The 60096-nt window shown below is 42.5% G+C and overlaps 2 protein-coding genes and 1 long non-coding RNA gene across 4 annotated transcripts; 1 reads left to right on the forward strand and 2 right to left on the reverse strand.

The window, feature by feature from the left end:
- Window positions 1–3904: 3904 nt before the first annotated feature.
- LOC146353774 (uncharacterized) lies at window positions 3905–14470 on the reverse strand. Its single transcript, XM_084837247.1, has 4 exons — window positions 14344–14470; window positions 10427–10514; window positions 7873–8082; window positions 3905–4540 (listed from the first exon to the last, which is right to left on the reverse strand). Exons 1-4 carry the CDS (start codon window positions 14392–14394, stop codon window positions 4368–4370), a joined length of 522 nt encoding a protein of 173 aa, XP_084693373.1. The 5' UTR covers window positions 14395–14470; the 3' UTR covers window positions 3905–4367.
- Window positions 14471–16647: 2177 nt separating this feature from the next.
- LOC146353775 (uncharacterized) lies at window positions 16648–23841 on the forward strand. 2 transcript variants are annotated; one of them, XR_014788166.1, is made up of 3 exons: window positions 16648–17093; window positions 21718–22463; window positions 22522–23841. It is a non-coding gene; the product is annotated as an uncharacterized LOC146353775 (long non-coding RNA). The 2 variants fall into 2 exon arrangements; XR_014788167.1 differs by having other exon boundaries at window positions 16648–16894.
- On the reverse strand, window positions 23835–48282 carry UTP6 (UTP6 small subunit processome component). Its single transcript, XM_084837252.1, has 19 exons — window positions 48115–48282; window positions 46300–46384; window positions 44725–44766; window positions 44471–44563; window positions 42238–42285; window positions 41262–41325; window positions 40230–40348; window positions 39218–39295; window positions 37972–38053; window positions 37422–37503; window positions 34835–35016; window positions 33255–33334; window positions 31541–31618; window positions 31223–31402; window positions 30232–30312; window positions 29374–29483; window positions 29208–29274; window positions 28134–28206; window positions 23835–26607 (listed from the first exon to the last, which is right to left on the reverse strand). Exons 1-19 carry the CDS (start codon window positions 48204–48206, stop codon window positions 26450–26452), a joined length of 1794 nt encoding a protein of 597 aa, XP_084693378.1. The 5' UTR covers window positions 48207–48282; the 3' UTR covers window positions 23835–26449.
- Window positions 48283–60096: the final 11814 nt, after the last annotated feature.

A 60096-nucleotide genomic window follows, 5' to 3' on the forward strand; every position in this document is an offset into this window, starting at 1 on the left:
TTTTACAGCTGGAGATGCAGAGAGCAACTGAGACGCTTGCAAGCAAAACAGGATCATCATGCAACAGCTTACCTACCAGGCAACTGACAATGACAGAACCTCCTCATCCACTTTTTTTGTAGGGAAGAAGGTAAATTGCAAGATATACATACCACAATTATCCCTGGACATTAAGTATTTCATGAGATTAACAGAAAAACATGAACCTTGGGGGGGGGGGGGAAGAGTTCAAAGAGTAGCCACAACAAAAAGCACTACAATATTCTGAAGATGTTCTGCTGAAGTGTGTATCACTTTATAGCCCATTAAACTATGATGTTTCTGAAGCAGATGTCTCGCATGGATTCTGCCAGATCAGAATGCACTTATCTCTTCTTTGGAAGCACCCTCTCATCAAAAACTCCCTACATATGGAAAACCAAGACCTAAATACTATTGCCTGTTCTCCAAGTTATTATTCTAGGGCAAGGTGATTGAACATGTGGTGGCAGGGCAGCTCCAGGGACTGTTGTATAACACTGATTATTTAGATAGGCTGGCTTCAAACTCGGTTTCCATATGGAATCTGCCTTTGATGACCTTCTCTGGGAGGCAGACAAAGGAAGTGTGAGGATGCTTCCAGATGAAGCTTTCATAGTGCCATCGCCATGGAAATTACAGAGGATCTATCTTCTACTCATGACTGGGCGTAGTAGGCATGGCTGGTCACAAAATACTCATTTCCTAGAAGGTAAATGGCGAGATTAAAAGAAACATAATTTGCCCAAGAACTTAAGTACAAGGCAGAAGTGGGGTCTGAGCTCCAAAACACAAAACCACTCTTTTCTACCCAAATAAAGATGGCACTGGAGGGCAACATTTCACTTTGCAGCACAGCAGACATCCGGTTAAAAAAAATAAGTTTTGAATTTAAAAAAATTAAGAAATAAAATAAAAAATCAGGAAGGGCAGGGATCCTGTTGCATGCCAAGAGCTGTGGCCACAGCCACATGGGTGTCCACGAGTGCATCAGTGCCCATGGGCACCATGTTGGAAACCCCAGCATTAAGGAGAAAAAGACAGAATACCTGCACAATGCCTTCTGACTGCTAGTGCTAGAAGCATTCTATTTGGATGCACCTCGATTCTGTGGATTTGCCTGGACCTCTCCCACCGGTCATAGCATCCTTCTGGATCTTCTTAAGTTAGGGTGGGAAATGGAGGCATACTTTCATAATGATTCCCTCCTTACCTTTCTGGCAGGTTCCAGAAGATGGTGTTTGGGGGATTGCAGTTCCATCCCCTAGTTGTTGATGCATGGGATGCAACAAGGATTTTATCCTGTGTGTCATTATGTTCTTACACCTCACTTTCCTCAGCAACCATAAAATGTCCAAGGCTGATTAGGATAATGCTGCTTTTTCCTGTTATCTCTATACTACCATGGATGTGCACGGCACTTTACAAAGTACAAGAGAATAGGTTTCTGACCCAACTAGTTTACAATATAAAGTTTGACGCAGGGCAGATGAAAGAGACAGAGATGGGGGGTTTCTTCTTGACAACGGGAGGAGAAGTGAATGGAGGATTACCCGATTTTTTCAAGGGATTGGCTTTGGTGCGCTTTGGTCCGCGCAGGGCTCCATTTATCAAACTGTAAAATCATTGAATAGTAAGGTTGGAAGGGGCCTATTCATTGCGTTTCTCACTCTCATCACTTAGTAGCAGACAAAACTTGCAAGTTTCAAAAACTCATGATGTTTTAATAACTCGTGGGCTGAATAAAGCACCATGTCCCCTGCTTGGCATCTTCTGATCGGCACTGATGACTATATGGCTTTGCTGCTGCACTCTGTAAGAGCAAAGACCTATTATTTGAGAAACACAGGCAGGCCATAAGTAAACTATGGCCTGGATTACTGCTGCCCCCTAGAGGCCGTGAATATTTTCTCCATGTACATGGCACTATCTGCACAGGCTCTGCAATTGTGGCCCCATCACTTCCTGGCATATAGAAGGGGAAGAAATGGAAGCAGTGACAGATTTTACTTTCTTGGGCTCCAAGATCACCGCAGACGGTGACTGCAGCCATGAAATTAAAAGACGCTTGCTCCTTGGGAGGAAAGCTATGGCCAACCTAGACAGCATAGTAAGAAGCAGAGACATCACCTTGCCGACAAAGGTCCGTCTAATCAAAGCTATGGTTTTCCCAGTAGTAATGTATGGCTGTGAGAGCTGGACTATAAGGAAGGCTGAGCGCCGAAGAATTGATGCGTTCGAACTGTGGTGCTGGAGAAGACTCTTACGAGTCCCCTGGACTGCAAGGAGGTCAAATCAGTCCATCCTAAAGGAAATCAACCCTGAGTGCTCATTGGAAGGACAGATAATGAAGCTGAAGCTCCAATATTTTGGCCACCTAATGCGAAGAGAAAACTCCCTGGAAAAGACCCTGATGCTGGGAAAGACTGAAGGCAAAAGGAGAAGGGGACGGCAGAGGATGAGATGGCTAGATAGCATCACGGATGCAATGAATATGAACTTGAGCACGCTCCGGGAGAGAGCGCAGGACAGGAAGGCCTGGCGTGCTATGGTCCATGGGGTCACGAAGAGTCGGACACGACTGAATGACTGAACAACAACTAACAGGGGTGGGGAACTGATGGCGCTCCAGATCTTGGGACTCCAACTCCTATCAGCCCCAACCTGTGAGGCCGATGGCCAGAAATGATGGGAGTGATCGCCTAACAATATCTGGTGGGCCATCACCTCTGCAATAAGGAAAAGCACAGGGTCAGCTCAGGTCCTTCATTACTTCCAGGAATTGGGTGCATTGAAGAAACATGTATGAGACCTGAGACCTCCCCATGACGCCTCACCCTAGGCTACCCTACTTTTTCAGAGCACTTCTTATGCAATAATGGAAAGTTCATGCAAGGTGGAATTTCTAATCACAGGCAGACAGTGTACTTGCTATCTTTAGTGTTTCAAAGAAGAATCCCACCATTTCCTTTTCATATGTATCTTACAGAGTCAGAACATTTCCCTGTCCGGATAGAGCCAATTCAAGTTTTTTGATTCTCCTGACAGAATGAGGACAACTTGGAATCATCACTGCTTAGAGACATGGGGGTGATAATCATCAATTAGCTCTTGAACTATCTTGCCATTGCTGAAAATACCGACATTATGGCCCTGTTCAGACATCACATTAAGCCATGATGGTTAGGAGTTTTGAGCTAACCATGTTGGCTTAATGTGACTTCTGAACAAGCGTCTGTCCGAACCATGGTAGTTTATTTACCATGGACTAACCATGTTCACTGACCACTTGCTGCAAGACAGTTAGTGGACTCTACTATGGCTTAGCATGATGTCTGAACAGCTTCCGTGGTAAATTGATGGCTGCCATAGAGCTCCGTGGCAAGAGCGGCCAAAGTAGTAGCCACCGAGCACCAAGATGGCAGACAGTGCAAAGGCCGCGGGGATGCATGGTTGTGGCTTCCTGCAGGAGGGAGGGTGATTAGACAATGGTTAGTTTAACTACGTTGCAGAACATGGTTACCTGCAGGTGTGGCAGTAGCACTCATGGTGGTTAACAGAAACCACCATGCACTGTGGTTAGCCTAACCACCCTTCCCCAATGTGCATCTGAACAGGGCCTATGACTGCAGTCTTATACACACTCACAATAGAGTAAGCCAGTGTCTTTGTAAGCCACCTTGGGACCCTTTTTGGCTAAAGGGTGGGATAAAAATGCAATAAATAAATAAAAATAAACAAACTTAAATCTGAGTAGAAATGCATAGGATTGCATTATAAATATGCACAAATAAATCAGTGAAAGGTGGACATAAGCATTCAGGTGCTAGGCAGTTATGTTGAATCAGCACTTTCCCACATTTGTATGTTAAATGAAACACACGCACAAGGTACAAAATCAAACAGCCTGTATTCTTCCAAAGTGATCCCATCAAGATATATCCTTCCACATGCTGAAGGTCAGAATAAATGCATACAAGAAAATAAACTGCAGCAGTTAAGATGCGAGTTTATAACATGAAAATAAATATGTACTGTGACTATTCATGCTGAATAAAACAATTAAAATTGCACAGTTGAGAGTAACAAGCAGCTTACTACTAGCAGTAACTTTAAAATAAAACTCAAAATGCTTCCAAGACTGTTGAAACTAAAAAGTGCTACAAAGTCATCATCCGTCTTGCTCCAAAGGTTAGATTCTCCAGTTTCCAAAAATTTTGTATGTCATTCAGTCATTCTCAAATGCAAAATCTTCAGAGAACAAAAGGGGGTTGTGTTGATTCTCAGATCAGCTTCATGGAGGAATCAAGTTTAGAAGTTAACATGTCAGCCCCTATGCTGAGAAAGCCTCAGTCAACAGCATCATCGAACTGGCCGTCCACCGGTCTAACCTCTAGTTGCCTCAAAGTCAGTGGTGCTACATGGTGCAAGCTTGGGTTGTACAAAGGCTTGTCTTGAATTAAGCATAATGCTGCTGGATTTTGATCCAAGAAACTTCCACAATGGATAACATCTTCAAATTCTAAAGAGGTAATTTAGGAATGATTAGGTCAACAGAATATTTTAGTAGTTTGTATCTATTTTGTTTGTTTCATTAGATTTATACTGTAAGACCTGTTTCGCACAACACAGCACTGCTTGTCGTGCGTTATTTAACCCACAATGAGCCATAGAGCCTGCAGACACCACTGTGCATATCCAACCCCCACTTGGGGGTTGTCATGTTGTGTGAACCCAGTGAGCGTGGGTTATGCAAAGGTTAAACAACTCCTGCTTAACCCATGGGCTGTTCTAGGGTTATATGAGGTTTCTTTAACTCTTGTTTAACCCTTGCATAACCCATGCTTGCCAGGTTCACCCAAGCAGGGGTTGGATATGCAAAATGGAGGCTACACACACCCCCACACACACTGCATCCTCACCCTGGATTAAATAACCCACAGTGGGATGTCATGTCGTGCGAACCGTCCCTAATCCTAAGCACCCATGCTTGGTCGTAAGGCCCTGCTAACTTCTGACTGAAGTATTTATTATTATTCTGTATAAGAATTCTGTACTTGAGGGTGACCCGTTTTATCTCTATAACAACCCCTACAACCATGCTGACAGATTTCTTCCTTGCACCAATGTGATTAGAAAGCAAAATATACACACAAGAACAGTATTAAATGTTAGAGCATTTATCAGTACCAGTGCTTATTCTATGATTCAGTTGCAACCTTTGCCCAGGTATGTCAAATTACTTCTACAGAACAGAACTTATAAAAGTCTATCTATGTTACAGACAATGAAAGGTGGATCTGAGAAGTTAAGTAAAGTAACACTGCAAGAGAATCCAGTGTTTCCCACTCCAAGACCTATGCAACACTTGCTTTCCTTTTATAAGCCAAGGTGAATTAGGGCCTACTCATCAGCACAACATAAACTCTTCTGCCACTTACTAACTCATTCCCCTTCACACATGTGCTCATCAGCACTTCACATAAAAACAAACGGCATCCCAGCCCGTTCATTTGATTAGAACAACTTTCACAAAGATAATGCTAACGGTAGGACTGGAAAATGTCCACTGCCTAAGCACCAGTACACAATTCTTCCCCCCACTAACTCAGTAGTCTATTAAGTGCTTTTTTCCCCCAGTTTCTAGAATAAACATTAATAGAAATGAAGAATTACAACTATAATTATAATAAAACTTTAACAGTTAGAAAAACAGATATATTGTCCCTTTGAGTGTTACAATACTCTTAGGAAGAGGCTTCTAATAATTAAAATATGCCCGTTACAGTTTTTCGATCTCTTTAGAATTACTGGAAATCCAGTCTTCTGTTTCTCAAATATGCCCTTGTGTTCTTGAAACACCCCTATTTTCACACCAAACTCTGTCCTGCATTCTGAAACACGGTGGGTTAGTATCATTACAGTTTCCTTTAAAAAAAGAACTAAGTGTTTAATCTCACAATGGATCTGATTCTACTTATTAAGAGAACATCTGTAATTCAAACACATCCATCAAATATTTACTATCTGGGCAGGCAGTAATGGGAGGCTGGATAACTGCAGCATATGGGTCAACACTGCCGGTTTAAAACAGACGTGCACTACTGAGACTACCTGAGGTGTGCTCTCTGTCTCCCTTCTAGCTTAAACATCCATAGCTCTAAAGCTAGATGGGAGTATGAGAAAGCCTCATGCATGGCCCTCACTGTGCTTTGTTAAGTAGAGATGCACTATGAAGAGTGTGTAAAAAACTGTATTTATCGCCCATTTAACCTTGAAGAACCAGTATCTCTTTAAGGCAAGAAGAGAGAATGACAGAGTCACAGACAAGTCACAGGAAAGCCAGTGCAGTGCTATGCCATAAACTAAAGGATAAAAGGAGAAGAGATGGGGAAATATATATTTCTTGCAGTTGAACCTTTAGTTTCACAGCCCTCCCACCCACATTTTAAATTTCTTCCACATCTATGGAAAATGAGTCGTCAAACCGAGCCAGAGAGAGTTTTAATACAGTGCACAAAACTAAGGAAAAAGCCTTAGCAGTCCCCAATTTAGCTTTATAGTTCTATGCTAATTGTCTTAATTGGCTAACAGCATGGTTTAAAGAACAAATCATCACTGGACTAACAAAGACAGAGCTGGCTTTTAAATAAGATACTTCTCAACACACTATTATGGTTGTCTCCTAGAGACAGGCAGAAGTATATATAAATGATGGCGCTGTTATAATTGGATTATGGAGAACTATTGGGATAAAATCAGAACCATTTCATGCCCTCCTCAGTCACCCATCGTTTCAGTTCTTTTTGATCCTGGTTTTAATACAGAAGGAGAGCCTTGTGTGGCGCAGAGTGGTAGGCGGCAGTATTGCAACCGAAACTCTCCCCACGACCTGAGTTCGATCCCAGCGGTGGCTGGTTTTCAGGTAGCCGGCTCAGGTCAACTCAGCCCTCCATCTTTCCAAGGTCAGTAAAATGAGTAGCCAGCTTGCTGGGGGAAAGGTAGTCACGACTGGGGAAGGCAATAGCAAACCACCCCGCTGTAGTCTGCCAGGAAAACGCCGAGGAAAAACAGCGTCCCTCTAGGGGTCAGTAATGACTCGGTGCTTGCACAGGAGGAACCTTTCCTTTAATACAGAAGGTCCAATAGGTCATTTTCAACATGAGTTCTCCTAAGGTAGACTCTTCTACATTATACAGAAGAATCTATACAATCTATAAGGAGTGGATCAGAGATAGACGAGCAATAGGAGAACATCTAACAAGAAAAAGCAATGCCTTTACAAAGGTGCTGGTTGCATTCACACATGTGTCCAAGAGGTCGACTCAGCAAGAAGCCAGGGCTGGCTGCAGCTCTCTATCTAGTGACAAACCCAAATTTTCGGCTACATGATATGTGAAACGGAACTTGTATGAGTCTGAATCTATCAAACCAGCCAGCCAGCCCAAGGATATAGTAACTCCCTGGAAAAGACCCTGATGCTGGGAAAGACTGAAGGCAAAAGGAGAAGGGGACGGCAGAGGATGAGATGGCTAGATAGCATCACGGATGCAATGAATATGAACTTGAGCACGTTCCGGGAGAGAGCGCAGGACAGGAAGGCCTGGCGTGCTATGGTCCATGGGGTCACGAAGAGTTGGACACGACTTAACAACAAGTCATTCTCCTTGTCCTCTTTTAAGTGCTTTGTAAAACCTGCTTTCTATTTTTCTCACCTGGGGGACTACCAAGGAAATACTTGGACTGGTGTGCTAAGAGTCTGTTCCCAGAGATACTTTTCCACAATGTACCTTTTCCCAGACCCCTGGCTTCCCAACATTTGCTCAAAAAACGCATACAGAGGTCACCACCTACCATAAGGATTGTTATTATTTTCACTCTCTGCCAGCTCTTTGTCCCAGTCCTCTTCCTCATACTGAGATGTAGTTTTCATCTCAGGAAAAGTTGTATTGGTGGACATGCTACAGTCTTCACCACCAGATTCCCAGTCGTCAAGGTCTGACTCCCGGTCATCAATATCCTCAAGAGGGTTAGTCACTTTCTCCACCACACCTTCTGCCAAGCCTTTAAAGAAAGAAGCCACCATTAAATGTTGAAAAATCGAACAGTGAAAGTCACTGATAAACCAGGGGAGTGTGATGTATTAAAGTTATATACCACCTTCTTCCTGTTTCATTGTATGGGGCAGCAGAAAACAACTGCCACCCATCTTCTTTGCAGCAACCTTTATAACAGCGGTGGAGAACATTTTTCAGCCCAAAGGCCAAATTCCACTTAGGCGAAGCACTTGGTGGCCACATTCCAAAACAGGCAGGGCTGAAGGCAAAAGGGCCGGGGCCAAAAACAAAAAATACCAGCATATTTTAGTTTAAAGCTTTTACTGCCAGTAACTAAGCCTTAGGAGAGGCATTTCAGCCTTTTAGGATTGAGAAGGGAGGGACAAAAGCTGGGAAACCACCAAACTGTCAGTGGTTGGAGGAAAGGGGACATGGGCATGGCCTTCTGGCAACCCTCATGGCCATATTAGGCCCACAGGCTGGAGGTTCTGCACCCTTTCTTTATATGTATTTGAATATTATATATTCATACACTGTGGTCTTCTGTTCTCAGAGATCAATGTATATAGTTCCTTTAACCTTATCTTGTATACTTTCTAAACCCACCATAAATTCTGCTGAATTACCCCCAAATTCTTATTTGCCTACATCCTTGACAACAAAAAAAATTTCTAGACTGTGTGCAAGCTGTTCTTTACTCTGCTGACACCATCACAATGGCCTTGAAATAATAACAGCCCTGGGACAGAGCTTAGGGAGGCAAATGCACACACCTCTTTCTGGATCAACTGGGAGCTGACCTTCTCCAACACCATGTTCAGAAAAACACATTGTTCTCTGTATGTGGGAGTGTTTGTTTCTTAAAACTAGTACCTACATTTCTTTTTCCCCACCCTACCCACGATTTAAAACTGCTGTTAGCCACCCCGAGGACTTGTGATAAGGTGGGATATAAATGTAAGTTAGAGCATCCTTCCCCAACCTGATGCTCTCCAGATGCCTTGGACCTCAACTCCCATTAGCCCTAACCAACATGGCCAATGGTCAGGAATGCTGGGAGTTGTAGCCCATTTGGAAGACACAGGTTGGGGAAGGCTGAGCTAGAGCACTACCTGTCCTGTTTTTTAGTGTCACCATCTCTTTAGAGCAGCATTTGCATATTCTGTCTTTAGTAGAAATGTAAAATTTCCAGAAATTCTGAGGCCATGGAAAAAAAACAGTTTTTTTCCTGGGGGTTTCAGAAAAATTGGAAATTTTGGAAAAACTGAAAAATAAGCAATACTTTTTTTTTTTTTTTGCGCTCTTTACAGATCTAAGTCACTTTGTTGCTTTAAGACAGCCTTCCCCAACATAGTGCCCTCCAGTTATTGCAGACTTCAGCTGCCACCAGCCTCAGGCAGCATGGCCAACGGTCAGGAATGCTGGGCACTGTAGTCCAAAACATCCAGAGGGCACCAGGTTGGGGAGGGCTGCTTTGGGAACATAAAGCAGTCTTTCTGTTCCTAAAGTTATTTTATGTATGACTTGGTTTACTCATAAAATTATCATATCTTAAAACTTTTCAAAGTAAACTCAGTTAGTAAATTTGTAATTATTGTTTGAATAGATAAGAACTACATTAAATGACTGCTACAGCATCAGAAACACAGATCTCTATAGAACAAAACCCATGCTGTCAAGAATGCACAATGGTGACTCTACTCACATGTTGGGAAACTTAGCATAAATGTCTATCAATAAAATATACTTTAGAACAATAATTGTAATAAGGAACGAAAAAACTAACTATGCTGGGAATCTTTCAGAGAGGATTAAAAAAAATTTTTCGCCAGGGCTTCATTATTTCCAGACATGTTACATCTCAAGTCTTCCTATAAAACTGTTCTTACTACATAGCTTTCAACTATTATTTTGTGGGGAGTAAAGGCTGGGTAGCAATATATAAATAACTTTGTCTTAAATTCTAAAATAAAGTATTTCATAATACAAAGCTGTTCAATTTTTCAGGAAAAAATATCCCTGGGGGGGAAAAAACATGTTTTTCCTAAATTTTCTGGGGTTTTCCCGGGCCTTCACATCTCTGGGCTACAGCACCAGCACTTTCATTTTTCATATAAGGAGTGGCCTTGTACTGAACAGGACCAGTGGTCCATTAAACCAACACTCACTAGCAGTGGCTTTGCTAGCTCTTCTCTTTCCCAGCCTTGTTACCCAAGGCCTCTTACAGGGCTGTACTTAGGAGACAGGCAGAGTATATATTCTCTTACTCTGCTATGGAGTCTTCCTCCAGGAACACGATAATCTCTCATATGCAAAGTGATGAACCTCTCAGCCATCCCCCTCCCAAATACCTTTTCCGGGCCTCCAGCTGAAAGTCTTCACCTTCTTTGCCACTTCAACTCCCTTCTGTCCAGCAAAGGAGGATCCATCAACCTTTGTCTGCAGGGCAGAAATGCTTGTTTAAGAAGTCAGATGGTTCATATCTATAGGAATCCTCATGAGTGTTAGATGGAAATAAATTATCCTACTTTTGAGGTTTTGGTTACCATCTCTCTTTCTGAAAGATTTTTGTTTTATGTTTCATGCTGCTATTAACAAAATGCATCTGAACGATTTGTGTATATTTTCTAGGTTAATGTCCCTATTACAACCTTAAACAATACATGGTTGGTTGGCAATGGCTTCCAACATCTGCTTGGAAATTATTACCATCCTCCTGTAAAACCTCATGAGACCAATCCCAACACCTGTCATAAGGAAGTGGCTTTTCCTTCTGCCAGGTACACAAGGGCACTGTAATATTTGCTTCCTCAGACTTGGTAATGGAAGATATTGCAAAGGATCACACAAACCAACCTTCCTGCTCTGAAGCAGAAAGTCTGCTTCTAAAGTAGGATGTTGCTAAGTTTATCCTAATGAACAAAAAAAAACACAACCCCAAAATATTCTACCCTGATTGGTCAAATTTGACTGTTCATTTGATAATGCTCCTTCCTCCCACCCCCCAGGTTCAAGAACTGGCAGAACATAAAAGGAGAAATCTGAGATCAAAGATGGGGAGAGACACCAGAGATGCAAAAAAAGCCCACAAAAAGTAGGTAATTTCTCCAGAATTATAAGGATGCCCCAGACACAGGCTATTTGTTCACCTAACTCACTACTGTCTTGTCAAGGTATGGACATCTCATTCCCACTTTGGGCCTAAGCAACCATGCACTTTATCTAGATCTGCTAATTTCCGTGGGATGTAGGCATGCCTAACTTACAATGGCTTGCCCATTCCCTCTGCCCTCCCCAGATTTAGGGCAGGCATGGGCAGACTTCAGGTTTGTAAGACCTACTTTCGGGGTGGGGGGGGTCTAGATCCTCAAGATCTACCATCTCAGTCAGACATACACTTAGAATTAAAGAACAGTAAAGGGTACCTCTGAGCATACATTTAGCTCAGGAACTTGTTTTCATTACCAGAACTGAGCTCTTAACCTTTTCACATAAAAATCCACTCCTGGTTCCCCCCCCCCCCAAGTTTTCTTCATTTCAGCAGAGGAGAGACACAGACTTTTAGTTGTTGCTATTGGTAAACAGTTCGAAGTCAGAAATGCTTGTTGACCTACCGCAAGTCAACCAGAGATCTACCAGTAGATACCAATCTGCCATTTCCCCACCCCTGCAGTAAACCTCAGCTACCATGGGTCTGGCTATGAAGCTATTACACCTATAACCATCCAATGTGCAGCAATAAAGGAAAGGGGTATTTTCTTAGCAAAGGGTGCGCTGGTGACTTCTTTCTGGTGAATGTAGCCCAAGGGCAGCTTGTTTCTCTTTCAGATGCTGGACTGCAAACGTTCTGACAATTTTGTTCTCCAGGAAGTTGGAATTTCACGAATATTCCATTTTATCAGAGTAACTCCACCAATCTGTCGGAGGGTTCACCCCTACACACCCAATATAATACAACCATTTTGGTCATACGGACTGTAGATCGCTTAGCATGACAGTCAGCTTGCCTAGAAACTATAAACTGACTGCCACAACTGTGTTCAAGTACATTCTTGGTGCAGTTCGATAACTGAGTAAGTCAGGACCAAGCTAGACATGCCGCTAAACATTAGGAAGCTCGTCCGTTTGTGTGTATTTTTAAATCAATAGCAGGCAATGGGGGGGAGTGGGCAACAGGAACTTTTTTTCTGGAGCTAATAACTGTGCAGGGGGACAGTTTTCACCAAGACCATGCCGGGGCAGGAATGATTAAACCTCCCCTCCCCGTGTTTGCTACTAATTTTTTAAAAATTGATAGGCTTCCTATTGACAAGCTTAGTGTCATGTGTTATACAGCCCCCAAATATGTGCTAGAGAGCTCAAAGGAACACAGTAAAGGACAAAGAGTTTGGAAATGTTATATCTGATTTTAAAAAATGAAAAGGGCAAAGCATGAAAGGGGCCTGTTCTTAAATCTGCAAAAGGCTGTCATGAACACAAAAGTCAGTTATCTATCATGGTCACTGCGGCTAGGACAGTTGTCCTTCAGATGTGTTGGGCTGCAACTCCCATCATCCCTAGCCAGCATGAAAACAGGTTATGGAAGGCTGGGCTAGGACATGAGGATGTAAAGAGTTTGGCCCAAGTTTCCTCAAGAGCAGCTTCAGTCTTGTTACTGTGTGGATAGATGAATTAGGTGACCTCTTAAAGCACTCCTTTTAGAACTACTTTTTCTGCTACAAGATCCTAGAGCCATCTTTTCATACTGCATTTCAGAGGATCCTGAGGTTTCTTGGAAGCTTATTGTGAGCTCCCCAATGAAAAGATTAAGAATGGCAGAGAAAAATTATGGGTTAATGTACTGGTACATTAGAAGAAAAACAAGTCACCATTCAGTAAGGCTTTTATTAAGACCAAATTGTCAAAAAGCTGTAAGTTTTTGAGTTGTCCAGAATTCTTCAACAGGCTAGATTTTACACAAAATGAGGGGTGGGTAGAGGGTGGGGGAAGAAAAAAAAAACAGGCCTGATGTTCGCCCAGAGCTACTGGGACAAAGAAATAACAACTGTTCCATTTTTTAAGATAAAGTCTAGTGGTTACTCGGTTCTGTCTCCAAATCTAATCAGAACACACAAGTCCCTTGTGAGACAGAGCAGAAGTAAAGAGAAGCATGGTCATATTTTTATTAGCGAAGATGGACTTTGATTCTAGGTGGTACATGAGACAGCCAACAGAAGCCAAACTGGGTTGCATTACCTTGTTGTTGGAGAACATGTGACACACAACATAGCAAGTAAGTTCCCCTGCCACTTCTGATCCTCTGGAAAGCACAGCTGCTCTGGATTATCAGACAAGTGCCTGCCTAATCAGATATGTGTTTACTCAAGAGTTCCCACTGTACTTATGGGGCCTCGCAAATAAGGGAGTATAGGATTGCAGAATAACTTGGCGCAAACCCCACTGAAACCAATGGAATGCATTTCCAAGTAAACACTGCTGGGCTGTAAGATTTAATCTAGCCCACTCAGGAAGGCAGCAGCAAACCAGCCATCACTACCCCCACATAAACAGTAGTTTGGCACTACAGTGAATTTACATTTTTAACAACATGCTTTGCTACTTAGCGAAAAGCTTGCGGTGTGTATGTGGGGGTGTATTCCAGCACTTTATGTAGCCCCTGCTTCACTGGCACCTGTTTACACTTATCTTGAAGGTCCCATAACGACTTTTCACTCCCACGGCGACAAGAAATTTGAATCCTCCCTCAGGTCATCCAAAACAAGGAGTATTTAAAAAGCTGTTATTTACAGAGCAGAGAATGGGTTGGATCCAGACTTAGCCGCGCTTAGAGCAGACCCATTTAAACAGCGCGGGCAATTAATTCAAGCCCCACAGATTTCAGTGGGTAAACATGACAATGCCTTGACGCAACCCAGTCAATATAAATGCGCCTTCGATAGCCCAGGCGGCGGGGTAAGAAAGTTTAACTGCAGCCTGTTCTTAAAACATGTCTCCTTCCGCTGGAAATTAAATGCCTTACTTCCAAATAATTGCTGTGAACCGCCCAGGGAGCTTCGGCTATTGGGCGGTATAGGAATCATTATCATCATCCTACCCATGACGACTGTCTCGGTTAAAGTAACCAAACGTTCCCTCATGCTTCAGACCCAGTTACAGGACCTTTTACGCTCCCTGCCATATAACTCCCGGGGTACCTCTCTCTCATCCCCGCACCCGTTCTCCGCCCCGCACACCGAACTGTTCCTCCATTCATTGCCTCTTTCCTCACCCTCTGGTCTAGGGCACGCTCTGGAGGCTCCTGCAGCCCAGCCGCCTCCATGCCCGGGCGACAGGGCCGCCCCTCGGTCCTCCCCCTCAGGGTCACCCCCGCACGACCATCTTTTCCCCAAGGCGGCGGAGGCAGCGGCGCAGCTGCGACTCCGGAGGGGGGCGCGCGCGTCACGCGGCTCGCTCAGGCGCTATATTAAGGAACCGACCAATCCGTGCCCGGAACGAAGGAACGCAACGTTCCAATAAGAACCCCGCGCACGCCCCCTGCAGCCTCTCAGAAGCTCGCCTGAGGTCGAGGATGGCGCAAGGGTGGTGCGCTCGGTATCTTGCCTCCCCTCCATCCCAGGTTGTTGTTGTTGTTTTTTTGCGGCCAGAGCAGGCCCTATGCATAAGTATTCCGAAGTAATTCCCATTTAATTCAATGGGGCTTACTCCCATAACTCTGTGTACATGGTTTTGCGGATATGCAGCCCGGCCCTATGCATTGTTAGCTGGTAGTTGTAAGACCTGCCATGTTCACAGGGCCTTTCAGGTAAATGTCCGTGACTCTGTAGCTCGGATACGGCATCACCTGTTGAGGGGACGAGACAACTTGCAGGAAGGCGACCTGCATAGACGGTGGCCAGATTCACCAGATGACAGGGCCCCTGCACCTTTAAGAGTTGTGAAGAGATTTCAGATGGTATCACTTGTCATGAAACCTACACCTGCTGAAATTCCCTCTTCTCCTTAACTCCTAAAGGTGCAGGAGCCCCGTCCTCTGGTGCATCTAGCCACCCTACCTGCATCAAGTTGGCAGCCGGTTACATCCCAGGCCATTATGGGGAGCTTTGGCTATGGGCAACTCACACATTAAATACATATAAATAATTATTAGTACTTTGAAAGGAAATTGGTGCCAGAATTCAAGCCTCTCTGGAAGCCCTGGTGCTAAGGTTGCCAATCACCATTGAAAAGTGTGTGCATGGTGTGGGAATGCTTGTGCTTGTTTTCAGGCTACTTGCCAGAAGAGCAGTGGGCAAGGCCAATTTTCCCCACTCAGCTATTTTTTTACTTTTTATGTTGGTAAATTGTAAACATCTTGGATAAAGAGCATTGCCACCAAAAAAAAACCCCACTCAGTTCTGCCCCAGTCTCCATCCAAGTACCAACATTTCTGATTTCAAGAGCTGACAACTTTATCTGGAACATACATCCCACAAGAGTGTGGGTTCAGCTGCAACTGCTCAGTGCGAAGTATGGCAAGGATCACATACTTCGTATGTGCTCAGAAACACTCTTTTCTCCATTACTTCACATTTCAAAGCTGAATCCAAATATATTAAAGCAAGTTCCTGACATTAAAATGAAGTATCCACATAGAGGCAGCCTCCCTGGAGTAGATATAGAAACTCATTGGATTTCAGAGATTCCAGGACTGAGCTCTGCCTCAGTTTAGGCCTTTACTCACACCACAGTCATACAGACATCTCAATTTAACAAAGTGCTAACTTACTTCAGCTCCTGTTTGATGCTTCCACAATATACATGTCAGGCGCTCAGGGCCAAGAGTGGGGAAGTAGTGTAGGTGGGTAGTGTGGTAGTCCAGAAAGAGGTTCTAGCATTCTACCTTGGCAAGAAATTGTACAGACTACTAACAGAAGGTAGCAGCTGATGTAAGAGTCCTTATGGCAGCCAGCATCACCGCACTGGCCATCCGGTGGCACCTGCCTTCTCATGCCAGGAGGATTATGTGCTGTTGTGTGAATATCCCAGGTGGGATTAACTGTAGTTTCCTTTTCTAGCCAGTAGTACTGATGGTGCAAGGAGTCAATATCTGATCTGTAGGGCTCCTAGCAAATTTGATGTATTTTTATGCCACTCTTCAGCCAAAAAGACTCCCAGAGTGGTTGACATATAATCAATTTGACAGTTCTTGCCTACAGGCTTACAATAGAAAAAGACATGACACGCAAAGAAAAAGAAATGGGGAGGGGAATATTTCTTCCAGCAAGGCTGGTGTAATGGTCCTGATCTCCCTCCGTTCAGCCTGCTGGAACAGCTGATGGTGGTGAGAGTTGAGGGTCTCTATGTTTTGATCATTCCAAAGAGAAACTTCTGTTAAGGAAGAAAAAAAACATCTTAGCAGCACCAAATTCACTACCACAATATCAGTCTGGTCCCTCAGCTCCAAACCACAAACTGCTGCCGCTTTCCCTGAATGAAGTTTGACTAGATAAACCAGTTCTATACAGCCCATTAAACAAACACCAGTGTTTCACTTGCCATCAACCATCAGGCTAGTTTATACTTTTGGCAGTTCACATCAACACAGAGCATGGCTCTTAACAATATCTTCACCACGCCTCTACCAGAAAAAATCTTGGTTTTTGAACAAAGAGGGGAAAGTAATATACATGCAGTGTCGAGGGTACAATTGCACTGCAACGGTAGCCTTTTCCTGTGAAAAGCTATTTCAGTTATTTAGCTGGTAGCTGTGCAAGAACAAATTCCAAGGAGGGAAAACATGTCCTAGGTCTTTTGGATGAATAGGAGTCTAACCAATTACAGTAAGTAGCCTGTTGAAAAAAAGCTATGCATCTTGTTTTGCCCGTCACATTTGAAGTATTTGCTGCGTACCACCAAGAGAAAGCAGAGATTTGTCTTGGATTTAAGTGAAGAAAAAAATGAACTGTACTTCAGTCTTGGAAACAGATGAAGCTTCTGGAATGCCTTTTGGTACCTCTGGAGGCAAATTACATTTGCATGGTATGTGTCAGGTGGACATGTAGTCATTTTACTTGTTATTTGTAGTATATGCGCGCACACACGCACACGCACCACTTCCCTGAGCAGTGAAAGGTTGCAGGGGCAGTATTGCTGAGTTTATTTTCCTTTGGAATAGAGACCACTGGAGACTTGTAGTGTGTTTGTAATATTGGCTTTGTTTGCAATATACAACAGAGCAGAAGTGGAGGCAAACAGCAGGCACATCACTGCATAGGCTGGGGCAATCCCAGCCTATGCACACACACCCATTTCAGCTAACAAGTCTTAGCTCTCATCTCCCTCTCTCTGTCTTCCAAAAATTGGCAACTCTGTGTGTGAAAAACAATCTGCCTAGCATTCAGCTCAAATCCCATCCCTGCAGGCGAGCATCTACAGCCATTAAGAAATATTACTGTCCTGTTGTCAGATTTGTACTCTCATCAGGCTCACTTTCTGGCAAGCCCATAGTGAAAAAGACCCATTCACAATAATCAGACAGGCAGCTCTCAATATATTTTATGCTACGTCCTTGAGATCTTTCTGCAAGCAAATATAATTATTTGAATTTGAAATTGATTCTATGTATATATGTGTGTGTCCTTTGATCATACTGCTCAGGGTAGAAGTTAATTAGATTCTAGATATCACAGTACAACTTTGCTATGAAGCCCCTTTCAATTCCAGTCATTCAGTTCAATTAGCAGAACATTTCTTAAGTCTGTCAGTTCATATAACAAAACCAGTTTGAGGGAAGGATAGAATTGTCTACTGACAGAGTGGGAATAAAGTAACTTTTTCTTTCTTTGTACACCCACTGATACACTAAGGTATGTACATTATGCTAGTTTCTTACACATGTGAATACTAGCACATTAAAAATAGCAGTCTCTTGGCAAAGTGGGCCAGCCTCTTCTGCATCCTGCATCCTGGCTTGCACACAGAGAGGTGTGAAGTTCAGTTCCACCATGATAAATACATACTATACTGTTACGCTATCAACACAGATGTCCAGTCTCATTAAACTGATGGCAGATTAAACTTGGGATTTATTCGGGTTAATGAATGCGTGAAATTTTTTTTTTAATCTAATTATCCCCCTTTCCATATATAAGCCAGTTCTTCTCTCTCTCTCCCCCCCCCCTCCAATTAGATCCACTTAGAAGACCTTACAATTTTTGGTACAAAGCCCAAAATGCGGGGAAAGAAAAATGCTTATTTGGTCAGTAAATTGCCTATCTTTAGTTTCTTGACATACGTTTTATTACAAAAGTGAAGGTAGAATGGCAGGTTTTTCCTAAAAGCATCCTGGCATATTCAAGATTAACAACCTTTTTTTTGTGAAATGGGGTTTCACAGATTATGAGAAGCCTTCTCCAGCCACCCAGTGCCCTCTGGACCACAGTTCCTCCATCCCCAGCTGGAATAGCTGGCCGTGCTGGCTGGGGATGATGGGAGTTGTAGTCCAACACATCTAGGAAGGGTAGGTTAGTTCAGTTTCTCCAGGCAAGATCACTACACTCTATGACGTCTGGAAAAGCTACTATGAGTTTTAATCTTAATCCAAATTTGCGCTGAAATCAGAGTGTTGGCACATGAAGTCCTTCATATTGGATCTTCAGGATAGTGACAATCTGGGTGTTGATTTGCTTCCTCCTCCATCAGCCCTGGTGACAAATGACTTGATAAACAATGCTAGCACAAGCAGATACCATTTTGCTCTTAATGCAGGCAGTGAAGAATCCACAATTTGGCAATATGATGAACTAATTTACATGGATCGTCAACAGAGTTTGCCAACACATCCGTAAGCCTAAAAGGTTTTAATAAAAACAAACATTAAGCAAAGTTCTCTGCTCAATAGGGAGGGGGACATCTGCTCTATTTCAGTTAATACTTCTTAACTTCCGAATGTTTCTGGCTACAAACTTCGTGTTGCACTCAAAGAATTGAAAGGAGAACGTCACTCATTAGAGCTGTTCTGTTAACTCAGAGGTGGGGAACCTCAGGCTCTGGAGCTAAATCTGGCTTGCCAGGGCTCCCAAGATACCACACCCATTCCCCTGTCCCCATCCCCTTTCCCCCAACCACCTACCATTGGGTGGTTTCCCCGCTTTTGTGCTGTCTTTTCCCCCGTTTTAAAAGGTTGAAATGCCTCTCCTAAGGCTTAGTTTCTGGCACTAGGAGCTTTGAGCGACAGTATGCTGGTGTTTTTGTTCCTACCCCTTCTGCCTTACACCCCACCCATACACACACACACACACACACACACACCAGCTTCTCCAAAACTGAATTTGGCTCTCAGGCTCGAAGAAGTTCCCCGCTCCTGCGCAGACTGTTGCACAAGTGCTAGCAGAGGGGCTTTGCTCAAAAACAAAAGCTTTTCCATGGGGAAAAACAAAGCTTTTCCGTGGGGAAGTGTTCCATGGCTTGTGTTCCAGCCATTAGGACATGCTTCCCACTGTGGAACTGCATGAACATCAGCCATTAGGGCTTGCTTTGCCCACATGTAAGAGATGAAACTATCAACAATAAGCATCATGGAATGCTGTCCTGAAGAAGATACATTTTAAACTTCAAGATGCAAAATTGGAAGTGCAGTCTAAATTGATTTTATATAATTGTTTGATGGTTGAATAGTTCTTATGCCTCTTGTTCTAAATTTTATTATATTGCATTTGTTTAATAATTTTATAAAATTATTAAAATTATACTTTTATAAAATTATTTTTAAAAATCCCCTAGGATCCCTTGTGGAAAAAGCAATTTATAAAAATCTCTCTTTCAGTAAATAAACAGAATTTAAAAAGATATATATAGCAAAGATTTCATGCACATGATTGCACAAGGGCTTTCATAAAACAGGATTCTCTAAATTTCAGTTCACTTTTAGCACATAACATTTTTCAACTCAGAAACCATCTTGTGCATGGAAGAAGCTTTCTGCTTGTAGAAGGGCGCCTTTATATCCAAGCAGTTCACTCATTAAAAACAAAATTCTGGAGGAGGAAGACAACAGCCAACAAGTCAACTTTGAGTACACTGCAACCAGAATAGTATCCACTGTCCAAGACATCTGACAGGCAGAGTGCCTGGACATAGGGTAGTGAGTGATATGTTGGATAGTGCTGGTACTTGCTGAATGACCATTGCTTGCTAGTTAATGTTACAGAGAGCTAAAAATACTAGTCACATATCTGCAGGTGAATGTGTCTGTAGATTTTAAAGGGGTGCAAAGGTGCTGCTTTGGTTAAGGTGAGTGGCAAAAAACAAAAAACCTTCTACCATTATACGGCTTAAAAGTCTATTGCTTATAAAAATGACACCTGTTGAATTAATAAATTGGTGGCATCCACAATCTACATAATGAGGTCTACAACTGTGCCAAATTTCAAACTAAGCCAATAACAATTTTCACAAGAACAAAAGTTAAAGAGTGCTAAAAAAATTAACACATTTACCCCTTTTCCTCTCATTTTTAAATAGGTATAACATATTTCTTTCAAATGTTGGTGAAAACTGCTAATATACTTTAATCAGGTTTGCTGAGTAAGGCCTTCATTGATTTGGTGAAGCTGAAAAGTTATTAAGGCTTTCCTGCCCCTTAAAGCCTAGTATGCAGCAACTACTAGCAAAGTTATATAGTGCATGGTTAGCTTCATTCTGAAGCTAGAATTCTGCCAGTACTCCAGTGTTTGCGGAGGGATTCTATGTTGCCAAAGGAATCTACTGGATTCTATGTGCAATGCCATGGCATGTGAGTCAAACTACATGTTACTACACAGATTGGGACCCTAGTCTAGGGGGTAAGGGGCTTTATCTCCCACTGTAAACCCTTTACCTCCCACTGTAGTCCTGATCAGGACCAGGGCTCCTGCACCTGCAATTTACACTAATTTTTGGCAATCTGGTTGTAATATAAATTTCAGGCACAGGCCACCCAATCTGGATAGGTACCACAGCAAGGTGCTGGGAAGGTTAAAACTCCCCCTACCCCTACACTACGGTCCTTCTCTATATCATGTCCCATGTACTTCCTTTTGAGAGAGAGAGAGAGAGAGAATGAACACACATAGCTACTACCTACAGGAGAATTCCTCTAGCAATGCAGTAAGGTTCAGATGCTTCATAAAGCAATATAGGACTATGGAGCATCTTTGCTTGTCCCAGGACCAGCAAAGGACCCAGGACTCTGTCTCATCTGGATTTGGGCATGAAAGACCAAGGAAAAGTGTAGGTGCATGGAGGATACATTGTAAGCAAGTACAATTGTGACACTGCACAACATCATTACTGATCATGGGGCACATCTATTAAGGCCTCAACTTTAGCTTGCAGTTTTATGAATTTGTGGAGCTTGAGCCAACATGAGTTAACCTCAACTCTGGTCTAAAACCAGCAGGTTTTTTGATGATGGAATTTCTATATACACACAAAACATTCATCCATTAAGTGTACAGAACAGTAGTATTATGTGCTGAGAGATGGTAGTACAAACCACACAAAGATTAATACAAGAGATGAACTTTTACAGATGCTCCATTTAAAAACCAAATGTTTACAAGAACATCTGGAGTGACATTTTCATCTTCCTTACATATAAAAAGTGATTACTTCTGTTTTACAGGCATAAATCATAAATCAAGATCATAAGTCTGAATGATCACTGCTTGGAAACAATGGGGGTTCTGGAGTGGAAAGGCAAATCCCTCTTCAGCACTCTCAGAAAAAACTGTTTTTGGAGGTATGGCAGTTTTAATTATAACTGTGGTCATACTAGTCGTGTGGATTTTAAAATTGCTTCGAAGACAACACGTTATTCAAGAAGAAAAAAATCAGTTACTAGGAGACATTCCAAGGCTTATGATGGAAAATGAAGAATTAGCAGAAGAAAACTTACAGTTAAGAGAGCAACAAGATAATATTTGCCAGGAAAGAGAATGGCTGGAACATCAAAATATAGTCTTGCAAGAATTCATTAAAAATGAACTGAAAAAAATCACCCCACGAAGAGGATCAGTCACTAGCCTCAAGAAATGTCAACTGGAGACAAAACAAGTGCACAGAGTAGTTGAAGTGAGCATCAGCACCTGCTCCAAAATCTGGTGACTCAAAGTAGATTCCCCTCCAGCCCCCCATGCTACCCTACTGATGAATTAGAAACAACCTCAGGTCACTAGCAGAGAAAAAGTTGCTCTTCTTCCTCAAATGAATTGCTGCTCAGTAACAGTGCAATGTACAATTATTTTAGCCTGGTCAAAGAGGGAATTAACTAATTTGCTTTCAAACTGTAATTCCATGATTTTCTTAGTTTGTAACTACTATATTCATTTATCCAGATGGCTTAGCGGGATTCCCCCACAATACACAATAGCCTAGATCCAAGACAGAGTTAGGCATGCTTAAGCACATTAAGATCAATGGGCATAAGCATGCCTAACTCTGTGTTGGCTTTAGACCAATTCAGTAGTTTTGAGTGTTGTTGACATAGGACCGTATTCACAGTGAACTCTGATATGAAGGAGTAAGTGAGCTAACTGGAGTTCTACTCTAGAGTGCTGCAGCGGGCTTTATAGTTGATAGACTGAACCTGATCAGACATGGTCCAGAAGGGTTTGGGCCTATTCACCCTGTGGAATGTCAGAATCAGTGTGAGCTTATCTCTGCCAGTATTCTCAGAGGAGAGCAAGTGGGAGTTAAGTGACTTCCGTCCAGCTGCTAGCCTCAAACTTGACAGGGAAGGAAGCAGGCAGCTTCTCTGTGAGAACCTAACAAGAGGTGAGAGTTTTCAGAGGTGTTGCACAGGTTGAAGCATCAACTCAGGAGGGCAGAATGAAGACATACTGAGGCTCAAGCAGGGGCCTCAGTGATGGGCTACCCCCCTTGTCAGTTGTTCAAGGGAAGGTCTATCGCAGCTACACCTTCATTTTTAACCAGATGCCCAGGCTGGGAACCTTTGCTAGGAACATTCTCGTCTTTACTGCCCCAAATCGTTTGAACTTACTACTGTCGGTAAATCCTGTTTGGATTTACTGTCTATCTATTGAAGCACTCAATGGACTCTCCATCCAATTTGGACCCTTGTCGCTTTGAACGTTGTATTGTTAAGAACCTACCATGGAAAGTATTGTTGTATTTTTCATGGACCTTGAATTCTTGTTTGCTATGAATTATGTGTCTTCATTGTCAATAGCCCAGAATAGGCAGATGGCTTGGACGGATCCTGACTCTTGTACTTTTCTATGCCTGGACCCATGTAGTGTAGAGATAGCAAACTGGAAGCTATGGTAGTCGAACCCTCTGCGTCAGGAGGATTACTCTGGACTTACTCTTCAACCTGGCTGGACTCATGGATTTGATTGGCCTTGGCCCATATAGAAGAGAGGTTCCAATGAAGAATTCAAATTTGGACTAAATCTCTGCATGTGCAGATTTATTTAGGTCTTTTTCTAGAACTCTTGTCTTGGATTACACCAGGAAACTTCTGAGCCCCTTGCCATTTTGGGAAAGCCTCGTCTTGCATTGCCTGGGATGGCTTATGCCAGGAATCTTTTGAGCCCCTGCATTCTGAGCTATAGATATTGAAATGGGGAAACCAAGTTGTATGGATCTCTGATATATAGTTATTAGCTTTTGACTGTTCTGGAATTACATAGCGCCTATAGCTAATCACCATCAGCTATATGATTTCTGAAAAGTGTCAGCATTAAGCTCTTGCTGTGGCATTTGCTATAATAAAACAGTCTCACTGATTTGTGGTATCCTGTGTCCGAATGCCAGAATGTGTGCTTGAAGGACTGGGCCCATGACACTCTACTGTCTACTGAATGTTATTTGTGCTCCATGTATGTGTTTCAGAAGGTTGGTTGTCCTTAAGAACATGAGAGTGAAAAAGAAGTTCTCACTAATTCCTCCCAGAACTCTTACATTTTGCAACTCACTTTTTTACAATATAATGGGCAACACATAACTCCCAGTGTATTTGTTCTGACCCTCTGGTTTTTGTATTAGGACTCCAGCAGAGATACAATACTGACCTTCCTGGTGACAGAGCACACCAATATGATGGCAGCAAACTCAAGGCTCAGAATCCAGAAGATAAATCTGAAATCCACATGCTATTACTATATCTAAAGGCATCTCATCATTTTGAAGGGATGGTTTTGAGCAACTGGGTTAATCAAAGTCACACACCATACAAAACAATTAAAGGTGCATGGCTCAAGAACACTTAAAATGGATTACTTCCACCAGCCTTCCCCAGTCTTGTGCCCTCTAGATTGCAGAAGGCTGAGTTACACTTCCAACCCTTCTCCCACCAACTTTGTATACTTAAAATTATGAGTTTATGGAGGATTTTTTTAATGGAAAAAGTACTGATGAGCACATACTTAGTAGTGTGTCTTCGTTGGTAAATGAGCAAGTAGGAGCGCTAGGAATAACCTTCTTCCAAGACATCTGGCTGGCCACTGCTGGAAACAGAATGCTGGACCATTGTGTGACTCAGCAAGGCAACTACAGCGTTACATCAAATGGGAGTGTTTGGAAGAGCACTTCTGCTTAAGAAGAGCCATGCTGGATCAGACCAAGGATCCATCTAGTCCAGCATTCTGTCCACACAGTGGCCAACCAGCTGCCCAAAGGAAACCCACAAGTAGGGCATGAGTGCAGCAGCAACCTCCCACCCATGTTCCCCAGCAACTAGTGTACATAGGCTTCACAATCAAGTTAATGAAGGCCAGCTATTTCAATGTTTTAAATTGGCCTAGCACTCTGTAACCTTTGGAACTCCCTTCCTAGGGAAGACTGCTTCTTGGATGGCCTTCTGTTGCTGTGCAAAGACCTTTCCTTTTTGGGCAGGCATTTGATCTGCCATCCTACCCAGTTTTTAACATCCTTGGGTAAATTAGTTGTAAGAGTTGCTTTATCTGCTATTTTGTCTTTGTATTGAATGTAATTTGTATTTTGATCAATGTTTTATCATGTTGTAAGCTACTCTGAGTGTCTGATGTGGTGAGAAGACTTTTCTTTGGGTGTCACCGCCATCTGAGGCAGAACTGGCTACTACAAGAAAGAAGGCCTTTTCAGCTTTGGACACCCACGAGATCTACCCCATTGGTTTATTTCTTTGAGGGAAGACAACTGAATCCCATATACCAGCCTTCCCCAACTTGGTACCCTCCAGATGTTATGGACTTCAACTCCCAAGAGCCCCAAGCCAACATGGCCAATGTCAGGATTGCTGGGAGGTGTAGTCCAAAATAGCTCTGAAGGGCAACAGCTTGGAGAAGGCTGCCACATATATTAGTCAGCAATAGCCTAAAAATCTATTGTGCTACAAACTGAGCATCTGAACATATAAAACCAATCCTGGATTGCTTGCACTGGCTGCCTGTATTTTCTGAGGCCAATTCAAGGTGCTGGTTTTGACCTGTAAAGCCTTGCAGAACTTGGGGCCGCAATACCTGATGGAGCACCTCTCCCAGTTTGAACCCACACATACATTACAGTTGTCATCTGAGGCTCTCCTCCAGGTGCCTCCTTTGGGGGCGGTTCAGAGGGTGGCAACAAGGGAGAGAGACTTCTCGGTGGTGGCACCCCAGCTGTGAAACGCTCTCCCCACTGAGGTTGGCCAGGTGTCAACACTGTCACCCTTTTGGCATCAAGTTAAGACTTCCCTCTATTCCCAGGCATTTGACAGCAGATGATGTTTTTAATCAGTCCCGGATCTTTTGTTGTTGTTTTAAATTGTCTGATAGGTAAATGGTTTTATATTATGTTTTATATTGTATTTTAGAAGTTTTGCTCTTTTGTAAACTGCCCAAAGAGTTTTGGGTTTGGGGCAGTATAGAAATGTAATAAATCATCATCATCACCCACCCACCCATCTGGATGGGCCCTTGAAGGGACTCAGGTAAGCAAACATAGGGAAGCTGTAGTGCAGGCGGTCACACAGCTTACTGTATCATACTAGAGATGTATGTCATAAGCCACTTTGAGCCAAGTGCAATCATGAAGTTAATCAAATAATAATGAAATAAATAGCTGGGCAGGCCAGTGGCATTATTTTGAATCAACGAAGTGGTTGGTTCACAATAAAATGTAAACTTTCATACCTGCCTCTTTCATTTGATGTGCTCAACCAAATATTGTTACTCTGTGCCAACCTATTTCCCACAACCCCACTCCTGTGACCTTACAGAAGGTTTCTGTTTTGTTCAAGTCTGTGGAATATGCAATACGAACCAGTCAGAATCTAAGTTTTGATCCAACAAAAAGCCAGAATACACCATGTTTAAGAAAAAAAATGGTGTTTACAGTCCTGTAGTTTTTCTGATACACATCTACAATGACATTTCTCAGAGGTGTCCGGTTTGCAGCAGTGTGTACTTTGAAATAAAAGTCTCCACTTGTTCTCCCTGCAATGTTTTCATAGCTCTCCAGTGAATACTGCCACAGTTCTCGGGTTTGCCTTGGGAATGATTCCGCTCCTCTCTGATGTAATCCAGCCAAAGATCTTCAAATGAAAAAAAAGCTTAGTTAATATTGTGACAATGGCAATGCTACTGGAGGGGAGGTCCCCATGTGCCAAAAATTTAGCAACGCATGATCCTCTGTATCTGACTGGGGACCCAAGGATCCTGCAACTGCAGAATATTTTGCAGAATTCCAGTGTAAGTGCAAAGGACTAAAACTTAGCAAGTGCCATAGTACCTGTGGTTGCTCCTTTGGAACATTAGGTACTCTGCAGCAAGAAGGGGGAAGTGGTTTCAACAGCAATGGCTTGTGAATTCCATTTCCCTTTCCCATACATTTCTCCAACAACTCATGCCCCACCAAGAGACTTCCTGCCAAAATACTTCTGTCCAGCCTCAGTTTCCAACAAAAACTTCCCAGTCAAAAGGAGGGAAAGCTATGGAAACTGTACTCTTGTACCCTTGGCAGAAAGCAAACTGAACAAAGTTCCATCCATCCCACATCACTGGAACCTCATTTCAAGAAAGGGAAAGGCTGCTACACTCCTTTGACTAGAACAGGGAGAGCCAGCCTCCAAAAAGAGGAAGGGCTGCTCCCCTGCCCCACCCTCCTGAACCAACCAATCCGGTAGCCTCAGCATTATTTGGTAGGCAAAGAGTAGCAGGAAAGGTGGATTTGTTCGGGAAAAAATCACACCTCACTTAGCAATCGGCTCTTGCTTTGAAATATTGACTGTAAACTGAAAAAATCTCCTCCCATCATCATAAAACATTACTTATTTGGACAAGGGTATTTATAGGGGTGAACACTTTAGACTAAATGAGGAGGAAAAGTAGTTTTAGGGTACCATATTAAACATGCAGTATAGGCTGAAGAATGCAGTCAGCGGTAATGAGCTGCCTTTGGGCCACATTCACCTGAGAGAAGTCACCAGCACACCATTTGCTAAGAAAATACCCCTTTCCTTTATTTCTGCACATTGGATGGTTATGGGTGTCATGGCTTCATAGCCAGACCCATGGTAGCTGAGGTTTACTGAAGAGATGTGTGGGTGGGGTGGGGATTAAATATGAGGGGATCGCTAGATAAGCTGCCTCCCAATCTAGCTGCTGACCTCTGTTCTTTCTCATTTAAAAATATATGCACCACCATCCTGACCCAAGCAGGACCTCAAGATGGCTCACAAAATCCATAGAACTAAGTATTTAAAAATGGAGTAGCTCCAGTCAAGATACAAAGGAAAAAAGGAGACTTGATTAAAGCTGCTGACCTACCTGACAGGGTTGTTGTGGGACTAAAATAGCAGGGCGGGGGAAGAATAATCTTTACTGCTTTGAGATCCTTTGAGGAAAGGCAGGATATAAATATAATAAATCAATAAAAAAATAAACAACTCTCCAAGCTGGTGTTCTTCAGATGTTTTAAACTACAGCGCACATCATCCCTGACCATTGGCCATGCTGGCTGGGTCTGATGGGAGTTGTAGTCCAAAACACCTTGAAGGTGCAAGATTGGGGAAGGCTAGATTAAGCCCCCTACACTTTAAGCGGGAAAAAGGCCTCTTACCCGGGTCTGCGGCACCAAATTCTCTTAAGGCACGTTCATAATATTCTCGGATATTGACCATTTTACAGGATTCCTTAAAAAAAAAAAAAAAGGCAGACAGGGGGATGACTTAGCATACTGAATTTACCACTCTGCTACCAGAGATTATGGCAGTTAAATACAGTTGCCATATGGTCCAAACATTAACACCTCTGCAGAAATATTAGACGTTCCATGTACACAAAACAATGTCTCACTCCTCATTGCTCTTCTGTCCACAGAATCCTCTCCATGAATTTATGAGGGCAGGAGAAGAGGCTGTGGCAGGCTCGGGCAAGAGAGTATAAGGGGCTTCCTCCCCATCAACCTCCAATCGCAAGGGGATGTCCCTGCCCCTCCCACACAACCTATTGTCCCGCATGCTTTTTCGACCCCTGCCAGTTACCAGACCCACCAAACAGCTTTTCTTCACTATCCAGCCACACCCCCTGAAGCTCCCTCAAGTCCACAAACATAGAAAACCAAAGGCTATAACAAAAACAGACCCCATCACCACCCCAAACAAGCGATCAATGAACATCTAGGCCTATCAAAGGTAATGGCAAAATGCCATTAGAGAGGGGGCAACATAGATCTCCCAAGCCAGGAGTTTCCAAAGAGTTGGCACTGCAACTAAGGAAGCTTTCACATGCATTCTTGTCAACCATGCTTCAGATTTGAGGGAGGGTGGGACATAACAGGCCACACACGAGGGCCTCTCTTGATGATCTGGACAGGCAGAAGAAGGCATTCTCTTAGGTACCTTCCTCTCAAGACGTTTAAGGTTTAAAAACAGAAAAGTGCAACCAATATAGGTCATATGCTCCAAGAATTTGGTTGTGGGTCAGCAGCCAAGCTGCAGCATCATGAACATTACCGTTTCCAAATGGATTTTGAAGGCAGCTTGAGCATCTTACATTGGTCCAACCCAAACATAATCAGTTATTAGAGAATATGACCTGCTGCTTCCTTCAGAAACTTCACACTGGCACATGCCTCTAAAGATCTAGCACATCGTATAAAATAAGCCAGCCCTTCGATACGTTTAACACTTACTTGCTCCTTTTCAATCTGAATCATCTTCTTGAAGAACTCAAGTGAAAATGGGCGGCTTTCGTGCAAACTAGGACATAAGAACGTGCGTGAGGAATGTAGTTTTTAAAAACGATCGGGGGAGGCGGAAAAAGAAATTAGGCATGTTTTTAAAAGGAGGTTTTCTAACCTGGTAAAGACTTTCTTTGCTTGCTTATAGCCACCAGTCCTGTAAGCCCATTGAAGGTATTTTTCTTTCATGGTTACAGAGTCAGCAGGAAGTACGGCAAGTAAAGATCTCTGCAAATTAAACACAAATGATCTTTATATTCTGAATTAAGCTTGGTGGTTAGCAGGCCACCAAGGAGAGTGGCCTGCTAACCTATCCATTTTGATCCCACTGAGATATTTTAACTCAGACATAGATCTAAGGACTCAAATAGGGCTGGAAGTTTGTACCTGGACTGAAGAACTCTAATTCAATCCAGTTTAGCAAATCTATTCCAATGAGCTTTTTATCATAATTTTTCCTACGCCTTTTGTAGTTTCAGATTCTGCTTGTGAATCAATAATTTATAGCTGGAGATTGTGTGTATGAATGAATTTATGTTACTCTATTTGTGGGATGCCATTTGTGGTTCATATATGTTTTATTTTTTTGGTACTATTATCTCCACTCATCCCATTCTTATCTTGCATCCTCTTCTTGCAACTGCCTTCTGCTCTGCCTGTGTAGCTTTCTTCCCCTATATTTATCAACAAAAAAATCTCAAAGCCCACATTTTCGACGATAATTCCAAAATTACGATTGCCACTATTTATCTATAGTTCTGACCCTACCTCACCAAAGCCCTTCATAAGCACTTGTCCCAACTTAAGTCTGACTCCTGTAAACTACAAAGGTCAGTCTTGGGATCATATCATTTCTTTGTTCTGTACTGTACCCAGCACAGCATTAGTTCTAAAATTAATGTTAGAAGTAGTAGAACCATTCTCATTTGCTTTCCTGAAAAGATATTGGTTTATTTGTTTAAATGGTACTGTATACCTGATAGAGTGCTTCAGTTTCGGCCTTGCTGTTGACACTCTCACTCCATTCTACCCATAGAATCCATAGAGGCAAGCTGTCCTAGTGGGAAGGAAAGTCATAATAATGAAAGATTAGGGTTTCAAGAAAATACTGGGCATGAACTATGTTTCTCACACACACACACACACACACACACACACACACCCATAACCAGGGTTTCAAGATTTCTGCGGTGCAACATGTGAGGCCTCATATGTGGCTAGTTATGCAGCAGATTTTGTCGGCTAGGGCTAGCAAAATAGAATGCTGACAAAATTAATGAGTCTCTCTCCTATTGAAGGGAACCAGACAGATCAAACAGGGAGCCCTTTGCTACAGAGGATAACATAAAAGGCTTGCAAAAACAAAATGGAGGAATTTGGAGGATACCCATGAGCAGGTAATAGCGTTGCTATCATAGCTGTGTGGGCTGGTCTCCTGGCCCTTAAGAGTTCAAGGGAAAAGGTGCAGGGTGCACAACTGCGGTAGTAATGGGATGTGCCACCACAATTGTGCGCCACTCCCTAAGTGACAATTGCTACTCACCCTAGGTCTGAGGCAAATTATAACGATGGGCTAAATTTTAGTCAGGTTTTTAGTCACAGAAGCTTTTCGCAAGCACGCACACAGGTATCCTCCCACTAGGGCTGGGACAACCCACTGCTAGCACGATTTCAGAGGCATTTGGGGGGAAACGGCCAGAGCTGCCACTCCATGTGGCAAATGCTGCTGCTTGCCACGTGGCAAATGAAAAGTGCTGCCTCTTCTGTGACAGCAAACACCCCAACTGCCCCCTCCCCCTGAAACAAGGCAACCCCCCTCCTCAAAATGCCTCCCCTCAATTCACCACCTGGGAATGAGGTGGTGACTTGGGCAGGGGGTATTTCAGGTAGGCTCCACCTCTCCCACGGAGTTTCACAAGCATCAAATATCCTGTCACATAACACAGTTCATGAGACTACTCACTGACCTTTGCTTTCAGAACTTTAAACGCTTCCTGGAAACAAGGCACCACACCTTCACTGTTCAGCTTGAGTAGCAACTGCAGCCTCATTTCCCACATTTCAACCAACTGGCTGAAGCGTCTAGTTGCTGCTGCTGTTACCTCTTCAGCCTTCTCTTGGAGGCAAAGCTCCAGTAGGAGCTGAAGCTGATGAGATGTAATTCAAAGATAAGATATAAGTGTTTATTCAGAAATGTGTTCCCAAGACCCAGATCCAGCCTTCCCGATTGATGTGATGAGTAGCTTTTAAAACTTTTAAAAGCTACGGGCCACATGCATCCTTACCCATGGTTTATAGAGAGAAGCAGGCAGCAACTGCGAATCATGAGCACGAGTGAAAACACTCAAAGTCCTTTCCAGCCTCTAAAACAAGAAGAAAGGGATAAGGAAAGAATCAACTTTACTGCTGTATAAACTAGACTCCATGAAAATAAAACAAAACTTTTGAAAGCCAGAATCCTTAAATACTAAAAGTGAATGCAATTCTCCAAGAGCTGGTTGCACACAAGGGAGGTATCAGCAGGCTTGGAAGAAACCTGTTGTTTGCAAAAAGTACAAAAGGGGGGGACTATAAGGAGGGGGTAAATACAAAATTAGCCCAATGAGAACTGAGTACGCTATGCTCGGTAGCCACAGAAGTCATATTTTTGGTACATGTTACTCTGTTCTTGTGATTTCAATACACTATTAAGAACGATTCCAACTGCAGTAACTATACAAATCACATTTAAAATACACTATTAAAAAGAAGTTCAACTACAAAACAATACAAGGAACAGGAAGACAGAGAAGCATATGATTAATTGTAATTCATTACAAGCCACAGAAGGCCTGGGTGAACAAGTGCATTTTCAGGAGGTGCTTGAAATATGCCACCTTTTCTGCCTCCCAAACTGCATGGGGGAGGGTTTTACAGAGCGTGGGTGCTGCTACAGAGAAGGTCCGCCTCCATATATTATGTGGCAACATTCTGTTGGTCATGGAACAACCAGCAAGGCCTCCTCTGAAGATCTTAAAGGTCAGCTGGGTATCCTGGTCCCAAGTTGTTTAGGGCTTTCTATGTCAACAACATAACCTTGAACATGGTTCAGTGCTTAATAGGCAGCCGTTCTTTTAACACAGGTCTTATTTGCTGGGTGTCCCAGTGAGTACCCTAGCTGCTGCACTGTGTGCTAGCTGTAGCTTCTGAACCAGGCACAAGGGTAGCACCAAACAGAGCACACTGCAGTGGTCCAATCATGAGGTTACTAGCGCATGAATCACTGTGGCTAGGCTGTCCCTATCCAGAAACAGGCATATATCAAAATAATTTGATTCAAAGAAGCAGAAGGATCAGGAACCTTATTTGCATTACTAAAGGCTCTCTTCTTGCAACAGGGCCACAAGAGAAAACAGATATAGGCAGAGCCATCATATGCTAATATTTAAGGGAGAAAGTGTTTTAGGGCACAATCCTATGGAAATAGGTGGCCACCTCTGAACTCGAACTTGCCTATCAAATGCAGGGCCAGAGAAGCATGAAGGAGATCGTTCCCTCTGCACTTTTCCTGCCATGCATTTGCGGCTAGACAGCCAATGTCAGCTGTCTAGGCACGGGACGGCGGAGCGGGGGAGGAGGCTGCCAGACGACACATAGGATGTGTCGTGCTGGCATTTCTGCCTTCCCCACCCCAGAATGCCCCCTGGCACACCATTTTGGCCGCTCTGTGCTCCTCTTGTAAGTGTGGAGCACGGGGCCATTCCGTGCTGCCTCCAAGGCAACAAAGAACGGGGGGAAGGTCAGTTCTCTGGGAGCCCACCTCGGAGCACATGCTCCAAGGTCAGTTCCTAGAAAACAACATATCCTATGGCTGTCTAGCTGCTCACTAGCAGCCATTGGATTGCTCCCTTAAAGACTTTTTCAGGCTGCACTGTCACCTCGAAATTGAGGAATGTCCCCAATAAAGATCCTCCAGGAGTCAGTAACAGGAAAAATGTATTCTGAAGCTAAGGAATGTACCTTCTGCCTTAACACTTCATTGTTGGTCTTCCTGTTAGCTCTCTCCAAGCAAAAAGTGACGTAACATTTCCACATTTCCTCTGGAGGGATAAAAAACAATTAAAAAACAAAATAGCAGTTACTCCTTCTGAAAAAAAAACTTAACTGTTACACAACACAGTTTTTCCAACATCAGGAAGAGAGGAGCCCAATTATTAAGCCTTTTCAATCAAATCAATACTTTTTTAAAAAAGGACATGACAGTTTCACAAGAGCCAACTACTAATTCACTATAAGCCTCTTTTCTCCTTCAGGAGATGTGTTATTGCCAGTATAAGCCCAAAGGCAACTCTGATGCTCTTTGCATTTTCTTTGTGAGTCAGCTGGGGATGAAAGCATATACAGCTGACTTAAAGAGGGCAACTTTGGAGCATGACAGTGAGCTGTGAGGGACACAAATAGGCAAACACATTCAATCTTCCTCATGCTCTTCTCGCTCACCATAGCAGAATGACAGGAAGTGTGTTGTACTTCTCTGGAAAGAGCTTCTGAACTATTTTGTGGTATTTAGGAGAGACAATGAAATTATTTGCTTAATGTGCTAGTTGAGCTCAGCTATTCCTTCCTCAGTGCAGAATTGTACAATGTGAACAATTTCCCTGAGCTGAAATTGTTTATGGCATAGGGCAGGCAAACACACTGCATCATGGGAAGTTACGGCGCAGCCCCACTTCCTCTTAGAATTCTACCAGCCTGCACCATCTACCAACATTCTGGCCTAGTTCTCATACATACAGTAAAGATGGTGGTGGAACCATTTTGGACTGTACTATTTCAGACTGGAGGTAGGGATTCACATGATAAAGATCCAGAGTGGTGTGTTGGTTAGACTGCTGGACTGGGACATGGGAAACCTTCTAGTCTGTACTTGGCTATGAAGTTTACTGGGTGAATTGGGCCAGGCACTGACTCTTGGCCTAACGTACCTCACAGGGTTGTCATGAGGATAAAATGGAGGAGGAAGAAGATCATGCATGCCATCTTGGGCTCCTTGGATGAAGGGTGGGATATAAATGTAACAAACAATAAAATGTTCCTATATGAAACAGCACCACCACACGCATACACACAGAAATCTAGCATGGTAGAGAGACCGTTAGGTTAGAATCCCTCTCCTTGAAATCTAATTTTCTACTTGGATGGTTGCTGTTGTTTATTACGAAGGAATATTCGATCATGTGAGGCCCCACTGCTGTCTGAGGAGGTAGAGGAACAAAAGCTTTACCACCTCCATCTGCTGTTGGTTAGAATGGAACCTCAGTTTACAAATCTCCATCTCCCCTTAAAACCACTGGCTTAACTGAACTATGTAGATCTCCAGTATTATTTTTGCATAAATAAACCACCACCACTGTCGTATGAAAGCTATGTACATAATAATTACAAGTAGATGGGAAAGACATACTGGATAAACACTAGGAAACACTGCTGCCTTACTGTCCTGAAGCCCAAAGTTTCATAAGGAATTCAGGAACTCTGCTACAAAAACTGGGGGGGGGGGGAGTCAAGCCATATTTAAGTAGCCAGGCACAATTTCTAACCTGTGGGAAGTAATGTGACTGCCTCCTCAAACACCGTACAACACTGTTCTTCTTTGTGGGCCATGTCTAGTGCCTTTGATTGTTTAGTCATATGTTCTGATGATGATAGGAGTTCGATCTCCAGTTTCTGCCGTGCCATGTAGTTCCACATAAGAGGGTCATTGGCACACTCTGCCTGCAGGCTAACAGAAAAACCCATGTCATGCCATTATCTGTGCATTTCCCTCTTGCTATGAAGCCCTGGAGTAACAGAGTGCTTTTGTTCTATAACAAACCATCATAAACAATGGCATCTTGCTTATTCTGATGTATTGTTGAACACTGCCCAGAATAAGAAAGGGATTGCTTCAGGTGGAGCTACATCAGACATGCTGGAATCTGTCAGAACATAGCCTGGTCTACCCATGAAGCAGAATGAGGCAGGGATAACCTATTTGAGCTATGAGGTTGTGGAACGGACTGTACTACTTCAGATTGCAGGTGAAGGATTACATTTGAATGCTGCCTATGTTTAAAAAACAAACCTATAACAAAAAGAAAACTAGTACAGCAAGGAATAGGCTGGACTAGCACCTCTCCTTGCTGTGCTATTTTTTTATTTTTTTTTAGATTTTACAGGGGGTGGGGATGTAAGAGGAAGCATTCAAAAATAGCATCCCCTATCTCAGTCTGATGGTACAATCCATTCTACCACCAGATTCTGCTGCATGAGTAGATAGACGAAGCTCATGTTTCTGTGAAAAGAGGATAGGAGGTACATGTCATAAAACTGAAGAAGATGCTAAAAGAATGTTATGCTTACAACGCAATGGGTGCCTTTAACACACTAAAGCCGCCTTCCCCAACCTGGTGCCCTCCAGATGTTTTACACTTCAACTCCCCTCAGTCCCAGCCAGCAGGAATGCTGGGAGTCATAGTCCAAAACATCTGGAGGGCACCAGGTTGCGGAAAGTTGCACTAGAGGAGGAGAATACAAGGGTGAGGTACTTTTTCTACCTTTTCTGAATTGGCAGAGCCAGCTCCTAACTCAGGAGTTTTTAGAAAACTGCATGTGAAACACCATGGGGGCTGATCAAGAGAGACCTTAAAAATCAGCCCATAAACACACATGGGGAACAGAACAGTCTGGATCATGGCCAGAAGATTCTGTCACTGTGTGCAGACTGCATGTTACATACTCTGATGGACTGATCTTTTTAATGGAGGTAATATCTGAAGAAGACTTAGACCGGAAGTGGCCAGAGGGAAAATACTTTGTTTATTTTCCATTTTAAATCTGCCTTCCTATCCAAGAATCCATAAAGCAGCTTACAATTAGGAAAAAAGCATTAGAAGTCATTCAAAACAAATAAGAGTATCAAAACAAAAAATTCCCCAGAACAAATACTAAAGCATCGCAATAAGCAGCACAGGTAAAAAGAATTGAGACTATCCCCCCCATCCACCCAAAACAGAACAAACAAACAAAATTAAAGCCACAAAACTTTAGCTTGTTTTTCAAGCTAAAGGAGGTGGCCCTGCAGACCTCACATGGAAGAGCATCCCAGAAAAAGATGCACTGGCAAGAAGGCCCTGATCCAGGGGTGGGGAACGTGTGACCCTCCTGGTGTTGTTGGACTGGAACTCCCATCAGCCCTAGCCACCAAAGGCAACAGTAAAGGATGATGGGAGTTGCAGTCCAACAACATCTGGAGGGCCCACAATGTTCTCCATCCTTGACCTAATCCAAGTGGGTGCCAACCTGCCTGAATACAACAGCCAAAGACAGCACTCTCACTCCACACACCTTGACAGACCCTGCTGGTTTGGGCACAAACATAGCTTCTGATTGAGTTTCCTGAATAATGAAACCACCACATCAATTCTCGGTACTGCAAGCAAAATATCAAGCATTCCTGAGTTTTAAAAGTCACGTGCTATACAGAAAGGGAGAAGGAGCCTCTTTGGAATAGACCTGAAGTCCTGCCTTCCTCCTACAAATCTGTCTGAACCTTACAATCTTCATTAGAAGATTACTTGAACTTGGGTGGATGGCAGCCCATATTTGGAATGCCTTCCCTAGGGAGGTTCACCTAATGCCAACCTTGCTACCTTTCTGGTGCCATGAAGAGGTAGGTGTTCTTGATTTTTTTTAAAAAAAATTCCTAGGCATTCCAGCTCTTCAAATAGCCAGGTTTAGTTGCTGTATGGTTCTGCTGGCCTTTACCCATTGATGCTGCTGTTTCTGCAAGCCTTAATTGCTGTATTTTATTGTATTGTTTTATTCTTTTAATTGCACATCACCAGTATACTGTTATGCTGAAGAGTGGCTAACAAATTTACTAAATGAATATAAATAAAGAAAAAGGCCAAACAAGCAGCACCCATGCATCTTTACATTTGAGTAGGCCTGTAATTGCAGGGGGGAACCTCATTTTGAAAGTACATGACCAGAACTGAGGTCACCTTGCATAATTCATTCCGACCAAACCTTAAAACTGGACTGTCGGGAGTTGATTGGGGATAGACCAATAACTGCTAACATGGTGTGTGCTGACCTCCAAAGCCATAAAGATCTCACTTTGTGTCATGCCCACCACAAACTTACTTTTCCAGAATTTCTTTTTGAAGGTCTTGTGTAAAATCAAAAAGTTTTGCAATTGACAACAGTGACAGAAGAAACTCTGCACCTAGGATACAGAAAGACACACAATAATGGCTGTTCTGAGCCTCACAAGCACTCTTAAGACAACCAATGTTTAAAGAAATGAAACGTATCTACCCAAAACCAACACACTTTTTATAGTGAAAAACCCATAAAAACTATACAAACTTTTCTTGAAGCAGGTCTATCTCACATGGCATGTCAGTTTTGTCCAAGAGGTTGACTAGAATTTGCTTCCCTACACAATTCCTGAATTTTCAGTACATACAGGTAATGAACCAGAGAATTGGCCCATCTAGCCCAGCATCCTATCATCGAGGGTGGCCAAATCCGGATGCTCCAAGAAGCTCAATACACAATGCTAAAAGTATTCCCTCAACTGCAATGGACTGAAATGACTTGCACCCATTTTTGAGGCCCCATGAAGGAGGAACAATTCATCCTACATACTAAGAAACACATTGCAAGTTGCTGGTTTAAAACAATAGGTTACCTTTTATTTTTTGAGTGGCATCCCTGCAGACGATTCGAGCCACTTCACCATTAAGCACGTCCTCAGAATAACTGAACTCGCCCTACAATTGGAGCCAAAAGCCCTCTTACAATTATGTTTTCATTTCCTGGATCTTTCAGACATTAAAACATTTACGACACACGAACAAGACTTCTCCCTTCACATATAAAGCTGCAAGCTGAAGCTCCACAGGGGCTCCAATGCACAAAAAAGCCTCTGCACAAGAAGGACCATTACCTACTCTCCAGCATCAGGGAAACGCCCCGCATACAATGGAAGGAAATGCGTATTCCCGGATATTGAAGAGAACAACGTAGTCCCTTCTTGAACTGTGCTCTATATGCACAGGAGGGGATCCCAGATGGGTGCACACTCAGCTTCATCTACCCTGGAGAGAGCCGGCCCACCATGCAAAGCTAGTCATCAAGCCCAAAGTAGAAGAAACCATGTCTAACTGATTAGCTCTGTTGGAAATAGACACAGCTACTTTCATTCAGCAAGGGGCAGGGAGGAGGATGGGGGGGAAAACAGGTCTCAAGAAACTGAGAGCTTGCAAAAACTAAACCTGTACATCTGCATCCCCCAACCTGGTGCCCTCCAGATGTTTTGGACTACAAGTCCTTTCAGCCCCAGCCAGCATGGCAATCATCAGGAATGCTGGGGGTTCCAGACCAACACATCCCGAGGGTACCAGGTTGGAAAAGGCTATTGTGCATCTTCTAGGAGCAACATAAGATGATTTTGGTGGTCAGAGCTAGAGGGAGGGAGAACGGAGAAAAACTGAGCTTACTGTTACTGGCTACAAGCCCTTGTGATGGGCCAAGTTCTACACTCAATAAAAAGGAAGGGTCTATTGCGGCAGCCCCTCCCCCTCCTTCTCTGGGGATATTTAAGACCTGTGTGGCCCAAAGGGGAGATAGAGCCGAGAAAGTCTAGGCCAGCAAGCTTCAGCCTTCAGTTCCTGAAGAGACTTTCAGTCGGCCTGAGAGAACTATATTCTGGTGTTTGGATGTTGTTGTTTTGTTAACTTGTGTTTACTTCAGCATTTAAACATTGTAAACAACCTTGGGTGCTTTGGCAGAAAGGTGGCACAGAGGCAATATTTTTATTTTATTTAAATAATAATAATATTTAATAAATTTAAAAGAATCCTGGCCAAAAAAAAATCATGGAATTGTTGCTGTCACTGACAGGCATTTTCAATAGAAGACCTTTAATTTCTTACCAAGTCCATCTTTGCTTGCTCAAATTCTTTTTTTTCTTTCCTTTGTTTTTCTGCATGCATCAGCTCCATTCTAAAATACTACAGAAACAAAGAAAGGCAGAGGGGGCAATGACAGAATCCAAGAATCCAAGCATCACACAGAACACCGCTTCAAACTCCAGTCTGAACTCCTGGTTAAGCAGGACTCCTTGCTAATACTGGTACTGAACTTAAATGGAATGAACTCAGGCAGAGGGAGTCTTCGGACCTGCGGCCCACCCACAATACTTAACAATGGTTCAGGGACCCCCCCTGTTATATCTGCACCACCCCCAAAAGCCACAATATTTGTGTCTTCATGAACTCTGTTGTGCTTGTTGCTTGGACTTCTCCCGCTACTGTCCTTGATACTGTTGAAGTCTTTGCCCAGGTAATGTTTCACCAACATTATCGTGATTATGGACTAACTGGCACAAGCATGGTTATTTCATGTCAGTAGAAGTTGCTAATGATAAATAAAAGCAATGTGAGGCGCTGCAGACAGTGTAAATGAACTTGGCATGCTAAAATCTTAAGGACAAACTCTGCCACTTGGCTCTAAATGCAATTCTGCATTCTTTGGATGATTTAATAAAGGTCACTTGAAGTTGCATAATTTTCAGGATGTAACAAAACACACGCCACATGCTTCACAAATCCCACAGCAGATCTTATTTTCTCACTCATGGTAAAAACAACTACCTCTGAAGTTTTTTCCTGGCAGACATACTAAGACTAAAAGCCCACCATACTTAACTATAGGCTTGAGGATGGAAAAAGATCCTCATACTGTCACCTTGAAATCTTACAAACATAAAGCATAAAAACATGCTCAGCCACACTTGCCATCGAAGATGGAAAAATGTCATGATATTCTGTTCTGCAGTCAAACAGGCTAATTGCCAGTGAACAAGAACATTTTAGCTGAAATGTGTTAACTGCACATTTGGCAGTGGGAGAAGAGGGGGGAGAGCAGCAGAATCACACATGCTACCTCTTGATAAAGTTTGGGACACTCTGGATGGAAACGCAATGCACGGAGGAACAACTGCCGGGCACTTTCAGATGACAGGCGGTCCTCCATTTCCCATTTTGCAGCCATGATCCACAAAGCTACAACAAAGAGAGATATGTGATGTTATTCAAGATGGCCACTGCAAAAGTCAGCTGACAATCAAGGTGTCATTCCAAGTAGCAATACTTATGCTGTGTTATGCTAGACTGGGATGTACAACCCACAGCCTATAGGCTTAACAGCACCCCACTGGGTGTCCTGACCCACTCCTTCCCACTATGATCCTGATACAGATCACTCTTTCCCCACTGCTGCTAGTAATGAGGAAGGAGCAATCTGTATCAGGATCTCTGGGACGTGCATGTGCGCATGTGTGTTTATGTGCATGTGTGTGCGGCCTCTGAGCCATCAGATGCAGCCCTCGGGACTGAAAAGCTTGTGCACCCCTGTACTAGACCAACTGTACTATCTGATTACTGCCCAAAATTACACATTACATACAGGAGATTCTTTTCTTGATTTGTACTGCTGGTCATTCGTATCTCTTCTGTAATGCTTGAAAGGCATTCACGTGTTTGAAAAACATGCAGCAGCCGCATCTGCAAAAGCCATAATTGGTCAAGGCCCCCCAAATGCATGTTTATTGCATATTTTCAGACAAGCAACTGCCATTCAAATGCATTTAATAGACTTGTGAGTATATAGTGGCCTCAAGACTATTTTGAAGACACACTAGATGGGTCTTGTGTAACAGACACGTATGAAAGGGCAAATCTTGATTGCACTCACCCGCAAACAAAACCCCACCTACTTGATAAGTGGATGGAAAGGCCTGACTTGCTTATGAAAGAACTTTCAGGTTGAAAGTTACCAGGTCAGGTAAGCTAAACGTAGGACTGCCAGGGCATCCTATCTGACTTTTCCAAGACTGCCTCTGAATAGAACAATTTGCCTTCTCCTGAACAATATCCTGCACACTTTGATTATAAGCAGGAATGTTGATTACTGTACCTGGTTTGTTTGGATGAAGGGCTAACATGGAAGAAAACACCTTGCTCAGCTGTATTTTCCTGTTCTGTTAGGAAACACATGACGTATTTCATACATTGTTCACCTTTCAACTTGAAACAGATTCATGTTCGCTACACAGGACGGCTACACTGTTGGTTTGCCATGCTACAGTGGAAGACATATACATGTATGGTTGGATCCAACATCTTTGTTCCGCCAGCGGAAGGATGCCTGCAGAACAGGATTTTCACATTCCACGAGCAGTATCCTTCTGCTGGTAGAACGCCAATCCTGGATTCAACCCCTGCAGTTCAAGCAACTTAAGTTATTAGTACCTGCATTTCTTATAATAAAAGCAGGGAGTGGCCGGGTAACAGAACAATAAAACCCAAATACCACCAAGACTACAAAATAACCTCAATCCCAAGCAAGGCAACAATGCCTGTAGTCAGCCAGGAAAGCATACACCACCTTTTCTTTTGGTAGATTGATAAGAGGCCATCAGGGCCCATTCACACATCAATGTTTGACAAAGCTATTCAATTTTCATATGGCGAAGACACGCCAGCAACCTCACGTAACTTCCAGCGGAGTATAAAGGGACACACTTCCAAAGAATGGAAGAGAAAAATCATTTTGAGGTGGCCTTTTCACCTAAGAAAATGATAATGAGAAACAACAGTTTTGTCTCTTCTCCCTAACCAATTCCTTTGGAGGCCTACTGTTCTGTATATTCTGTGATATACAGATCACTAACTGTTGTAAATTCAGTCACATATACTAATACAGGAGGAAAAGGGATGAATTCTCAGTCCACTGAGTACCAGCATGTAAAAATCAAAAGCAAGTTCAGTCATTTCAATCACTTCCAAATTACCCCCAGTGCCAAGACTGCATTCAGTGACACCCTTGAAACAAAGCACAACAACCTATCAGCAAACCTGCTTGCATGAGGAAATTACATTCAAATGCTCACCCATTTCTTGCAAAATGCAACATGAGACAACCACAGTTGAAGGTCACCCTAGTGAAACAAAGGGGAGACAGGATCAGCTGAGAACACAAGCACTTTCATCCAACACAGCACTCTTTTCTGTAACAATCAGCAACAAAAGCATCAGGAGTAATGGGGGCGGCGGAATCAACAGTTTCAGAGCCAGCAGCTAAAAGAGAAAGTTGGAGCGCAGAGGAGCATTGTTTTTACATCTCTCCTTTTTACTTCTCTCCTATCATCCAGGAGCAAGAAAAAGAAGCATTCCAATGCAACCGTTTAAGAAACTGGAGAAGTACAAATATATATTTTGCAGAGCATGCAATGGGTGACTTCATGGCTCTGTTTTTCTTTTATTCAACTTATTTATTGGAATTTATTACCCACCCCATCTTCACAGAGTGAAGAAGCTAACAGACTGAATTTTAATTCCATTAAAATTTAATACAAGTTTTGATAAACACTATGAATGTTAATACCCATTATCATTTGATCTTCGCCTCAGCCCCACAAGACAAACCCAAACATAAGGATCTTCCAAAACATGCTCAAGTGGATTTAGTTCCTAAACTTTGGGGCGGTCCACTTGGAAAACCTTGCTACAAGCTCTTGTTTTCCGCTATATTCTCTCCTTATCCTTCCTGAGTAAAAGGCTTCCTGTAAATTATCAAAGAAAATAACCCACAGGGCCAAGTGTACCCAGTTATCAAGCACACTCAACACATTCAGGGCAAAATGCAGTATTTACAGAGGGTTTATTAATTGCAATAGTGAAATGTCTGCAATTAAACAGTAAAAGATTGAAGAGATTCAGCAGGGCAAGCATCAATTGGACCAGCAAAGGTACAAAGAACAGGGTCTAAGAGCCAATGAGAGGGTCATGGAAACCCCACTCCCATACTGTTGCTCTTCTTCAGGCTATTTCTTAACCTTCATCATTGTCCTCATTTAGATAAGACTGTAAATATTTGCACATAACACTAATAGTCTCATCCTCATGATAATCCTGCAGTTAAGTCACCTTTATTCACAATTAACAGGAAAGAAAACTGAGCCCAAAAGATGAATCGCACTACAACAATGTAAGTAAAAAACTGAACCTACACCTCCCAAGCCCACATCCAGAATTCTATTCACTGCAGCACACTGACACACTAACCTGATTCACATGTAACAACAATACACGGGTTGTTTAACCCATGGGTTTTGGGGACTGTGCAAGAGCGGGTAAGTGTGCGGCCTTGTAACTGCTCACTGCTTCTGCTCTGTTCCGATTACAAAACAATCCAGGAACAAAGGTTTGTTGTTGGGTTAAAACGCTGGGTTGTTTCTCCCTTAACTGCCCAGAGTGCTGGGTTCATATGTCACAGCAAACAATCCATGAACGTGGTGTTCCTGGATTGTTTGATAAACAGGATGTAAAGCGGAAGCGTCAAGTGGTTCACGAGGAAATGCCCTCACTCACTCCTACACATCCCCAACAATCCATCGGTTAATTGACCAATGGTTAGTCCTTACCTGCCAGGTCAGTGTTTTGCAGTGGCCAGTGGCAATTAAAATAACAGCCTCATGCCATTTTGGTTTTAGGGAATTCACATTTTGGAATCAGATCCCTGATTATGTGTTGCAAGGTACACATGCTAATTCCTAGAAATATTTAGGAATATATAAAATCTATACAGAAACTGCAGCATCCCTGAGGCTTCCCTTCCAACGCCTCTCTCACCACCACAACCAATAATGCATTGAGAGCATATAACATCTCATGGGCATCCTCTAATTTCACAGTGCTTGCTGGATGAGAAGCAGTACCTCACACAACATCTCCCTACATCTGATCATTTAAAGCAGGGGTGGGGAATGTGTGGCCCTCCGGATATTGTTGGATTACAAATCCCTTCACCCTTGACAACTGGCCATGCTGGCTGGGACTGATAGAAATTGGCATCCAACCACAGCCGGAGGGCTACAAGTTCTGCGCCCCCTGATATAAAGCTTGATACCGAGGTAACTAAACCAGTTCTTAGGCGATCCTATGGGATTTATTTTGTTAATGAAGCAAGAAATCCACTTTTCAGGAACTAAATGACATGCTAGTTCTGGATGTAGGAACCAGATGCCAACACAAATTAAGATGCTTCCATTTATTTATTTTATTAATATGTTACACAAGAGGTTATACAAAACTGCCAAGTTCTATAGAACAAAATAGGCTTACTTTCCATTTTGTTGTCGCACGTTTGAAAATGCCATGTATTCTCTGCACAATCGAGTACTCAATCTCATCTTTCTTAAATGAGTAACCAATTCGCTAAGGGAAGAAAAACACAATGGTCAACTTTGCAGTCCTTGAAACTTCCGTAAGAACCTCTTCAGGTTTTCAGTTATTTTTCAATTTGTTTACTGCTCTGAAATCTGTTCTATATATGGAGCGGTATATAAATGTTGTAAATAATAATAACAATAACTTACCGATCTTCTTTTCTTTATCAGTTCTAATAGATTGATTTCATACTGGTAAAGAAAAATATGTAGAAGATAAACAATACCTTAAGGATGGCCAAACTGATTAGGCCAGTGAAGCCAAGCCATGCATTTATCATTTATACAAATATAGGACAACAACTTTAAGTAAGGCAACCTGCCTGCAATACAGTGAAATAAGGCGCAACCCTATGCATGGCTAGACAGAAAAAAGGCCTACCCGTACCAGCATGCCACAGCCAGCACAGCTGGCTGGGGCATGCTGGGAGTGGTAAGCTATTTTTTTCTGTTTAAACATGCATAGGATTGTGCCCTTAATCAAGAACCCAACATGGAATTACTGCAATTTCCAGTCATCCCATATACTAACAGTAATCTCATTTTATGAATGTCAACCCTAATGGAATCAAAACAGCACCATCTATACACAAGAGAGAACTATCAGCATGCTCAGGGAAATCCCAAGGTTTGCAAAAGTTTTTTAAAAACCCTTTAGAAAATAGCCCCTAAAGGGCCCCTGCCCCCACCACCCAATGAAGACTGAGCATACTCATTGGCCACAGAAAGCTGACCATCTGTTGTTGGGATGGATGGAAAACAGGGCAGTGGCGGAACAGAGTATCCTGAAAGATGCCAAGGCTGGCACACTGGGCAGAAACATTTTGTTGCAGGTCACACATAATCATATAACTAATTTCATCACTACAGCTTTTACCAAAGCTTGAAGAAGCTGTGTATTACCCACATTACCTATTTGACCTCCCCTCCTAGAAGTGCCTCCACCACCAGCCATTCTATCTGGATGCTTCAGAGAGAGAGAGGAGGGAGACCGTAAAACCCCTCTATTGGCCTGGCTAGGGCTGTCATTTGGCTCCTTCCCCCCCAGAATGACCTCACTGACATCCATCAGTGAGTGGCATGGTGGGTTGGAGGCACCCAGATGTATTTCAATAAACATTTTCCTTTTCCTATGAGCACCTTCAGCACAATGTACTTTAGCCATTCTAGTATCCCATTATACGGGCTATTCTATTAGGATTGCTCAGAGATAGAGCACTTGCTTTGCATGCAGAGTCCCAGGTTCAGCTCCTACTACCTCCAGATAAGGTGGGAGAAAGACTGAAATGAAAGCCTGGAGAACTGCTGCCAATCAGCGTAGACTAGCCCTTCACAACCTGGTGCCCTCCAGATGTGTTTGGGAAAAGTGGGTGCAGACAATACCGAGCAAGATGATAATGGTGTGATTTGGTCTAAGGCGGCTTCCTTATGAGAGATCCTCTACATCTTTACAACTGCCCTGGAAATGAAGAAATTTGCTGCAGCATAGTTAAGCACAGCTATAATCATCACATCTTAATGGCAAGATGTAACAGAGTTAAGAGATATATCAGAACCTAGAAATATATCAGACTGTGCATTAGCCACCAATAAATATTTTCTTGCATTATGTTATTGATTTACATTTAAGAAAAACAAAAGATAAGGCAATTCCTGTATGAGGAAACACAAATTAAGATGAAAAGTGGAAAACATACAGAAAATAAATCTGCTTAAGAAAGCTACCTGAATGTAACTGATAAAATCTTCCTTATGAAGTGCTCTCCGTTGTATTTTATATTCAAGGGCTGAGGTCTTCTTAATAACTGCCCTGCAGACATGTAAAAAAGGCAGCATCCCTTCAACACATTAGTAGCACACCATTTCTTAAAGAGACCCATGGGCTAAATTTTGGCATACATTCTTCTATAGTAATATTTATTAAACTCCGCACTCCACCAGCCCTGCATTGGACAGGCAGTCGCCTCTGAGTTTAGAGGTGGCCGCCTACCCCCATAGGATTGCACCCTCCCAATGTTTATAGGCTGCCCTATAACAAAATGTTCTTAGGGTGATTCATGAGACAAACAAAAACAAGCTTAATCAATAATAAGCTGCAGAATATAATAACATATGATGCAGCATTAAGAATCAAATGATGGCCAGTATTTTAAAGTATTCAGATTTATTTCCTTCTCTGTGCTGATCTAGATCTTCAATTCAACCACTTTTCCCAGTGCTAGACACAACATTCAGACTTCGAGATTTTTGTACTACTAAAAAATTCCGACAAAATAAAATACATAAATTATGTGCATTTATAAGAGCTTAACTGAACCTGTATGATTAATTCTACTCGCGGAATATAGTTCTGCTTTCAGAATTTGCAAGTTTGGGATGGGAAATAGTTGGATTAGAAGAAAAAGAAGGATATGTTATACATTGGGACAGAAGGTGTGTTTGAGTGATGGGGAAGACCAGAAAAAACATATATTCCATGCAAATCCCCATTTCCTAACCACAATCCCTGGCTTCTTATAGTTTGGCTTCATCACTTTTGCTAGACACTACCTCCATATTTGTAAGCATTTTCCCATATTCAAGAAGTCTAGCAACATTATCAAATCAGATTCTCGGGATACTGCTATATATGCAGCACAATCCTATAAGTGTTGACTTGGACATTTGTCCCACTGTGTTCAGGACTTAGGCAATCAGCAATTGTAACCAGCTTCAAGTATCTGTACATTGTGATTTTCAACTAATGTCCGAAATCATTTCAACGGTCAATTCAAATTTACCTGAAAGCTCAGACTCAAGTATGAACAGACTGTACACAGAAAATTATCTCCTGCATCTCTGCTTAAGGAATGGCTTCAATACAAAGTTTTAACAGAATTTGATTATGGGCTACAATGCAATATAGTTTTCCTAATGCAATTTCCTGCAAAAGGCTATTCTATCTACAGAATGTTGTGGTTCTAGCTTGCAGTTAGGATTCCTTCCAACAGCAGCGTACACTGAGAAGAAACTGAATCATGCTATGGCTTTGCGAAGGTTTAACTGGACCATCCTTTACTTATGCGATAAACCAATTAAACTAAGGCCATTAGTTACAACATAGTTAGAAGCTATTATGTAAAATCAAGTGTTTGATAGCACCTTATTCACATGCAAGCCAAATCACAGCAAGACAAATACCAACTGCATCAGGTTTGGGAGGTGTGCAGTCGAGATTCCAATCAGAGTTAATAACTGAGAGACTGGAACTAGAGGATATAATTGTTCTTTAACATTCCGGTTTAATTAAAAGCATCGTCCTGCATATCTCTAGTAGTGGTTTCAAGAAGTTCGTTTCTGAGGCGAAGTTGACAGTGCAAGGGAACTCTCCACCACCACCACCAGTTTTACTCCCGATCCCCAATAAACGAGCTGTCTTCCCTCCCAGCTCCCATCAAAACCGGCGCTACTCCTGCTTGCATCCTAACCACTACGGTCATTCCCGTTCTCTGGATCTCGTGGGAGCCTTAACCCAGTAGACAACGCCCAAACCCCACTCACCTGATCTCCTTGCGAGTAAAGAGTCCGACTCTCTCCAGCTGCTCTAGCTCGGGGATCCGGTCTTCGATGCGTTGCTCAATCCTCTCCGCCATGACCGGGAGAAGCGCTCAGCAGACCCCTACGCCGAACAATCCACGCACATGGGGAAGCCCCACCTCTGCTTCCGGTAGCCGGGCACGGCTAAGCCCGGACGTCACCGCCTTTTCCTTCCGCCTAGACCGTCGCTGGGTTCCATCTCCTGCCTCCGTGCGGCTCACAGAAGAACTGCAGGTCTTCTCGCTTCGGGCAAGAAAAGATCGTCAGGACACATCTACGCAGCAATTACGCGTGATGCAGCCCGATTCTATCCTTGATTATCGGGAAGACTGGAAAAGGTCAGTTTAAATTCCAATTCCAACGAAGGGCAATGCCAAAGAGCGTTCAAACTACCGTACAATTACACTCATTTCACATGCCAGCAAGGTGATGCTCAAAATCCTACAAGCTAGGCTTCAGCAGTATGCGAACCGAGAACTACCGGAAGTACAAGCTGGGTTTCGAAGAGGCAGAGGAACTGGAGATCAAATCGCCAACATTCACTGCATCATGGAGAAAGCAAGAGAATTCCAGAAAAACGTCTATTTCTGCTTCATTGACTACGCTAAAGCCTTTGATTGTGTGGATCACAACAAACTGTGGCAAATTCTTAAAGTGATGGGAGTACCAGACCACCTTACCTGTCTCCTGAGAAACCTGTACGAGGGTCAAGAAGCAACAGTAAGAACCAGACATGGAACAACCGAGTGGTTCCAAATTGGGAAAGGAGTACGACAAGGCTGCATATTGTCACCCTCCTTATTTAACTTATATGCAGAGTACATCATGAGAAATGCTGGGCTGGATGAATCAGAGGTCGGAATTAAGATTGCTAGGAGAATTATCAACAACCTCCGATATGCAGATGATACCACCCTAATGGCAGAAAGCGAAGAGGATCTAAACAGCCTCTTGTTGAGGGTGAAAGAGGAGAGTGCAAAAGCTGGTTTGAAACTCAACATTAAGAAAATTAAGATCATGTCATCTGGCCCTATCACTTCCTGGCATATAGAAGGGGAAGAAATGGAAGCAGTGACAGATTTTACTTTCTTGGGCTCCAAGATCACCGCAGACGGTGACTGTAGCCATGAAATTAAAAGACGCTTGCTCCTTGGGAGGAAAGCTGTGGCAAACCTAGACAGCATAGTAAGAAGCAGAGACATCACCTTGCCGACAAAGGTCCGTCTAATCAAAGCTATGGTTTTCCCAGTAGTAATGTATGGCTGTGAGAGCTGGACTATAAGGAAGGCTGAGCGCCGAAGAATTGATGCTTTCGAACTGTGGTGCTGGAGAAGACTCTTACGAGTGCCCTGGACTGCAAGGAGGTCAAATCAGTCCATCCTAAAGGAAATCAACCCTGAGTGCTCATTGGAAGGGCAGATACTGAAGCTGAAGCTCAAATATTTTGGCCACCTAATGCGAAGAGAAAACTGCCTGGAAAAGACCCTGGTGTTGGGAAAGATTGAAGGCAAAAGGAGAAGGGGACGGCAGAGGATGCGATGGCTAGATAGCATCACCAGTGCAATGAATATGGACTTGAGCACGCTCCGGGAGAGAGCGTAGGACAGGAAGGCCTGGCGTGCTATGGTCCATGGGGTCACGAAGAGTCGGACATGACTTAACGACTGAACAACAACAAAAGACTTGCAGTTAAATGAGGCAGTAGCATCCTGAGCTGGTAGTGGCCAGTTCCACGTAGGAACAGGGGGTTGTATCCAATGTTAGTCTAACTTCATTCATTTCAATGGGTCTACTCTAAATAGGTCATATTGGATACAACCCATAGGAAAAGGCCTTTTACCAAGTCACATCTTTGGTCCATCAAACTCAGTACTGTACTACTCAGTACTGTGGGTCTCCCAGGGTTCAGACAGAGATCTTTCTCAGCCCTGGAGATGCAGGGGAGTCAGTCTGCAAATTTCTATGTTTAAGGATGGGCTGTACCACTGAGCTACAGCCCTTTCCCTACTTCAGGCTGTGTGTGTGTGGGGGGGGTCCCATTTTTAATGCTTCTCTGTGATTAAAAAAACTCACCTCCCTGCCACAAGAAAATCAGCACATCAGTGGGAAAAGTTTTCTACATCCAGAGCCCCCCACCCCTTAACACAGCCTGAACATTCAAAATTGTGGACTCCATCTGCAGTCTGAAGTGACGAATTGTACTGTCTCATTCTACTGCAAGTGTAGACCATGGCGAAACTTTAGCCCTGTGAGTTCAGTGGGTCTTACACCCAGATATGTATGCACAGGACTGCTGCCTTAAGAACATAAGAAGAGACCTGCTGGATCAGACCAAGGGTCCACCTAGTCCAGCATTCTGTTCACACAATGGCCAATCAGCTGCCTGTGGGAAGTCCAAAAGGAGGACATGAGTGCAACAGCACCCTCCCACTTGTGGTATACAGAGGCATACTAACTCTGATACTGGAGGTAATATCTAGCCTTATCCTCCATGAATTTGTCTAATTCCCTTTTCAATCCATTCAACTCGGTGGCCATCACTAAACCTTACAGAAGTGAATTCCATACTTTAACTATGTGCTCTGTGAAGAAGTACTTCCTTTTGTCCATCCTGTATCTCTCACCACTCAGCTTCATGGGATGACCCTGGGTTCTAGTATTATGAGAGAGGGAGAAAAATGTCTCCATATCCACGTTCTCCACACCATGCATAATTTTGTAAACTTCTACCATGTATCCGCTTACCCTCCTTTTTTCTAAGCTAAGCAGTCTCAAATGTTGTAACCTTTCCTCATAGAGGTGTTTGCTCCAGCCCCTCAATCATTTTGGTTGCCCTTTTCTGCACTTTTCCAACACTTCACCCCTGGTAATTAGTTCAAGAGTTGATGCACTAAAGATCTTCAGCAGAGAATTCTCTTCACCCTTGTGAAACTACAGTTCTCAGGATTATTCTATGGAAGTCAGAGCAGGTAAATTGGTTTAAAACCAACATAGGCTCTCACAGTCTATATTGGGAAGACTAGAGAGGTGGCTCTTGCCCCGTCACACTAAACACATCAGTAATTTATTTGGCTCAGATTGAGCCAGTGTCACAGATCTCTGGAGCTTTGGGCCAGAACCCATTTTCACTACCAAGGCTCACTTCTATGATAAATGTAAAAGATATGGTGGAGCTTAAGCCTGTTTGGAAGCCTCATTGTCTGACCTGATCCTAATTGAGTATGTTGAAGGTGGGCTGTGGTTACTGAAACTTATAGACCTGTGCACATTTAACTGGCAGAAATTTCCCCTGAACACAGGTCTAAGTAAAGATGTATAGGATCCAGCTAAAGATGCTGTGGGAAAAACACTCTGAATATGCTCAGAGGAGTATATTATAATTAAAATGACATGTTCCAGGATTGAGCCCAGAAACAAACATAGGCTTGGCGCCTGTGTCCAATTAAGCCCTGGGTTGGTATGTGGCAAAATGATTGTGTAAAGGTTTTTGTAATATGTACAGCTGATCCATCAACCCTTATTGATATGTCCAGCTCATCCATCAACACATAAAATTTGTTTGTTTGAATTGACCCTGAATAACCATATCCAACCTGGGATTGATGCAACTTCCTGGCAAATTTGGAATTTCAAAGGCTCACCCCCTACCCAAGAAGTATGCTTTGGCCAGGATTGCATCAAATATATACCTATGTTCCTGCTGCTCTGAGGAAGTTCTTAATTTACTACAGTAAATAGTCCTATAACATGCATGGGATTGTGCCCTAAGCCTCCACTCCTGTTGACATGGTTAAATAGAGGTAAAGTGAGGTATAGGTTTTCCTGTAAAGAGAAAAGGCATTCCTACTCCATTTGGTCCATTAATGAGTCCATGCGTTCCACACGCTGATGTGGGGAACAGGGAAGCAAATACGTGACTCCCCACCTTTGAGAACCCCTTCATAGAAACAGGTTGCAAAAGGTGTTGACACACTTTTCAACTCACATGGTTGTGCTGAGAATGGTTGCTTCTCCACACTTCTACAGGCCTCAAAAGATGCATTTGTACATTATAATGAGTCCTGTCTGTAAAACTCTAGATACAATATGTAAAGATGAGGGTACTGCCACAGAGAAAGCCTTCTTTCTACACCTCACCAACTGTGCTTCTATCATAGGCAGGGCACCTATGATATCAGTACATTCATGTCCCATTTTGCCAGCACCTGACTTCATGGTATTTTTTCTGAAGACATCTAAAGGACATTTTCATGGATTTTTTCCTGCCTATATACCTTGTTATGCTGTGGTGTGACTCTCACCTGTTCTATGACTGCAGCACCATATAATAGGGTCTATTCCCCCATCGCTATAGATCCAGTGGCTTCATAGCTCTATCTGTAAAGACCTCTACCTTCTGGTGCAAGGATGGTTCTTTGTGTGCTGCTACCCATCTGGAATCCATACATTTGAACTATGCATTTATATCTCCTACTCTACTGTTCAATCAATTGCAGAGGTGCAGTGACCTGCCATCACGTACAACTAGCTGCCTGAAATACTTCTCCCTGTAGTTAGGTTATATAAAATGTTCAGAAATTTCCTTGATTGCAAAGCTACAACTATATTTCCATTAGATTAAAAGAACCATTTAAATAACTATCAGAAATAAATGGCAACAAAGAGTCTTGTGGCAATCTTAAAAACTCACACATTTGTCTTCCATGTGCCACAAGACTCTTTACTGTCTTCGCTGCAACAATCAAACAAAGCACCCCTCTAGAAAAAGGAATAAATGGATGGCATCGCTAGAATATGGACTTCTTTTTGCTTATTAGCTAAATGTGACAGTTCAAAGCACCCTTAGTTTCGAACTCTATGCATACTTACTGGAGAATGACCCACTGAACACTGACTTGAGTTAACTGGCCTAGAGTTGAACTGGAAGCAATAGAGAGCACATGCATTAATTAGCAACCATGGAGTTCTGCTGCCTTAGCCAGAAAAATAATTATACTTACAGTCTAGTCAGCTTCAATGAAGAGACAGTGGTGGCAGAACCAATAACAAAAATATCAAAAGACCAGTGTGAGCCTCTTTCCCCCAAGACTAGCAACAGCGGAGCTTTTTTAGCTACTCTCATCCAGTTTCAGGTGTTCAGTATTGCAGCTTAGCAAAACCAATTCATATAAACACAGATAGGAATGAGGGTAAAAAGACTGGATTCACCATAGGAAGAAAAAATTCTGGGGCAATTCTTGGGAACAGAATAACAACTTCAGTTTCTCTTGTTGTGTTAATATGCCAAACATGATGCTTTTGAATTCTAACCCTGGCTAGATGTAAAGTTGGACAAACAGATTGTATAATTCATTTTCCTACAACTGTATGCCTTCTGAAATCAAGAACAGAAAACAGATTTTATTTAGTTGTTTCTAATTCTCTAGTCATCCTTAGGTCAAAATACTCCTCTACTCACAGGCTTTTGACATGCAAGTTCTTCATATGCTGTCCACAGAAGAGCAAGGATATATGTTAACGCTGGCCAATTGGCCATTAAAAGCCCTTGTTAAAACTTGTTAAGAGTCTTTCAACAGAGTCACAACTGAAATGAGCATATGGGCAAAGCTGAATCCACTCTGTATGACCCATAGTTGTTAGGCTCAAAGCAGAACAAAACGAAAGAAAGCAGTGTACAGCAGAACAATCGAATTTGAAAGGTTTTCTGCACTGGGTGTGCCTAAAGCCATGTTGCTAAAAACACACACACATAAACACTGAGTAACAACCAAGATATTTAAAATGCTGAGATAAACTAGTCTGTAATGTTAAATGGCTAGTCTAAGTACAACTAAGAGCTAAAAAGAATATTCTGTTTCTGAAAGATATCTCTAAACATAGGCCACGTGCAACTAACAGCCCAAAAAAGTGATCTTTCGAACAATTAACATTATGGACTGTCAAAAGTATTCAGGCCAAAGTAACAAATGCAGTGCATGGCAGGCAAGCAAAGACCAGACCTACAAGAACAGTGCATGGTAGATTTGGAATGCAAATCAAAATGCAACCTGACATGTCCTTTGTTCTTTCCCCCTTCAGAAAATCTACTTTAAATGCTTCCCTTTTTGTAAGCTTATCACCTGAATGGATCACAGAAAATTGGGGGGGGGGGGAGGATCCATTACAAATGTTTAAGAGCAGGGGAGACTCATGTCTCAGAAATGTTACTGGGGAATAATCAGAAGGAGACCCATGACTGTCCCTCATGCTCAGTTGCTGCTGCAATCTTTAAATCATGTATTTGTTTAAGAGCAATTTGCCCTTGAGCTAATATATCAAGTACCATACTTCACTTTGATCCTCATGGTACAATTTTAAAAAGTCACCTCATGGTTCAATCAGGTTTAAAGTCAAACTAATGCTGCTAGCTACCTTCAAAACATGGGACAATTAATCACAGAAAATAATATGCATTGTCAGTGTTGATCTGTCAGACTAATCACCTTAAATGTACTTTAAATCAGTTTATGGAAAAGTATACATCACATTTTAAATGGCTTAAAAGAACTGAAATCTGAGCTATTTTCCCCTCTAAGAGAATAGTGGCCCAATATTCTAAAATAATCACATTGAAACAGCTCTATTGTTGCCTCTCTTTTTTTCACAAAATGGAGGGTTATTATCCCCTGCCTTCCCTTAAGTAGAAACATCACTATTCCACATGTAATGTCTGGTCAAGCATGATGTACCTCTCAGGCTACCCACCTGCTGGTATACAAAGGGGCACAGCAGAAATGCTCTGAATCATTAACTAGAGAAAATTGTAGTAGCAGTATGTTCAGTCATCATATACGTCAAGGAATCTGGCCCTGTATTTCTGTTATCAACACCAGAAATAATGGACATAGGAGAAAAATGCAAAAAAACAACAACCCTGACACAACAGCTGAGTTTAGATGAACATTATCTTTTCCCCACTTTGAACAGGCAAGGGTCAAGAAGATTTTACCTACAACTGAAACATTATTCTGAGCCTGAACTTTTATGAGTCATAATTGCCTATTATTAATATTTAGACCAAAATTAACCGCTTCTTGGTTACTTCTGATTTGATAATCTGTGGGCAGAACATTGTAAGTGGTAGGGTCGGCATGACTTGAGTTTTCTCCTTAAATATTATGCATAGCTCACATTTCGTTCAGGCTGCAATCCTACATCCACTTACCTAGGAGTAGGCCCCACTGAACTCAGTGGAACTTACTTATGAGTAGACCTGCATCTACCATGGCCTGTTATTCAATCTGAGCCTATTAATATTAGCTACCATATCTAAACAACCGAACAGTTAATCCATGGTGCTTTAGTGGGAATGGCAGTAATAATACAAATGTTTCTGCTTACATGTCAAATTATATGAAACTTTTTTAGATATGGTAGCTAATAGTCTGGGTTTGGATATCACGTTCAGAAACCTACGAAGAAGCCGATCATGGGTTGTTGAGTAAGAGTGGAAGTTGCATGCATGCGGAAGGCAGCATGCTTGCACTCCTGCTCATGCGCAGCAACCCATGGGTTGCTTAAACAATGGGTTATCATTACATCCAAACCAGGTCTAAGACAGTTTAAGACGTACTTGCAAGTCCCATCCCTTTAACCCCAATCCCAGGTTATTTAGTACCTAGTCCCCCAATTCCCCTGCAAATAGAAGACCAGTCACTCAGCCAGAAGAATAGAACTACTGTTTGGTTCTGTCTGAAGATGTAAAATTTCTGGAAATTTTGAAGCTATGGTAAATTTGTAAATATTGTCTTAATATAATATTTAAATTAATATTTAAATTAAAGTTAATTTAACTTTTAAATTTAATATACCAAACATGATAGTTTTATGAGCAAACCAAGTTACATAACATATTTTAGGTTCCTATTTTGTCTGAGCAGACGGAAGTTCAGCAAGTAGTCCCTGAAACATCTGAATCCATCGAAGTCAGAAGAAGCAGGAAGAACTACAGGCAGAGGAAGACTGGTGTACAACATCTGCTCCTTTTTGTAAGAAAGTTTAGGGAAATTCCTAAACCTGTTCCTGTTTGTGGGCTTTAGCTTTGGGAAAACTGATCTGAAGGAAAAGTTATTGAGATTTTATTTAGCTGGGACTCAACTTAGGAATGGTAAGCAATCCTATTTAATCTAAAATCCAATTTCAACCTTTAAGCAACCTCAATTTGAAGAGTGACATTTTATTCATTTTTGTAAATAATTTCCATTAATGAGCATCTTTTTTTTGTTCATTTTGAAAGGTTGTTTCTAGTGATAGTGCCTACGTCATAGGAACCAGGCTACTTAGATTCTTTTAGGTAGAGATGGTTTATTCTAGTGGCAGCAGTTAGATGGTTTCACAGCTGAGGCAGCATTTCCTAGTGGTGAGGTCTAATTCAGAACTTTATTAAAAACTGTGGCAGTGAGTTCTATAGAACCGAGCCTCAAAGTTAATTTTAAAAAAAGAAACATAGATGGGATAACCCATATGCTATTCCAGTGGCAGGATAACCTACAGGGTTTTTTCACATGTGGGTTTTAGATTAGAACCACATTAACTGACTGCTACAGTATCTAACCTGAAAAAGCCCAGAAACACAGGATTCCGTAGAACAAAATCCAAATTGACAAGAGTTAACATTTTCTTCTATATTATGATATGGTGATTCTACTCACATGTTGGGAAACTGAGCATAACTTAGAGCATCCCTAAATGTCTATCAGTGAAAGATACTTTAGATCAATACTTTTAATAAGGAATGGAAAAAATAACTACATTGGGAATTTTACAGAGAAGGTTAAAGAAAACATTTTCCCCCCATGGCTTCATTATTTCCACACACTTTACATCTCTAGTTTTTTTCTAAAAGTCTTGTTATTACATAGCTTTTAGAAATCATTTGTGGGGAGTAAAGACTGGGCAACAATATAAAAACACTTAGAATTTTAACAATTCTTAAATTCTAAAAGGAAATATTTCATAATCCAAAATGGTTCAATTTTGGGGGGAAAAACAAAACAAAGATCTTGGGGGGAAAAACATTTTCCAGGCCTTCACATCTCTAGTTTTGTCCCAACATTTCAGAATACTTATGTTAGAGATGTATTTAGGTAGTTAGCACCATACAAAATGATTTAAGAAATTGTGTAATTAGGCCAGAGAAGACTTATGAATAATAAAAGCCATACAACATAACGCCAAATTGGCTTCCTAAGTAAGCTGTATTTCCACACTTATCCATGTTGATTTATCCATAGTTTACTTCCATTATCGTTTAACAGAGGCTATCAGTGTCTACCAATCATCATGATAGCTATATGCTACCTCCAGTATTGGAGTCAGTATGCCTATGTATACCAGTTGCTGGGGAACATGAAGGTGGTATTGCACTCATGTCATACTTCTGGGTTTCTCACAGGCAGCTAGCTGGCCACTGTGTGAACAGAATGCTGGATTAGATGGACCCTTGGTCTGATTCAGCATGGCTCTTATGTAGAGATTCACCGGTGGAAATTACTTAAATGATTTCCAGGCACAGTTTGTTACTAGTTTTGACCTATAATCCTGTGATGGCATATGCCAAACACATCTAAGAGGCTGCCGTCTTGCTTATATTTCCTAATTATTTCTAAGATTAACTTAGGCTACAATCCTAGGCCTATTTGCTTGGAAATAAGTCTCATGAAACCAAGATTTTGAAAGCAAGACTTCCTCATATGAAGACATTAAACTGCCAGTGTACTGTCTCCTATCTATTTATTTCATTACATTTTATTTATTACATTTATATCCCACCTTTTTTTCCTCTTGCAAGGAACCGAAGGTGGCTTACATTGTCCTCCTCCTCCTCTCCATTTTAGCCTCACAACAACAACCCTGTGAGGTAGGTTGGGCTGAGAGTCAGTGACTGGCCCAAAGTCACCCAGTGAGCTTCCATGGCCGAGTAGGGACCAGAACCCAGATCTCCTGGCTCCCAGTCCAACACTCTAGCCACTACACCACACTGGCTCTCTATTGCAATCAAATAAATGGATCAGTCTTTTCCAGCTAAGAGTCTCCAATACTCATGACATTTGAGGCCGCAGTATTCTATTGTTCATCAATTTATGCATAAATTAATGAGTAAATATTATGGCTACCTTGAGCTTGTTCAGGGTACAGGTACAACTTTGTGCTTAGGTTATCACTTTAAGGGAGCAATCCTATGGCTGCTAGACAGCAGCTAGACAGCCATAGGATATTGTGTTATCTGGGAACCAACCTCCCCCCACTTCCGCCCTGCCTCTGAGGCAGCGCAGAACAGCCCCATCCTCCTCACTCACAAGAGGAGCACGGAGCAACAGAAAAGGGGTGTGGCTGGGGAACTTCCGGGGCGGGCGAAAATGGCTGTGTGACATATCCTATGTATTGTGTGGCAGCCCCCTTTCCTGCTCCGTGCTCCCGCAGCTAGACAGTCACAATTGGCTGTCTAGCCAAAATTGCAGGGCAGGAGAAGCGCAGAGGGAACGATCCCCTCTGTGCTTCTCCTGTCCTGCTTTGGATAAGCGGTTGCCTCCAAGTTCAGAGGCGGCCATCTATCTGGATAGGATTGCGCTCTAAATGCATTTTTTCTTAATGTCATATTAAGATTTTTCTTAGATGGAGACTTGGTTCAGATGATAAGCAGAATCAGTCAGAAAGGCAACAATGGCCAGTTTACGGGGTACTGCATAAGCCTGATGAGCGTTTACATCAGGAGAATTTTATTTCATCCCCAAGAGCCCAAGATTGACTGAAAATCATGTTCATGATGGAAACTGATAGGTCAGATTTTCCCCTTAGGCACCTTACCTCCTTTTAAACCTGAGGAGGCTCCCCAGAAGTAGGTACCTAGGAACTGTAAGATCTAAAGAGAAGGGCCTTCTATTACTAAGTATAGCCTTGCCTATGTCACGCTTCAGCAAGGTAAGATAGCAGGGTATCTACAGCACTTGATACTATTTTAAAAGAGAATCTTCCAAGAGATTACCTGAACCAAGACATAGTTCATTATAAACTTTATAAAGACTACCCACTGCTTTTTACTCACTACTCATAACAGAATCACTGAAAACAGTTCCATATGAGAACTTGTATTTATTAAGTAGTAAGGAAAGCATTATTATTCGGATATCTTTCCCACGCAGTCCTCAGTGCTCAGGACAGCTAGCACGTTAGTACAGCCTTCCCAGCATTCCTGACCATTGGCCATGCTGGCTGGGGCTGATGGGAGCTGAAGTCCAAAACATCTGGAGGATACCAAGTTGGGGAAGGCTGCTTCAGTAGTATGTTTGGGTCCACAAGCTTTATGGCATAAATGGACCCTCAACAACAGAAAGATGCAACCACAACTGCTACGGGTGCTTCCAGATGAGGCTTTTACTGTGCGATCACTCTGCCTCATTCATGGAATTTTACAGGTGGTTCAGACATCATCATCTTCCATGTATAATCCTTTCCACTACTTTTTCTGTCATTTTTCTTACCACAAAGGGTGCTTCCAGGCAGAAGGCACCTAGCACTACTGATCAAAAGACATTATGCAGCTGTTCCATCTTTCCCTCCTCAATTTCTTTTTGTGGCAAAAAAAGATGGAAGTCACAGAGGGGGTTACAGATGGAAAATGTCATCTGGACTCCCTGTTAAATTCTATGAATGAGGCAGGGTGATTGAACAATAAAAGCTTCATCTGGAAGCACCTTTAGGGGTTAGCTGTAGTTGTCTCTTTCTGTTCTTGAGGGTCCATTTATATGGAAGCACCCAAAAATCCACTGAGGAAGAAAATACAGCACAGCTGCACAATGTATTTTTACTGGTAGCACTACAAGCCCTCCATCTGGAAGCAGCCTCACTCACTAGTAATTCTGGAATACATGACACTTATTGTCTTTAAACCGCCGTCTGGGCTACCCT

Source organism: Heloderma suspectum, chromosome 2, assembly GCF_057233095.1.
Source record: "Heloderma suspectum isolate Gila_16-S chromosome 2, 16-S_ref, whole genome shotgun sequence".
In the NCBI taxonomy this organism is placed as follows: Eukaryota; Metazoa; Chordata; class Lepidosauria; order Squamata; family Helodermatidae; genus Heloderma; species Heloderma suspectum.

Bases quoted from the DNA above. Each gene is read 5' to 3' on its own strand.
- LOC146353774 (XM_084837247.1), bottom strand. From the start codon at position 14,394: ATGGAGGCGGCTGGGCTGCAGGAGCCTCCAGAGCGTGCCCTAGACCAG. The intron at 10,515-14,343 runs GTGAGGAAAGAG...TCTGCCCTGCAG, and splicing joins AGCGTGCCCTAGACCAGAGG to ACAAAGGTTGATGGATCCTC. The intron at 4,541-7,872 runs GTAGGTGGTGAC...TTACCTCTTTAG, and splicing joins AAATAATAACAATCCTTATG to AATTTGAAGATGTTATCCAT.
- UTP6 (XM_084837252.1), bottom strand. From the start codon at position 48,206: ATGGCGGAGAGGATTGAGCAACGCATCGAAGACCGGATCCCCGAGCTA. The intron at 44,767-46,299 runs GTAGCTTTCTTA...TTTCTTTACCAG, and splicing joins ATTTTATCAGTTACATTCAG to TATGAAATCAATCTATTAGA. The intron at 37,504-37,971 runs GTAACCTATTGT...TCTGTATCCTAG, and splicing joins TGCCACTCAAAAAATAAAAG to GTGCAGAGTTTCTTCTGTCA.